Source organism: Natrix helvetica (genome assembly GCF_964273705.1).
Source record: "Natrix helvetica genome assembly, chromosome: 1".
Classification (NCBI taxonomy): domain Eukaryota; kingdom Metazoa; phylum Chordata; class Lepidosauria; order Squamata; family Natricidae; genus Natrix; species Natrix helvetica.
In genome coordinates this window covers 349102755-349174843 of record NC_138548.1, presented here as the reverse complement: position 1 = coordinate 349174843, position 72089 = coordinate 349102755, and the positions used below count along the sequence as shown (strand labels likewise).

The 72089-nt window shown below is 42.3% G+C and overlaps 1 protein-coding gene across 1 annotated transcript; it reads right to left on the bottom strand.

Moving 5' to 3' along the window:
• Positions 1-41643: 41643 nt before the first annotated feature.
• LOC309401603 (vomeronasal type-2 receptor 26-like) lies at positions 41644-71430 on the bottom strand (the record flags this gene model as incomplete). The annotated part of the gene is made up of 7 exons (XM_081970669.1): positions 41644-42581; positions 43017-43143; positions 44664-44813; positions 52914-53199; positions 66025-66302; positions 70251-70536; positions 71363-71430. The coding sequence occupies 7 exons, from the start codon at positions 71428-71430 to the stop codon at positions 41644-41646; spliced, it is 2133 nt and encodes a 710-aa protein (XP_081826795.1).
• Positions 71431-72089: the final 659 nt, after the last annotated feature.

The window sequence follows — 72089 nt, the reverse complement described above, 5'->3', positions numbered from 1 at the left end:
TTGTGCCAGTTTTAATGATAAATGTCAGATGGTAAATCTAAGGGCCTTTCCCCATGGCTGAGAGAAGTTTCAAGCAATAACTGCATGAATATTGGTAGTTCCCTTGACGTTCTGTCCTGTTGTCTTGTATGCTCCCTTTGAAACCAGGGAGCTCTGAATTATCTGTGGTCAAGGTTCATGGGTGGTCCTCATAGAGCAAACCCTCCTGGTCACACTATAAATCACCCATTCACTCCATCCATTAGTCAATCAATATAGAGCTGGAAAGTCTTCTAGTCAAGTAGGAGACCCTAATCCAAGGGTATCAACCTCAAGGCCCAGGGGCTGGATCTGGCCTGCAGGGTGCTTAGATCTGGCCCACAGGGCCATCCTGGAAATAGCAAAAGACTGGCCCATGGTGCCTCTGCCAGTGAAAAGGGAGCTGGAGCATGCCCCCTCAATTTCTGTTTTGGCTGGTAAAGGGTTGCAGGAGGCAATCCCACCCGAAAACGGAGCTACGGAGCCTGGTTTTGCTGGCAGAGCATTTGGGCTACCACAGGTGCCCCGTGACACAAGTGATGACATGCTGGCCATACCCACCTTGGCCACATCTCCTCCCAAGGTCAAACACAACCCTGATGCGGCCCTCAATGAAATCAAGTGACACTTCTGCCCTAGTCCAACCCCCTGCTCAAGCAGAAGACCCAATACCATTTCAGACAAGTGACTGTCCAGTCTCTTCTTTAAAAAACCCAGTGATGAAGCAACCACAACTTCTGGAGGGAAGCTGTTCCAGTGGTTAATTGTCCTCAAAGCCTTAATTCCAGGTTGCTTCCCTCCTTGCTTAGTTTCCATCTTTTGTTTCTTGTTCTACCATCTGGTGCTTTGGAAAATAAACTGACCTCCTCCTCTTTGTGGCAGCCTCCCCAATACTGGAATACGGCTATACACTCATGGAATATCTATTAAAATTGACAAACACATTAATTTCTCATAGATTATTTGATGGTTTCATATGTTGGGCTTGAAATATTGTTTGTTATATCCCACCCAGCAACTGTTTAATATTGGTATATTATTTCATTGTCTTCATTCATATAATTGATTTCAAATATTTCTATATAAACTCTTTAATTGGCTGAATTTCTTTCAGACATTTGAAATGCAGAACTCGGATTAATAACCTCACTTTAAAGCAGACCCAGTGCCTGTGGAGACTCAAGGCGGGATTTCCCAATGGATTGTATATGAGCATGAGGTATCGGCAGTGGTGTGTTTTAAATAATTCCACCACTGGTTCACCAAAAATGTTAGTGTGCATGCTTCCTCCATGCGCAAAGCTTGGCCGAGCAGCCTTTTGGGGTCTGCTCCCCTCCATCTCTGTTCTCTGGGGCAACAGATGCTTCTCTCTGCACTTTTGGGAGAGCGTCTTATGCAATTTAGCAGCTGTGAGCTGACTCTTTTCTCTAAGTCCCATCCGAAAAGTGCTGTGGCTGAGAGAAATAGCATTCAACATGGCTGCTGCTTCTCTGTGCCGCAGTGCTTTCTGGATGGGAAAAGATGCAGCTCACAGCTGCTAAAATGCTCAAGACGCTCTCCCAGCAAGTGCAGCAATGGAGAGAAGTAGCTGCCAACCCAACGAACACATAGAGCCCAGGAAAATGAAATCCGTCACTACCTCCATTTCTTCCCCATCTATTTGCCAGGAATTGAGAGGGCGAGATGCCATGATCTTAGTTTTCTTAATGTTAGGTTTCAAGGCAACCTTTGCACACTCCACCTTCACCCGCATCAAGAGGCTCCTTAGTTCCTCTTCACTTTCTGCCATTAGAGTGGTATCATCTGCATATCTGAGGGTGTTGATATTTCCCCTGGCAATCTTAATTCCAACTTGTGATTCATCTAGTCCCACCATCCTCATGAAGTGTTCCAGTGGTGGGTTTCAACTTATTTTACTACATGTGTGAGGCTTCTGAGCATGCAAAGAAGTGTCCAGGCAGGTAGACAGAGCTTCCTGCCCCTGCCACTACCAGTATGTCTGATTTGGGTCAAACTGGCAAAAATTCACCTCTGCTGTGTTCTGCATATAAGATAAATTGGCAGGGCAACAATATACAGCCTTGCTTCATCCCTTTCTTAATTTTGAACCAATCAGTGGTTCCGAGTCCACTTCTCACTGTTGCTCCTTGATCCACATATAGGTTTCTCGAGAGACAAATAAGATGGTCTGGCAGTCCCATCTCTTTAAGAACTTGCCACAATTTGTTGTGATCCACACAATCAAAGACTTTAGCATAGTCAATGAAGCAGAAGTAGATCTTTTTTCTGGAACTCACTAGCTTTCTCTATGATCCAGCCTATTTTTGCAATTTGATCTCCAGTTCCTCTGCCTCTTTGAAATACTACCTATACTCCTGGTAATTCTCGGTCCACATACTGCTGGAGCCTAGCTTGTAGGATTTTGAGCATAACTTTGCTAGCATGTAAAATAAGTGCATCACCTTTTAGGATTTTGAATAGCTCAGCTGGAATACTATCACTTCCACTAGCTTTGTTGTTTCTCAGACTTCCTAAGACCCATTTGACTTCACAATTCAGAATGTCTGGCTTGAGGTCAGTGATCACCCCATCATGGTTATCAGGGATGTTAAGCTCATTCTTAACCGAACACAGGTAAGAGCCCATTTACGGACCTACCTTGTGGCACTAAGGGTGGCTAAACTTCGATACTATGCCACTCTTATTGCGTCCGCAGAAAACCGCCCTGCCGCCCTGTTTCGGGTGACCCACTCCCTCCTTTCACAGAGGCCGCGGGAAGCCCCTTTGCAGGGCAGGGCAGAGGAATTTGGGGAATATCTGCAGGATAAAATCGATCGGATCCGGAGCGAGTGGGTCTCCTTGAGTGATCTCGGGGAGACACCGGTGGAGAGTCTTGAGGTACCATGCTGGGAGGAGTTTGACTCTGTTGCCGCCGAGGATATGGACAGGTTACGCGGGCGGATATGGACAGGTTACGCGGGCGACTGCGGGCCACCACATGTTTATTGGACCCGTGTCCCTCCTGGCTTGTACTGGCAGCCTGGGAGGTTACACGAAAAAGGAGGAGGAGCTTCCGGCGATGGCGGTCGCCTCCTGAGCTCCTAAGAACGCCATGGAGCTCCCGACCGGGTAAGGGACTGCTGCCGGCCCTCATGTCATCGGAGGGCCGAGAGTTGGACAGCTCGACCACCCTGGCTTGTTTTGGGCTCGTTTTGGCCCGCCAGGGTGGTCGGGGGAGATTGGAGGAAAAGGAGGAACGGAAGGCTGTAAACGGCCGGGGAAACAGCTGGGAAGCAATGGTGGCGGCGCGCGCAGCGCGGCGTGAGGATTGCACTGGCGGCGAAAAAAGGCACCGGGGAGAAGAACGAGGCACCGGGGAGGAGAATAAGGCTGGGAGGCAATTGGGAGAGGCAGTTGGAGACGGCTGCGGCAGCAGGACGAGTGGAAAGAGTGGCGCCGCTGCCAGGGACTCCTCTCTGGTATTCTGCCGTATCCTGGCTGCTCCCATGCCCCCTCCCCCCCGGGCCTTGCCGGCGCCAGCAGAGGACGCCGAATGGTTTACGATCTTGGAGAATTTTGGAGAACTTTATCCTAATCCGTGGAGAACTTTGGAGCGCCGAGTGGGGGGCCAAGGTGGAGTGTGCCCACCTGGGCGTTCTGGATGGAAACCAGGAGTGAGGGCGAAGGTATAAACAACGGTTGGGGGTGGCCTGGAACACCGGAGGCCACTGGAGACCCTGTTTCAAGGCCATGGATAGGCCTGAACAGTTACCTAGGCCAAGAACAACTGGGCCAAGAACGCCCCCCCATCTGGAACCACCTTGGACTGTCTCCCACCTTTCTGTCATCTCTGCCATCTCTCACCACTTGAGGATATTCGATCATTTCCCGCCCCCCCCCCTCATCCAAGTACTAATCTGGATATTGAAGCCTCCTACTTCCTATTGAGACTCTACCCCCGTTTACCAACTTTTTATTACCAGCACCCTTACCCCACTGGGTTTTTAACAATCTACTCGAGGTCAGACCTGCTCCGCCTGCGGGAGGCCCCTCTCTCGCAGGCATGGCCCTTGGCTCTTTCAAGGGCCCGCCTTGATGACGGGTTCGTGGACCCCGAGAGGTGCAGGAACCGGAAGCTAAGGGGATTTTTAGTAAAATGTTTTTTATCTTTTTTAGGGGGTCCCAGGGTGGGGGGGAGGGTTAATCAGACCGGGAGGAGGGCCAGAGCCGGACAGACAGGTGAGTCCAGGAAGGACGGGGATGCGGTGGAGGGGGGGAATATAAAGGTCACTAAAGCAGAGGGTTGTCCTATTACAACGGTCGCGGGGAGGAGGGGATGCGAGGACAGGATAAGATCCCAAGGTCGGTTGGGAGACCGTGGCTGTTGGTTACGCCCGGTCGCTTGTACCAACCCCTGCAGTCTAGGTGGACAGGTCCTACAGAGCCAGGGCCTGCGGCTGATGCTTTGCAACGCAAGGTCTGTCACCAACAAGGCCCCCCTCATTAATGAGTTGATCTCAGAGGGGGAGCTAGACCTTGCAGGGATAACGGAGACCTGGTTGGGCCACGAGGGTGGTTTACCCCTCGTGGAAATGTGCCCACCGGGTTTCCGTGCATTCCATCAGCCTCGGGCCCTGGGTAAGGGTGGAGGGGTGGCGGTGGTTATGCGGGAATGTTTAGAGCCGAGGGAGTTCACTGTCCCTCAGATACCCGGGTGTGAGTCCCTTGGTGTGAACTGGGGCCCAGGGAGGCAGTGGGGCTTGCTGATTGTATACTTGGCTCCTCGCTATGCATCAGCAGCCCTGCCCGAGCTCCTCGAGCTAATCTCAGAGACGGCAGTTGAGACTCCCAGACTTTTGGTCATGGGGGACTTCAACTTGCCGTCAATGGGAGCGGCTTCCGAGTGGCTCGGGAGTTCATGGCTTCCATGACGGCCATGGACCTGACCCAATTAGTGCAGGGCCCCACTCACGAAGGGGGCCACACACTGGACCTCATTTTTGTATCTGAACAGTGGACGAGTGATCTGGGAATAGGGGATTTAGTCATCACGCCCCTGTCATGGTCAGACCACTCATCCCTCCGGCTGGACTTCCCTGGCGCTATCCCCCACCGCGAGGAGGCGGAACCAGACTCTATAAACTGGTACCGCCCCAGGCACCTGATGGAATCTGATAGATTCCAGATGGAGCTTGGGCCAATTCCTGTAGCCTTGTCCCGCTCCCGCTCCGAGGACCTAGTGACTGCCTGGAATAGGGCGACGACTGGGGCCTTGGACCGGGTTGCGCCTTTGCGACCTCTCCTGCGGCATCGACCCACCCGGGCGCCTTGGTTTACTGAGGAGCTTAGGGTGATGAAGCACCACAGGAGACGTCTAGAGAGCAGGTGGAGGTCCTCACGCTCCGAATCTGACCGAACACAGGTAAGAGCCTATTTGCGGACTTACCTTGTGGCAATAAGAGCGGCCAAACGTAGACATTGTGCTGCTCTTATTGCGTCCGCTGATAACCGCCCTGCCGCCCTGTTTAGGGTGACTCGCTCCCTTTTATCGCAGGGGGCGCGGGAGACACCCTTACAGGGTAGAGCAGAGGAGTTTGGGGAATATCTTCAGGACAAAATCGATCAGATCCGGAGCGGGTGGACCTCCGTCAGTGGACCAGACGAGCCGCCAACAGCGAGTCTTGAGAGACCATTCTGGGAGGAGTTTGACTCTGTTGCCCCCGAGGATTTGGACAGGTTGCGTGGACGACTGCGACCCACCACTTGTTTAACGGACCCGTGCCCCTCCTGGCTGGTACTGGCAGCCTGGGAGGTGACACGAGGCTGGCTCCTGGGCCTGGTGAGCGCCTCACTGGGTGAGGGATACTTACCAACCGCCTTGAAAGTGGCGGTGGTGAGACCCTTGCTCAAGAGGCCTTCGCTCGACCCAATGGAGCTAGCTAACTATCGTCCAGTCTCCAACCTCCCCTTTTTGGAGAAGGTTGTCGAGAATGTGGTGGCGCAGCAGTTCCCGCGACACCTAGACGAATCCAACTATCTAGACCCACGCCAGTCCGGCTTCCGACCCGGGCACAGCACTGAGACAGCCTTGGTCGCATTGGTTGATGATCTCTGGAGGGCCAGAGATAGGGGTTGCTCCTCTATCCTGGTCCTATTAGACCTCTCGGCGGCTTTTGATACCATCGACCATGGTATCCTATTGCGCCGGTTGGAGGGGATGGGAGTCGGAGGCACCGTTTTGTGGTGGTTCGGCTCCTACCTCTCCGACCGGAAGCAATGTGTGTTGACAGGGGGGCAGAGGTCGTCCCTGAGGCCACTCACTTGTGGGGTGCCACAGGGGTCGGTCCTCTCGCCTCTCCTGTTCAACGCATATGTGAAGCCGCTGGGTGAGATCATCCGTGGTTTTGGGGTTGAGTACCATCTCTACGCTGATGATACTCAGCTGTATATTTCAACCCCAAACCACCCCAACGAGGCTGTCGAAGTGATGTCCCGGTGTTTGGAAGCCGTCGGGGTCTGGATGGGGGACAACAGACTCAAACTCAACCCCTCCAAGACCGAGTGGCTGTGGTTACCGGCACCTCGGTTCAGCCAGCTGACTCCATCGCTGGCCATAGGGGGCGAACAATTGTCCCCTGTGGAGCGGGCGCGCAATTTGGGTGTCCTCCTTGATGCCCGGCTGTCAATGGAGGACCATGTGGCAGCCGTGGCAAGGGGGGCATTCCACCAGGTTCGCCTGGTGCGCCAATTGCGCCCCCTACTGAACCGGAGTGCCCTGCGCACGGTCACTCATGCGCTGGTGACGTCTCGCCTGGACTACTGCAATGCCCTCTACATGGGGCTTCCCTTGGGACGCATCCGGAGACTGCAGCTAGTTCAGAATGCAGCCGCGCGGGTTATTATGGGAAGTACACGTTACTCCCACGTAACACCTCTCCTGCGCGAGCTGCACTGGCTACCTGTGGCCTTTCGGGTGCGTTTCAAGGTATTGATCACCATCTTTAAAGCGCTCCATGGCAGAGGACCTAGTTATCTGCAGGATCGCATCCTACCACACACGTCCCTGCGACCTATCCGCTCACACAGGGAGGGGCTCCTCCTGGTGCCGTCTGCTAGGCAATGCCAGCGGGCGACACCTAGGAGTAGATCCTTCTCTGTGATGGGCCCAACCCTCTGGAATGACCTCCCCCCAGACATTCGAACTACCACCGACCTCCGTTCCTTCCGGCAAAAGTTAAAGACTCACCTATTTCAATCAGCTGGCCTGGCACTTTCTTAGTTTTACCTCCCGGGGATTTATTCATTTTAATTGGGTTTGGGGTTTTAATAAGCTTTTAATGTACTATATTTATTATTCTATTACAGTCTTACAACCTCCTTCACCTACGTATTTAATTGTTTAACTGTTTTATGTATGTATTTTATAACGCATTTTAATGACTGTACACCGCCCCGAGTCCTTTCCGGGAGAGGGGGCGGTCTATAAATGTGAATAATAAAATAAATAAATAAATAAACTGGCTCCTGGGACTAGTGAACGCCTCGCTGAGGGAGGGGTTCCTACCAGCCGTCTTGAAAGAGGCGGTGGTGAGGCCCCTACTTAAGGGGCCTTCCCTGGACCCAGTAGAGTTAGCCAATTATCGTCCAGTCTCCAACCTTCCCTTTTTAGCGAAGGTTGTTGAGAGTGTGGTGGCGCAACAGTTCCCTCGGCACCTGGAGGAAACTGTCTATCTAGACCCGCGCCAGTCCGGTTTCCGGCCCGGGCACAGCACTGAGACGGCTTTGGTCGCGTTGGTGGATGATCTCTGGAGGGCGAAAGATGGGGGTTGCTCCTCCATCTTAGTTCTATTAGATCTCTCAGCGACTTTCGATACCATCGACCATGGTATCTTATTGCACCGGCTGGAGGGGATGGGGGTGGGGGGCACCGTGTTGCAGTGGTTCTCCTCCTTCCTCTCCGGTCGGACGCAATGTGTGTTGACGGGGGAGCAGAGGTCGACCCTGAGGCCGCTCACGTGTGGGGTGCCGCAGGGGTCAGTCCTCTCACCTCTCCTGTTCAACACATACATGAAACCGCTGGGCGAGATCATTCGAGGATTCGGGGTTGAGTGCCATCTGTATGCAGATGACACTCAGTTATACATCTCTACCCCGAACCACCCAAACGAAGCCGTCGAGGTGATGTCCCGATTTTTGGAAGCCGTGTGGATCTGGATGGGGGACAACAGACTCAAACTCAACCCTTCCAAGACGGAGTGGCTGTGGCTACCGGCGCCCCGCTTTAGCCAGTTTGCTCCATCTCTGGCCATCGGGGGGGAACAACTACCCCCGGTGGATAGGGCACGCAATTTGGGCGTCCTCCTAGACTCCCGGCTGTCGCTGGATGATCATGTGACGGCTGTGGCTGGGAGGGCGTTCCACCAGGTGCGCCTGGTGCGCCAATTGCACCCCCTACTTGAGCGAGACGCCCTTCGCACAGTCACTCAGGCCCTGGTGACTTCCCGTCTTGATTACTGTAATGCTCTCTACATGGGGCTCCCCTTGAGATGCACCCGAAGGCTCCAGTTGGTTCAGAATGCAGCCGCGCGGACAATCTTGGGGAGTACTAGGTACTCCCATGTAACACCACTTCTGCGCGAGCTGCACTGGCTACCTGTGGCTTTTCGAGTGCATTTCAAGGTGTTGATTGTCATCTTCAAAGCGCTTCATGGCTCGGGACCTAGTTATTTGCGAGATCGCATTCTACCCCATACATCCCTATAACCAATCCGCTCACACAGGGAGGGTCTCCTCCGGGTACCCTCTGCTAGACAATGCGGGCGGGTGGTGCCCAGGAGTAGGGCCTTCTCTGTGATGGGCCCAACCCTCTGGAACGAACTCCCCCCTGACATTAGAACTACTGTTGATCTCCGCTCCTTCCGTAAGAAACTCAAGACCCACCTGTTCCGGCTAGCAGGCCTAGCCTAATCGGAATCTTAAGCACAATCAATTACTGCCCTTCCTGGATGGCTTTTTAATATTGTAAATTTTGGGGCTTTTAATTTGGTTTTAGAATGTTTTTAATTTGAAATGAGTTTGGGTATGTCGCAGACCGTATGTTTATGTCGGGTGTCTAATGTATTGTTGTTCTTGCTTTGTTGTTTTATTTGTACTGTCTGTACACCGCCCCGAGTCCCTGCGGGGAGAGGGGGCAATATATAAATTTAATAAAACTCAAACTCAAACTTGTATAGTTCTGCTGTATAATTTTACTACCTCTTCTTAACCTCTTCTGCCTCTGTTAGATCCCTGCCATTTTGGTCCTTCATCATGCCCATCTTTGCATGAAACCTCCCCTTCATATCTCCAATTTTCTCAAAAAGTTCTCTGGTCCTCCCCGTTCTATTGTTTTCTTCTATTTCTTTCCACTGTTCATTTAAGAAGGCATTCTTATCTCTTCTAGCTATTCTCTTGAATTTTGTATTCAGTTGGGTGGATCTTCCCCTTTCTCCCTTGCCTTTTGTTTCCCTTCCTTCCTCAGCTATTTTTAAAGCTTTCTCAGACAGCCATTTTGTTTTCCTGCGTTTCTTTTTCTATGGCATGGTTTTAGTTGCTACCTCTTGTACAGTGTTGTGAACCTCAGTCCATAGATCTAAGGAATCAGATCTAATTCCTTAAATCTATTTGTCACCTCTACTGTATGTTCATCAGGGATATTATTTAGTTCATACCTGAGTGGCTTAGTGTTTTTCACTATCTTCTTCATTTTAAGCCTAAATTTTGCAACGAGAAGCTCATGATCTGAGCCACAGTCAGCTCCCGGCCTTATGTTTACTGGCTGTATAGCGCTTCTCCATCTTTGGCTGCAGAGCACATAATCAATCTGATTTCTGTGTTGACCATCTGGTGATAACCATGTGTAGAGTCATCTCTTGGATTGTTGGAAAATAGTGTTTGTAGCCTGTGCCCTGCTTCATTTTGTACTCCAAGGCCAAACTTGCCTGTTATTCCAGTTATCTTTTGACTTCCTACTTTAGCATTCCAACTCCCCATGATGATAAGGACATCATTTTTTGGTGTTAATTCTATAAAGTGCTGTAGTGCTTCATAGAACTGCTCAACTTCATCCTCTTCAGCACCAGTGGTTGGGGCATTGACTTGGACAACTGTGATGTTGAATGGTTTGCCTTGGATTCGAACTGAGATCATTCTGTCAATTTGGGTTGTGCTTTTGCTACTCTTTTATTGACTATGAAGTCTACTCCATTTCTTCTGAGGGATTCTTGCCCACAGTAGTATACTTGATGGTCATCTGAATTAAATTCACCCATTCATGTCCATTTTAATTCACTGATTCCTAAGATGTCAATGTTTAGTCATCTCTTGTTTGACCACATCCAGCTTGCCTTGATTCATGGATCTTATATTCCAGCTTCCTATGGAGTATAGATCTTTACAGCATCAGACTTTCCTTTCACCACCAGATACATCCACAGCTGAGCGTCAATTTGCCTTTGACCCAGCCACTTCACTCTTTCTGGTGTTACTAGTACTAGCCCTCTGCTGAGTCTGTAATACTAGTACAAAATGCACCAATTTCAAGCTCTACAGCTTACCGTCTAGGGCAGCGCCGGTAACAAAAACAGCTGAGGCACAGAAATCCATTGTGCTGCATGAATCAGCTGAGCTGAAACATGCAAAAATTTAGGATAGGATAGGGGGAGTAGGGGGGGGGCAACTGATCCCATAACTACATATGTATGTACACACACACACACACACACACACACTTCACATACTTTGTGAATTTAAAATCTTTCATCTCTTCCAATATTTACTCTCTGACTTTCAAATTATTTCGAGAAATTTATTTTGGAGAAATATGGACAAGTGCTGCCTTCTAGGCAAATCTGAACAATTTACAACTTGGAATTAATTCCATTTGCCTTCATACCTGTGGAATTTTGTAGATGCTCATGACATTAGATATATGATCAAAGAGTTCGGAATCCATGTCTTCAAGAATTGCCAGCAGGTTCTTTTGTCTTCCACATCTGTAGTTTGGGACGTTCTCCTGCCCTGTAGACAGCACATCCAGCATGGCCTCATATGTCATTCTTGCACTGAAAAAGTTCTGATAGATGTTGTAGCCCAGGGTGATGTTGGGTAAGAGCCAAGGATTCCGGTTGACTTCATGAACAGCCAACAAGAAGGGCAGAATGTAGTAGAAGTTGTTGTCACTGCAACGTAAGAAATTTCATCATCTTTTTTTTTTGCTCTATATCAACAATTTTTGTGGTCAACTTAAAAGCAATTGCATTCTTTTTGCCAATGACATAAAATTATTCAATTCTACAGATAATTCTGTTGTTTTGCAAAGTGATTTTGACTATGTGTCTGAATGGGGATCTATTTGGCAACTTCAAATTTTGATTAATAAATGCTTTGTCTTACATATTGGTAAACGTAATTAAAATGTCAAGTATAAGCTAGGTGGAATTGACCTAGCAGATGACACTCACTTTGTCACAGACCTAGGTGTACTTATCACTGATGATTTATGCTCCAAAGCTCACTATAACAGCATTGCTAAAAAAGCATTAAGAGTTGTAAACTTAATTTTGCAAAGCTTTTTTCTGTAAACATTGTACTGCTAATTGGAGTTGATAAAATTTACGCTAGACCAATTTTAGAGTATTGTTCAACTGTCAACATGTCAAAAGTACATCCCCACCATGTATCTGACATCAATACAATCGTGCAGAAGTACTTCATGAGAAAAGTCTTGCACTCTTCTGTACTCTTGCACTCTTCTTGCACCCTTCTCTGCACAATAGAACTCCTTATGCTACTAGCTTGAAATTCTCGGCTTGGATAGCTTAGAACTGTGTTGCTTGCAGTCAGGCCGAGGTATTGCATACAAAATTATATGGGGTAATGTTTTACCTGTAAATGACTTTTTCTGTTTTAATCGCAATAATATCCGTGTGAACAACCGCTTTAAACTCCATGTAAATCGTTCTAAACTTGAATGTAAAAAATATGATTTCTGTAACAGAGTTGTCAAAGTGAGGCATGATTCTACCTGGTTCAGTTGTTTCAGATACAAATTTTCACAGTTTCAGTCACAAATTGACTTCTGTGGACCTTACTTTATACTTAAATGGTCAGTAGAGGGAGTGTGCATAAGTGCACCAACAGGCCTATAATCCCTGTCATTGTATTTTTTATTCTCTTATTCTTGTTCTTGTTTTTGTTTGACCAATTCCAATAAATAAATAAATAGGCGAAGCCAGAAGCTATGAGACCAGCTGGGGAAAAAGGCAGGCTCTACTGAGCCTTGCGGAAACCCAGCCAGACAAATCGCTGTCGGGTTCTTCAGACTGAAAACCTGTCCTTGAGGGACAGGGGAGAAGAAGGGACAACTCTGATGACCTAGAGGATCCGGCAGTTTCTTGGGAGGTCAGAGAAAAAACCTTCAAACTGGCATTGGGGGCAGCAGCCATAATTGAATGACTGCTACAAAGCTGGGGCAACTGGACTAAGTTATTGTGCAGGAGCGGTGCTGGGAACAGAGTGTTGAAACTGGATGAGTGATTGACCAACTCACAGAGAAAGAGAAAAACTGATCTTATTCTTTAAAAAAGTCTCGGAGCGGAATTAGTGCCTAACTGGTATTCGGGGAATGTTATTGAAAAATTGGAAAAAGGAAGCAGAGGAGGTTAAGCACCAAAGCTTCAGAGGATTTTGTCTTCTGCAATTTGGAAGTGAAGAAAAATTAACAACTAAAAGGGAGAGCACAGGGGGAAGTCTCATTTCTCCTTATCTGAGTCTTATCTGAGTCTATGGATTAAAAGCGTTTTTGATGGCTATTGACAGCTAGCTGGGGATTGTATTGCAGTTTGGAGAGAACCATTTACAGGGGAGCAGAAAATAGAAATATAAAATAAAATAAAAATGGAAATATAGTGAAAGCATTAGCAAAGGATGATGGTTACAAGTACCTAGGCATATTGGAGGCAGATAACATCTTGAATGGGAAAGTCAAAGAGTCAATGCAAAAGGAGTACATCAGGAGGGTCCACAAAATATTAAAATCAGAGCTGAATGCTGGAAACATAATTAAAGGCATTAATACAAGGGCAGTTCCAGTGATACACTACTCAGCTGGAATCATCAACTGGACTTTGGCTGAACTGGAAAACATGGACTGGAAAACACACAAACTTTTGAATGTGTACCACGCTTTACATCCACAAAGTGACATCGACAGATTGTACCTGCCAAGAAAAATAGGGGGCAGGGGGCTGTTGCAAATCCATCAAACTGTAGAAGAAGAAAAATGAAGTTTGAATAATCATGTGAACCAAAGTGCAGAAAAATTGCCGCAGGTTGTGAAAACGGAGAACAGCATCAAAACAACAAAAACAAAAGCAGAATATAAGGAAAAACAGCTGGATGTCAGATTAAATAGGTGGAAAACCAAAGCGTTTGCATGAATAGCTCTTGAAAAACATTGAAGGAAAATGTGATAACAACTTGACATAGACATGGCTTAAGATGGGAACTATCAAGAAAGAAACAGAAGGTTCAATACTGGCTGCTCAAGAAGAAGCACTACAAACTAATCCCATGAAAGCAAAAATACAAAATTCCACTGACAACCCAAACTGCTGACTTTGCAATAACAAAGTCAAAACTGTTTCACATTTAATATGTGAATGTAGCAAAATCGCACAAACTATTTACAAAGCTGGACATGATCGAGTTGCTAAATTAATCCACTGGTCATTATGTAAAGAATATGATTCAGCTGTATCCAGAAGGTCATGGGAACATTAAGTGGAAAAAATTATCGAAATTGAGAAGGTGAAGATCTTGTGGGACTTTCAAATACAAACAGATTGTCATTTGGAGCACAACACACCAGATATCATAGTTGTAGAGGGATGAAGTGTACAGTTTATTGATATCACTGTTCCTGGAGATGCCAGAGTCGAAGAAAAAGAACTAGAAACAATCATGAAATATCGTGACCTGGCCATCAAAACTACACACCTAGGGAGGAAGCATGTAACAGTGATACCCATTTTCATCGGGGCACTTGGCACCATGTCCAATAATTTTACAAGATACATCAACAAATTGGTACTTGGTTGATACCTAGGACACTGGCAGCAAACTGTATCAACCATTAGCACCAGTCACTGGCATTTGTAATGCATTTTTGAATGTTCAGTTGGCTGAGTTTCATGTTTAATGAATAAAGTATATAAGAAAGAAATGATAAAGGCAGTAAAACTAAAAGAAGGTTTACAAGTACTTGGGGATTTTCGAGGCCTCTGACTTAATGCATAATAAAGTCAAGGAATCAATTTCAGGAATAATTGACTGGACCCAGATGGAGTTGGACAATTTGGATGGAAAAACAAGGAAGCTTATGACAATGAATCATGCCCTGCACCCTAAAAGTGATGTTGACTGATTATATCTACCGAGAGCAGAAGTTGGTTGAGGACTCCTACAAGTAAAGCAGAATAAAGGAGGCCTTTTGAAGACAACAAGTCAAAAGCTGAATACAAGCAATAAGTAATGGAGAAGTGAACTGAAAATTGGAAAAGCAAAGCTATGCATGGCCAATACTTGAAAAGTATCAAAGGCAAAGCTGACCAAAAGCTAACTTGGAACTGGTTAAGATCAGGAGTATTGAAAAAAGAAACAGAAGGCTTTATTTTGGCAGCTCAAGAACAAGCCTTAACCACAAATTACATGAAGGCAAAAATTCAGCGTGTTACCCCCAATATCAAATGTCGCCTCTGTAATGAGAAAGATGAGACAGTTGACCATTTGATCAGTGGGTGCAGCAAAATTTCACAAAATGACTACCTACAACACCATGACTGATTTGCTAAGATCATTCACTGGAAATTGTGCCAGAAGTTTGGATTTTGAGTACAGCAAAAACTACTGGGAACATCAGGTTGAGAAGGTTTTAGAGAATGAGAAACTCAAGATCTTGTGGGATTTCAGAATTCAGACTGACAGGCACTTGGCCTATAACACACCTGACATAACAATAGTTGAAAAGAAAAAAAATATGGTTCATTGACATTGCAATACCTGGTGATGCACAAATTGAAGATAAGCAGCAAGGAAAAGTCAGAAAGTACCGGGACCTGCAAACTGAAGTTGAGCAACTGTAGAAAAAGAAATTGAATGTTGTCCCAGTTGTAATTGGAGCCCTTGGAGCAATACCTAATGGGCTACCTTGCTATTTGGAAATTCTAAATTTATTGGACTTGAACATTCTGACTCTACAAAAAACCACCCTACTTGGAACAGCTTATATCCTCCAACATTACCTTAACAGTTCCTAGGTCCTTGGTTAGGACTCGAGCTGTTGAGCTACCAACCAACTACCAACCAATTCAGAGTAAATCAACACAAGTTTTATAAGAGCTTAGAAAGTGGAGATGGAGTAACAATAAATGAAAAACCTGATAAAGAGAAAGCTCTGAAATTCTGGAAGAATTTGTGGGAAAACAACAAGAAGCACAACAGAAATGCAAAATGGATCAAGCAGGTTGAGGATTCTATTAAAGTGCATAAAATGGAAGATGTGAAAATAACAAAAGAAATGGTGCAAAGGCAGTGACGAAAAGTAAAGAATTGGAGTGCACCAGGACCAGATGAGGTACATGGCTTCTGGCTAAAGGCACATACAAGTGTGCATGAAAGATTGGCAGCCCAAATGAACCAGATCTTAAAATGATGAATGGATGACAACTGGAAGGACATTATTGATCCAAAAAGATAAAGAAAGAGGAAAGGACCCTGGAAACTATAGGCCAATCACCTGTTTGCCAACAACATACAAGCTCCTTACTGGTATCATTGCAAACCAAATTTAGGGATACTTGGAAAGAAATGACGTGCTTCCTGTAGAACAGAAAGGATGCTGCAAAAATTCAATAGAAACAAAGGACCAACTGCTGATTGACAAGCTAATCCTAAAGAATTCAAAGAAAAGACTAACTAACCTGTTCATGGCTTGGGTAGACTATAAGAAAGCGTTTGATTCAGTTCCCCTCAGCTGGATCAAGAAATGCCTGAAAATCAATTGGTGATATTCTAGAAAGTGACAAAGGAAAATGAATGAACACATGGTTGACAATATAGAATGAGATCTTGTTTCCTGCTTATCTTTTATATTTTGTTTTTAAGATTGTAAAAATTGTGAGTTTTGGATGGATTTCTATCACTAGTGTGGGAGCTGCCAAATTTTTTAATATATCCCCTTACCTTTCCCCATAAATGTATAAAAACCAATAAATGTTTTGGAAACAAAAAAGAAATGCCTGAAAATCTTTGGCATCAGCAGCAACATACAAAAATTCATGGAAACTTCAATGAACTTCTGGAAAACGAAGAAGACCTCCAAGGTCCCTTCCAACTCTGCTACTCTAAGATAGCCCTTTTATTTAAACCCAAAGGAACAGGAAAGACACAAAAGTGGCAAAAGTGTTAAAGGGTGCAAAGAAAGAGCGGAGAGGGTGGTAGGAATTATAGAATAAATGTAAGGAAGGGGAAGAAACAGTGGGGAGAAAATACACGAGATCTCCCTCTATTCTCAGGTATTCATTCAATCACTTTATTAGGAGTTAATGTTTAACTATTGTTAATAAATAAATAAAATATATATGAATAAACAAGTTGCTGACTCTCCACAGTCTCAAGGTAATCATTTTGAAAGCAGACAGAACCCCATCCAGGTAAGAGTCATCGTGGGACAGTGTTGGCAGTGCCCAGTGTTGAGGCTGATCATCATGTTCCCCAGGAGCTTTTCCTCTAAAGGAAATTGGGAGAAGCAATAATGAATTTGCCTTTCTCAAGGTGAGGAATAGGAGAAATGAAATCATTCCTAGAAAAGACATTGGAGCAGGTAAATTCAATCACCAGAATCCTGGACGTGTTGACAATTACCTTTTCAGTTGGTGGGTTGGAGGCTTGGAGAATGAAAATTCATAAAATCGAGCTACGATTCCAGACATTATTCCAGTAATCCAGTAGTCTCCTGGCTTGTAGTAATGGAACCATTCCTTTTCTTCTATTATCACCATAAATGGGCATTTCACCAGCATACTGGCACAGGGAATTTGAGACAGAAGCTGAAGCAGAAAAAGCTGTATATGCATCAGCAACAACATTTGACATACACTGCAAGAGATTATTCCTATAGTTCTTTCTTCAGCACAGAGTTAAATCTCAGAGACTACAATGAAAGCGAAGAAGGTCCAGTTTGCCCCCAGATTTGGAAGTTTTATCTGCAATTTCAGATTGCTACAGTATTTGCCCAGCTTTACCCCAACCTCTGCTCTCATCACAGAAGGAGGCTGTTACAAATCAGAGTATCAGGTGCTGTCTATCCCATTTGTCATCACATTGATTGGCAACTAATTGTGGTGGTGGAAATTCCAAAGGAGAATAAATAATACATGGTTGTAAAAATTAGAAGGGGAATTGGGAATGAGCATTGTCACAAAAGTGTGCAGTTGGAGAAAAGAGTTTTGTTTGACTCAGGAGAATAATCCTAATTTGAGAGTCAAGAAAGGAACAATTTGGGGAAGTTTGATTGTTTTCTTAGTCTGAAAACTTATTCTTGAGATTCTAAAGCTTCAAATGTGAGAAAACAGTTCAATATTCTTGAACTAGGCAATGAACCATGATATTTCCTTCTTATTCTGTCTGATGTGGATGAGGCCATCTTTCTCAATGGTTAGATCAGAGGTGGTATTCAGCTGGTTCAGACCGGTTTAGGCAAACCATTAATGCCGCCCCACCCACACACCCGGGTCTATGCTGTCTTATTTAGCCACATTTTTAAAGCCATGTGCATGAGCAAATCACATGCATGTAATGTCACGCATATGTGTGGTAGGCACACATGCTCACAAAGCAGGCATGCACACGTGGGGCGAACCGGTGGTAAACTTATATGAAACCCACCTGTGGGTTCAATACCCCAGATCATGATATATTGAATAATCTATTGGAGGCCCCTGTTAAATGTCTTATATCTTTCAGAATGTGGAAGATTATCTGTCTTCATGGTTAGAAAGAAGATCTAGTCAAAATCCCCTGTGGCATTAATCTGAAAAATAGCTTGTTACTGACTTCTTCCTGATGTGATATTTGCTGTCTCTTACATAGATAATCTAATAGGGAACCAAGAGATGATGCTATAGCAGTACAATAACACAATGGCTGAAGGTGAAGGGTTAAACAAAATCTGAGGAGCTGAGGTGATGTGCAGGTATGAGTTCTTCTGCTAAGTGTGCATCTCAGACCTATTTATTTTAAAGGTTTTCTCATTGTCATACTGCCTGGTCTTTTCTTTCTTTTTTAAAATATATTTTGTATTATGCATTTTTCTTTACATCACATTTCTATTTCTGAAATGACAGGCTGCGGTCTGTATCAAGTCTCTTTTAACTATATAGATGACAAGGAAAGAAACAGGAAAGAAGAACAGAGGCAAGAAAGAGAGAGAGCAGAAAAGGAGGGCGCAAGAGGGAAAAGTCAGATACAAACCAGAAGCAACAAAAAACACCCCATCTAAAGATGGACCGGGAAATAACAATTATCTCAATAAACTTGAATGGAGTGAATACATCAAAAAAAGAGCGCAGATGTTTAATAAACTTAAGAAACTGAAGGTAGATATAATCTGCATACAGGAAGTGCATATTAAAAGGGAGCATAAGAACTTATTGGAAAACAAAAAACTAGGGAAATTATATACAGCACTAGCAGATAAAAAAAAGAGGGATAGCAACCTATATAAAGGAAAAAATAAACTCCAAAGAAGTCTATTCTGATGAAGCAGGCAGGATACTAATGATTGAATTAGAGACAACAGAAAAACTGATATTACTTATAGTCATATATGCACCAAATCAGAAACAAGAGGAATTCTATAAGAAATTACACAACAAAATAAACGAATTAGAATATGAAAATATTTCCTTAATTACAATAATACAATAATACAATAGTAGAGTTGGAAGGGACCTTGGAGGTCTTCTAGTCCAACCCCCTGCCTAGGCAGGAAACCCTATACCGTTTCAGACAAATAGCTATCCAACATCTTCTTAAAGACTTCCAGTGTTGGGGCATTCACAACTTCTGGAGGCAAGCTGTTCCACTGATTAATTGTTCTCACTGTCAGGAAATTCCTCCTCAGTTCTAAATTGCTTCTCTCCTTGATTAGTTTCCACCCATTGCTTCTTGTTCTACCCTCAGGTGCTTTGGAGAATAGTTTGACTCCCTCTTCTTTGTGGCAACCTCTGAGATATTGGAATAATGCTATCATGTCTCCCCTAGTCCTTCTTTCTCTTAAGCTAAACATACCCAGTTCCTGCAACCGTTCTTCATATGTTTTAGTCTCCAGTCCCCTAATCATCTTTGTTGCTCTTCTCTGCACTCTTTCTAGAGTCTCCACATCTTTTTTACATCGTGGCGACCAGAACTGAATGCAGTATTCCAAGTGTGGCCTTACCAAGGCATTATAAAGTGGTATTAACACTTCACGTGATCTTGATTCTATCCCTCTGTTGATGCAGCCTAGAACTGTGTTGGCTTTTTTGGCAGCTGCTGCACACTGCTGGCTCATATTTAAATGGTTGTCCACTAGGACTCCAAGATCCCTTTCACAGTTACTACTATTGAGTATGGTATCACCTATACTGTACCTGTGCATTCCGTTTTTGTTGCCTAAATGTAGAACCTTACTCTTTTCATCATTGAATTTCATTTTATTAGATAGTGCCCAATGTTCAAGTTTGTCAAGATCCTTCTGTATCTTAAGCCTATCTTCTGGAGTGTTGGCTATTCCTGCCAGCTTGGTATCATCTGCAAATTTGATGAGTTCCCCATTTATTCCCTCATCCAAATCATTGATGAAGATGTTGAAGAGTACTGGGCCTAAAACAGAGCCTTGGGGTACTCCACTGCATACTTCCCTCCATGTAGATGCAGTTCCATTGAGAACTACACGTTGAGTGCGGTTGGTCAGCCAGTTACCAATCCATCTGGTGGTGATGCTGTCTAACCCACATTCTTCTACTTTATCTAGTAGTAGGTTATGGTCTACCTTATCAAAAGCCTTACTGAAGTCCAAGTAAACTATATCAACGGCATTCCTCTGGTCCACTAATTTTGTCACATTATCAAAGAATGCAATAAGATTAGTCTGGCATGATCTGTTTTTGACAAATCCATGTTGGCTTTTGGCTATTACTTTGTTTGCTTCTAGGTGTTCGCAAATTCGTTGCTTGATTATTTTTTCCAGAATCTTTCCTGGTATTGAGGTTAGGCTGATAGGTCTGTAGTTTCCTGGATCTAATTTTTTCCCTTTTTTGAAGATGGGAACCACATCAGCTCTTTTCCAGTCCTCTGGTAGTTCCCCGGTGTTCCAGGATCTCTGAAAGATATAATTCAGTGGTTCTGAGATCTCGTCTGCTAGTTCCTTCAGAACTCTGGGGTGTAATCCATCCGGTCCTGGTGATTTGAACTCATCTAGGGTAGACAGGTGCTCACTTACCATTTTCTTCCCTATTTCAATTTGTGTTCCTAATTTTGTGGTGCTGCTTTTGATAGGTTGGACTGTTTTATCCCTTTGTGTAAAGACAGATGCAAAACATGAGTTAAATAGTTCTGCTTTCTCCCTGTTGCTTGTCACCTTCTTGCCACTTTCTCCTAGCAATGGACCAATTGTTTCCTTAACCTTTTTCTTGTTTTTAACATGTTGGAAGAAGCTTTTTTTGTTAATTTTTACTTTTGTGGCAAGCCTTTCTTCATTGTGAGCCTTAGCTTTCCTCACTTCATCTTTACAGGCTCGGGCTATTTGCTGATATTCTGCCTTAGTTATGTCCCCCTCCTTCCACTTTTTATACTTACTTTTTTTGTCTTTCAGTTTGTCAGATAGTTGTTTATGCAGCCATGCTGGTTTCTTTTGGGAGCTGTTGTTTTTCTTCTTCATTGGTATTGTGTTAGACTGGGCTTTTCTAATCTCATTTTTCAAAATTTCCCAAGCTTCTTGAGTTGTTTTCCCCTCGAGGATTCTCATCCATGGAATTTTTCCCAAGCTCTCTCTAAGTTTATTGAAATTAGCTTTCTTAAAGTCCAAGACTCTAGTTTGACTTTGTTCTACTACTTGTGTTTGGATAATGTTGAATTCCAATATTGCATGGTCACTTGCCCCCAGGGTTCCTATGGCTTCAACACCTTCTATCATTTCCTCTCTGTTAGTGAGAATTAAGTCCAGTATGGCTGATCCCCTTGTTTCCTTCTCTACTTTTTGGAAAACAAAGTTGTCTGCTAGGTTTGTTAGGAACCTGTTGGATCTTCCACTTGGTGCAGAGTTTGTTTCCCAGTTGATGTCAGGGTAGTTAAAATCTCCCATTACTATTGTGGTGTGCTTCCTACATACCTTAGTTAGCTGACTAGCAAAAAGTTCATCTTCTTCCTCTGCTTGGTTGGGTGGCCTGTAGTATAGACCTATGGCAATGTCATTTCCCCCACAACCTTTAATATTGACCCAAATGCATTCAAGATAGTTCTCATTATTGTTGTGCTGTATTTCTGTAGAGACATAGTTATTTCTTATATATAGTGCAACTCCACCTCCTCTTTTATTTGGTCTATTTCTTTTAAATAATTTAAATCCTTCTAGCTGTATGTTCCATTTGTCAGTTTCATCCCACCAAGTTTCTGTAATGGCAATAATATCATATCTGCCCTCTTTTACTTGAATTTCTAATTCTCCCTGTTTATTCCTCATACTCTGTGCATTGGTATATAGACATTTGAGTCCATTTTGATTGACCTTGTGTTTACTGTCTACATAACCTGTATTATGCCTGACTGCCCCTATTTTCTTGCCACTTGTGTGATTCATGCACATGGTATGACAATCACTATTACATGCTTGGTTTTGCTTGACAGCAGGAGTGATAATCTTACCCACACACACATCTATGTTACATGCATTTATAACCCTATGAATTTTAGTTTGCTGGGGACAGAGATGTTCTGTATCTATTAATTCTCTGTCCCCGCTCTTCAGTTTAAATGTTTATCAAGAAAATCTGTGAATTTAATGCCAAGTAACTCAGTTCCTTTCTTGGATGGGTGCAACCCATCTCTTTTGTACAGTTTTTCATTGGACCAGCTACAGGCTTCATGACTAATAAAACCAAAGCCTTCCCTTTTACACCACTCCTTTAGCCAAACATTAAACTCTGCTACACGCTGGCTCTTCCCTTTTTGTTCCTTATATACAGGTAAAACCTCTGAAAAGATAAGCCTACAACCTATACTATTAAGTTCATACCCCAAGTTCTGGAAATCATTCTGCACAGAAAGTACATCTTTCTGGGATAGATCATTAGTGCCAAGATGTATAATAGCATCAACGTCACAGTCCTTACTTGCATTCTTGACTATCTTAAGAATACGCCTCTTGTCTCTGCTGGCAGTAGCACCTGGCAGACACCTGACCTCTTTTAAAACCTCCTTATCCTCTCCTAAATTAACATCTCTTACGATTGAATCACCAACCAGAAGGTGACTTCTCTTTTTACATACCTTGATCTTCTTCTGCGACTGATGTGTGATACCTGGTTCCCCTTTTCGCCTTTCCGAAGAAAGTTCTTCGTTTTGGACCATGATCCCCTGCTTATTTGAGTCATCATTATCACAACTGCCTTGACCTATCTCTTTAGTGTCCCCATTAAGGTCAGCAAGGGCACTATATCTGTTTTGCTGGGTCACAGCAAAAGCTTTGGGTTTATGGTTCACAGCTCTCAACCTGCCAGATCCCACAGTTGTCCAGACAGCTCTTCTCCTGCAAGATCTTTGTGGCAGAGGGGGCTGATAGTGTGGCTTCACCATAGAGTGGAATGGCTGACGTAGACACCTAGTTTCTGCTTGGAGAGCACAGATTACAGATTCTAGATAGGTAATCTGCCTATGTAGACTCGTAATTTGTTTACAAAGGGGACAGTATCCAAATTTGAAAAGAGTACTGCGAAAGACAGGTGCAAAACAGCTATTACATTGAACTAAGCCAGTCATTTTGAAATAAATAAAATCACAATCTCAAACACACTAATCCAGAATGTATTGCTATTTTGGTTTATAGATATATGATTCGCGCGCCGTTAGGCGTGCGGGCCCCCACCTCAGTGTCTTTGTCTTGTGACTCACCCCCTCCTTCTCTCCAGCAGCTCCAATCCTAGCTTCAGGAAGCTTCAAATGATATGGAGTTTAAGGGTCCCCACCTCAGTGTCTTTGTCTTGTGACTCACCCCCTCCTTCTCTCCAGCAGCTCCAATCCTAGCTTCAGGAAGCTTCAAATGATATGGAGTTTAAGGGTCCCCACCTCAGTGTCTTTGTCTTGTGACTCACCCCCTCCTTCTCTCCAGCAGCTCCAATCCTAGCTTCAGGAAGCTTCAAATGATATGGAGTTTAAGGGCCCCCACCTCAGTGTCTTTGTCTTGTGACTCACCCCCTCCTTCTCTCCAGCAGCTCCAATCCTAGCTTCAGGAAGCTTCAAATGATATGGAGTTTAAGGGTCCCCACCTCAGTGTCTTTGTCTTGTGACTCACCCCCTCCTTCTCTCCAGCAGCTCCAATCCTAGCTTCAGGAAGCTTCAAATGATATGGAGTTTAAGGGTCCCCACCTCAGTGTCTTTGTCTTGTGACTCACCCCCTCCTTCTCTCCAGCAGCTCCAATCCTAGCTTCAGGAAGCTTCAAATGATATGGAGTTTAAGGGTCCCCACCTCAGTGTCTTTGTCTTGTGACTCACCCCCTCCTTCTCTCCAGCAGCTCCAATCCTAGCTTCAGGAAGCTTCAAATGATATGGAGTTTAAGGGTCCCCACCTCAGTGTCTTTGTCTTGTGACTCACCCCCTCCTTCTCTCCAGCAGCTCCAATCCTAGCTTCAGGAAGCTTCAAATGATATGGAGTTTAAGGGTCCCCACCTCAGTGTCTTTGTCTTGTGACTCACCCCCTCCTTGGGGATTATAATGCAATAGTGGATAAAAAAAATGGACTATGAAAGCAAAAAAAAAAAAAAAGCTACCCAAATCCTTTTTTGAGATGGCAATGGAATATAACTTACATGATATTTGTAGAGAAAGGCACAAAAGAAGAAAGCAATATACCTTTTATTTGAACCCCCACAGTCCCTATCAAGAATTGACATGGCTTGGATTTCATCTGGTCTATGCAATCAAGTAGACGAAGTTGAAATAGAAGCAAATGAGTGGGCAGATCATAATCCAATAAAATTAAGATGGAAAGGTCAAAGAAGAAAAGGATGATGAATTCAAATATTGTAAATGAAATAGAATACACTCAAATGCTGGAGAAAGAATTAAAACTATTTTTCAGAATAAATAAAAAAGAAGATACCTCAATTCAAAATCTCTGGGACACTATGAAAGCATACACAAGAGGCCTTACGATTGCCTACATGGTGAGAAAAACTAGAAAACAAAAAGAGCAACAAGAATGTATGCAAAAAGAACTTATGGAAGCCGAAGATGAACTACAGAAAGACCCAAAGAATAAAATTAAAAAAAGAAAAAAGAGAGATAAGAAAACATAAGCTCAACTTAATAACTCAAAAGGAATTAGCACAGAAAATTAAAGCGGCCAGACAAAATTACTTTGAACAAGCCCACAAACCTGGACAATGGCTGGCATACAGACTGAAGAATGAAAGAGAAAAAAGGATGATATATCAATTAAAAGATGATGAGGGAAGAATTCAATACAAAGCAGAAGAAAAGAAGCATATTATTCATAAATACTTCACAAAACTATATGCACAAGGTAGTATGGAGGAAAACAAAATGAAGCATTATTTAAACACAGAAAAGATAACACCAATCTCAAAAGAGCAAAGGGAGGCGATAAACAGGCCAGTAACGTTAGCCGAAGTGGAACTAGTCTTGAAAAACCAGAAAAATAATAAAACCCCAGGACCAGATGGAATACCGGTGGAGCTATACAAATATAATAAAATAATATTGGAAGAGTTAGGGGTGGAAATGTTTAATGAAGTTTTAGGAAAAGCCAAGATACCTGAATCATGTACAGAAGCAATAATATTGCTAATCCCAAAAGAAGAAACCAGCCTACAAGAAATTCAAAACTACAGGCCAATTTCATTACTAAACTCTGATTATAAAATATTTGCAGCAATTATGGCAGGAAGAATTAAACAGGTTTTAAATGAACGAATACACCCGGACCAAAACAGATTTTTTACCTCACAGACACATTAAAAATAATACGAGAATCATCCTAGATATAATAGAGTACTACGAGGCGCATCCAGAAAAGCAAATGGTACTGGTTTTCCTTGATGCACAAAAAGCATTTGACAACATAATCTGGAAATTTATAATAACACTATTGGACGAGATGAAATTCAGAGAAAATTTTATAAAAATGATAGAAGGATTTTATAACAATCACACAGCCAAAGTTGTGATGAATGGAGAATTAACAGAGAAGATTGAAATAAAAAAAGGAGTCAGACAGGGATGCCCCCTCTCTCCTTTGCTGTTTATATTGACTTTGGAAATTTTATTAAATGAAATTCGGAAGGACCAGGGAATAAAAGGTTTAAGACTCAAAAATGAAGAATATAAGGCCCAAGCCTATGCCGATGACTTAGTATTTGTTCTAGAGGACCCATTAGAATCCAGCCTGAAATTAATTCAAAAATTAGAAGAATATGGCAAAGTGGCAGAACTAAAGATCAATAAAGACAAAACAAAAATGATAACCAAGAACATGGCAAAAGAGCAAGAAGAGGAACTGGAAGTAACAACCAGAATGCAAATAACTAAGAAAGTGAAATACTTGGGGATCTGGGTGTCGGCAAAATGTTCCACAATTAAAGACGATAATTATAATAAATTAGTGGTACAAATAAAGAAAGATTTAGAAAATTGGAAAAATATTGAACTATCACTCATGGGACGCATAGCGACAATTAAAATGAATATTTTACCAAGAATATTATTCCTGTTGCAAGCCCCACCTATTAATCCGGGTAAAAAATTCTTTCAAGAATTAAACAAAATAACCGCTAGGTTTATTTGACAGGGACGAAAAGTGAGGATTAAACTAAAGTCAATGCAAGACAGCAAGGAGAGGGGAGGTTTAGGATTACCAAATTGGGCTCTATCAACAGTAACAATAACATGGGTGAAGGATTGGATAGAGCTAAAGAATAAAATAATTTTGACCTTGGAAGGCCATGATTTGCAAGCAGGCTGGCATATATTCCTATGGGATGATAAAAATAAAACACACAAATACATTCAAAATCATTTAATTAGAAGAGCGTTATTGCAAAAATGGCTCAAACTAAAAAAAAATCCACTATGTGAAAATTCCGAATTGGCTATCACCAACAGAAAGGACGACCCATCCAAATTTTATAGATTTGAACAAAATGCCAAGATATAGAGACTTAATTGATAGACAGGGAAACTTAAAAACAATTGAAGAATTGGCAGAACAGAACATGGAAGTTGACTGGCTAACTTACCTTCAAATCAAAACTAAATACAATAAAGATACCAAATTATATGACATGAAAACAGAACCACACGAATTGGATAAAATTATTCAAAGCTCAGATAGAAAGATGATAGGGAGAATATATAAATTTTTCCTGAAGTATAAAATGGAAGGGGAAATTGTGAAAGAACAAATGATAAAATGGGTGCAGAACTTTGGCTATAATATTGAATTAGACAAATGGGAAAAATTTGGGGGAACAAACTTAAAAATGACATTATCAGTTGCATACAAGGAAAACCAGTACAAATCAATACATGGAACATGTTACCATTTATGGTGGACCTGTAAGGAGGCTAAAAAGTTTTGGAAAATATCAAAAATTGGCTGGAGGCAATAACGAGGGTTAAAATAGAATGGAAACCTGAAATTTTTTATTAGGAATAATGTCTGTGAAATACAAAAAAGAAATCCAGTTTTTAATACTACATATAATTACGGCAGCAAAGATTGCCTTTGCCCAGAAATGGAAAAACAAACTAACTCCAAGTGAAGATGAAATGATAAGAAAGGTTATGGATTGTGCTGAAATGGACAAACTAACTAAAGAAATTCAGGGAAAAGAAGAATCAGAATTCTACCAGATATGGGATAAATGGTATAGGTGGATGGAGGAAAGAAACAAGAATCAATGAAGGAATATAACAAAACTCAAAAATAATAGTTATGAGTAAAATAAGAGAGTTAAGAATGGTGAAATCCAAATGAAATACAATTGAAGGGGAAATAATATAAGGTGAGCAGTATCGATTGATAATTGCTATTAGAAAGAACAGGAAGCTCCTGTTTGTATTGCATTGTGTAAATGTGTTGTATGTGTAAGTTTTGTGTGTGTGTATTTTACATGTTTGTTAATAAAATTGAAAAATTGAAAAAAAAAACTATATATAGTATTGTACACTATCATTATAACGATTATTTTCATAGTCATACAATGTAGTCTCTTTTAAATATACAGAATATTCAACGTTATAGTTATAACCATTAATCTCATAGTTATACCATAACACTCAATATACATTTATCACTCTATATCTGTGATGGTAAACCTATGGCATGCGTGCCATAGGTGGCACGCAGAGCCATTTATGAGGGCACGCAAGGCATTGCCCTGGCAGCCCCAGCACTCATGTGTGTGCTGGCCAGCTGATTTCAGTCTTGATTTTCACCCTCTGGAGGCTTTAGGGAAGCTTTCTGATGCCTCCAGAGGGAGAAAAACTGCCCAATGTGCAAATCGGAAGTTTGGGAATGGACTTCCGGGTTGTGCGTTTGGCTGTTTTTCGCCCTCTTGATGCTTCAGGGAAGCCTCTTGAAGCCTCCGGAGGGAGAAAAACCACCCAACATGCAAAATGGAAGTTTGGGAACAGACTTCTGGTTTGCGCATTGGGCTGTTTTTTGCTTTCCGGAGGCTTCAGGGAAGCCTCTTGAAGGTTCCAGAGGGAGAAAAGCGGCCCAATAAGTAAACCGGAAGTTCGGGAATGGACTTCCGGTTTGCGCATTTGGATGTTTTTCACCCTCTGGAGCAGGGGTGGGTTCCTGCCAGTTCTAACTTCTTCTATAGAAGAGGTTCCACAAATCTACAGTGCCATTTAGAACCAGTTCCAGCTCCCTCCCCCCGCCTGTCCACACATCATCAAGATGAAGAGCGAGAGGATGGTGGGGTGGCGGTAGTTATACGGGAATGTCTAGAGCCGAGGGAGTTCACTGTACCTCAGATACCCGGATGTGAGTCCCTTGGTGTGAAATGGGGCCCAGGGAGGCAGTGGGGCTTGCTGATTGTATACTTGGCTCCTCGCTATACGTCAGCAGCCCTGCCCGAGCTCCTCGAGCTGATCTCAGAGACTGCAGTTGAGACCCCCAAGCTTGTGGTTATGGGGGATTTCAACTTGCCGTGGACGGGGGAAGCATCCGAGGTAGCTCGGGAGTTCATGGCTTCCATGACAGCCATGGACCTGACCCAATTAATTCAGGGCCCCACACACGAAGGTGGCCACACTCTGGACCTTGTTTTTGTATCTGAACAGTGGGGGAGTGATCTGGGAAGAGGGGATGTAACCATTACTCCCCTGTCATGGTCAGATCACTCATGTCTCCGGCTGGACTTCCCTGGCGCTACCCCCCACCGCGAGGAGGCGGAACCAAACTGTCCAAGTTGGTACCGCCCCAGGCGCCTGATGGAACCGGATAGGTTCCAGACGGAGCTTGGGCCATTCCCTGTAGCCCTGACCCGCTCTCGCTCCGAGAACCAAGTGGCCGCCTGGAATAGGGCGGCCGCTGGGGCACTGGACCAAGTTGCGCCTTTGCGGCCTCTCCTGCGGCGATGACCCACCCGGGCTCCATGGTTCACCGAGGACCTGAGGGTGATGAAGCGCCATAGGAGACGCCTAGAGGGCAGGTGGGGGTCTTCACGCTCCGAATCTGACCGAACACAAGTAAGAGCCTATTTACGGACTTACCTTGTGGCATTAAGAGTGGCCAAATGCAGACATTGTGCCACTCTTATTGCGTCCGCCGATAACCGCCCTGCCGCCCTGTTTCGGGTGACCCGCTCTCTCTTATCACAGAGGACGTGGGAAGCCCCTCTACAGGGCAGAGCAGAGGAGTTTGGGGAATATCTGCAGGACAAAATCGCTCAGATCCGGAGCGGATGGACCCCCTTCAGTGGACCAGAGGAGCCGCCAACAGTGAGTCTTGTGAGACCACTCTGGGAGGAGTTTGCGTCTGTTGCCCCCGAGGATTTGGATAGGTTGCGTGGACGGCTGCGACCGACCACATGTTTAATGGACCCGTGTCCCTCCTGGTTGGTACTGGCATCCTGGGAAGTGACACGAGGCTGGCTACTGGGCCTGGTGAACGCCTCTTTGAGCGAGGGGTCCTTTCCTGCCGCCTTGAAAGAGGCGGTGGTGAGGCCCTTACTCAAGAGGCCTTCCCTTGACCCGATGGAGCTAGCTAATTATCGTCCAGTCTCCAACCTTCCCTTTTTAGCGAAGGTTGTAGAGAATGTGGTGGCACAGCAGTTTCCACGACACCTTGAGGAATCTGAATATCTAGACCCACGCCAGTCCGGCTTCCGGCCCGGACACAGCATGGAGACGGCCTTGGTCGCGTTGGTCGATGATCTCTGGAGGGCCAGAGATAGGGGTTGTTCCTCTATCCTGGTCCTATTAGATCTCTCGGCGGCTTTTGATACCATCGACCATGGTATCCTATTGCGCCGGCTGGGGGGGATGGGGGTTGGAGGCACCGTTTTGCGGTGGTTCGGCTCCTACCTCTCCGACCGGACGCAATGTGTGTTGGCAGGGGGGCAGAGGTCGACTCTGAGGCCACTCACTTGTGGGGTGCTTCAGGGGTCGGTCCTCTCGCCCCTTCTGTTCAACGCATATGTGAAGCCGCTGGGGGAGATCATCCGTGGTTTTGGGGTGGAGTATCATCTGTACGCTGACGATACGCAGCTGTACATTTCCACCCCAGACCACCCCAACGAGGCTGTCGAGGTGATGACCCGGTGTTTGGAAGCCGTCGGGGTCTGGATGGGGGACAACAGACTCAAGCTCAACCCCTCCAAGACTGAGTGGCTGTGGCTACCGACACCCTGGTTCAGTCAGTTGATTCCATCGCTGACCATAGGGGGCGAGCAATTGCCCCCTGTGGAACGGGCGCGCAATTTGGGCGTCCTCCTAGATGCCCGGCTGTCAATGGATGACCATGTGGCAGCCGTGGCAAGGGGGGCGTTCCACCAGGTTCACCTGGTGCGCCAATTGCGCCCCCTACTGGACCGGGATGCCCTACGCACGGTCACTCATGCACTGGTGACGTCTCGGCTGGACTACAGCAATGCCGTCTACATGGGGCTTCCCTTGGGACGCGCTCGAAGACTGCAGCTAGTCCAGAACGCAGCCGCGCGGGCTATTTTTGGGAGTACTAGGTACTCCCACGTAACACCACTCCTGCGCGAGCTGCACTGGCTGCCTGTGGTCTTTCGGGTGCGTTTCAAGGTGTTAATCACCATCTTTAAAGTGCTCCATGGCTCAGGACCTAGGTACTTGCGGGATCGCATCCTACCACACACTTCCCTGCGACTGATTCGCTCTCACAGGGAGGGGCTCCTCCGGGTGCCGTCCACTAGGCAGTGCCAACGGGCGACACCTAGGAGTAGAGCCTTCTCTGTGATGGGCCCAACCCTCTGGAATGACCTCCCCCCGATATCAGAACCACCACCGACTTTCTCTCCTTTCGACGAAAACCGAAGACTCACCTGTTCCGTTTAGCCGGCCTGGACCATTCATAACCTTATTATACCTCTTGGCAGATATATTTTAATTGGGTAATTTTAATTGGGTATTTTTTAGGATTGTTGATATACTGTTTTTATCTGCTTTACCTGTACAGTGTTGTATTGCCTCCTCTTCTATGTTTTTATGTTTGCATGTTTGTAGTCTATTTTTTCTATTTCATTTGACTGTACACCGCCCCGAGTCCCTTTGGGGAGAGGGGGCGGTATAAAAATCGAAATAAAAGGTAAAAGGTAAAGGTAAAGGAGGAATTCTGGGAGTTGAAGTCTACAAGTCTTAAAGCTGTCAAGTTTGAACACCCCTGGGTTTTTTTTCTCTAAAGGATTATGGGTGCAAGGGTCTTCTAACTTAACAGCTTTAAGACTTGCGTGCTTCAAATGCCAGAGTTTCTGAGCCAACATTTTGGTTGCTAAGCAGGAGCGTTGTTAAGTGAGTTTCACCACATTTTGCAAGTTGGCCATGCCCACCCAGTCACATGACTGCCAAGCCACTTCCACCCGGTCACATTGCTGGCAAGCCACTCCTACCCAGTCAAATGGCTGGCAAGCCACTCCCACAAAGCAGGTCACACCTACAGAAGAGGTTTTTAAAAAGTTTGAAACCCACCACTGCTCTGGAGGCTTCGGAGAAGCCTCTTGAAGCCTCTGGAGGGAGAAAAACCACCCAATGTGCAAATGGACGTTTGGGAACAGATTTCTGGTTTGTGTGTTGGGCTGTTTTTCTCAGGCTTTTTCTTTTCAGGCTTCTTTTCACTTATATATAGGTCTTACGCTTCTAGTTGTTCTTATCTCTTTCTGTCCTTTCTGTCCTTTTGTCCTTGCACCTTCTCATTCTGCCCGCTCCTTTTCCCACCCCCACTCTTTTTGATCTAAAACTGTCTCTTCTAATTTTCTATTAGCCTGTGGTAGCTTTTTGTCCATTTCGTCCATTTCCCCCCTGTTTGCTCAGCCCTTATTTCTATTTTCTGTATCCTCTGTTCATTCCTCGTTATCATTTGCTGGAAGTTCCCTTGAAGAAGCTTGACTTCTTCAGGCCTAACTAACAGGCCTCAATTGTTGATTAGATGGGCTTGATGCCTCTGATGATGTTGCTGATGAGGATGTAGATGAGGTTTTCTTTCCTATCTTTGATATGTTCGATGCAGGGGTGGGTTTCAATTTTTTTTACTGCCTGTTCTGTGGGGGTGGCCTATTTTGTGGGTATGGCTTAGAGGTCATGTGACTGAGTGGGCATGGCCAACTTGATGTCACTCACCAGGAGATGTCATGGATTGGGTAAAACGTGGTAAAGCTCACTTAACAACGCTCTTGTTTAGCAACCAAAATTTTGGGCTCAATTGTAGCCATAAGTCAAGGACTATCTCTGCCTTCCTCTGCATGGCAGCCTTGTGCTAGTCAACTCCTTCTCCTTTCTGGCAATTTTCCTGTCTGTTTGAGGAACCAAAATAATCCAGACAATGTAAGGTTTCCTGCTGCAGCAGGGGGTTGGACTAGATGACCACTGAGTCCTCTTCTAGCCCTAAATTGCTGCGCTGTTTTTCTTTCTTTCTTTCTTTTTCCCTTCCCTCTGTGGGAAGCCACCAACACCCCCCCTCCAATAAAATATTACTCCCAGAAAGGCTCATTCCACATGCCTGCCAGATAGATAATGAGATAATGAGTCTATAGAAAGTTTGGTTCCATTCATAAGCTGGAAATCATCCAAACCCTTTTAGAAACGCAAAACCCATATTGCACAAACCCCTAAACTTCAAAAACATAGAACCATATAAGAATCCTACCTTTTATCCAGTTTGTTCACTTGACCCAGAAACAAACTGCTGAATGTCACTTTGTAACCTTCCTGTTGAGCTTTTCAATTTAAAGCAGGTTTCAATTTAAAGTTTGCAGCATTAAGACTTGTGGATTTCAACAAGAAGATTCCTTCTTTCTTTTTATTTCTTTTTATTTCTCCCTTCCTGTCAGGTCAGCCTCCACCAGTAACCAAGAAAGAAACTACTCAACTCCATTTTTCAGAATTAAGAGTACTTTTACTGGTTTTGAATAGATAGCAGCTAAGCAAAGCAAGATCTGGGATAAAAGCATGTGTTAACATAGATATCAATATGTGACCCAACTCCCTCTCCCTGGTAACCCCATCCCACAGTCCAATCCCCACACCCCACTGGTGTCATGTGGCTTGCATCTTCAAAAAGCATCATCAGGTTGGTATGCTGGACAGTTGGCCTTGGCGGCAAATCCACTATCTGCAGCATGCACAGTAGATGGTGAGAAGAACACTCCCTTCTTCATTCACTCCTGTACTGAAAACTTCCCCTCCCAAATACCATGCCCCCCCCTCCCCGTTTCAATGGCAGCCAAAAGCAAGTAGCAAAGCAGAGGCTGACAATTCCCTTCCTTCCTCCCTCTCCCCCCCCCCTTTAGTTTTAAAGTGGCAGGAAAAAAGGGCTTAAAAAAGCTTCTGACAGAGATTCGGGGGCCTGGCCAAACCACCATTACTACCGGACTGATCCAGTACACCAGATTTTCACTACCTCTTCTGGCATATCAGAAAGGACCTGAAGGAATCCACCTCTGGTTCTATGTACTTGTCATCTCTGATAATCAAAAAGTACTTCTCCAAAATAGCAAACACAGTAATTATTTTTACACAGTTTAAAATTATTTCCCACATTCCCTGATGCATCACCTTCAAGTCTCTAATATTGCATTAGTAAAAATATCAGTAAAGATAAGCCCACAATCTCAAATGTATACATACATACATACATACATACATACATACATACATACATACATACATTATAGATTACAAGGTTAATAATTAACAATTAAGTATTAATCATTAATAATCAATTACTAATATATCTTTGTTTAAAAAAAATATTGGTTTTTTAAAAATTTGTGGGAAAAGGGTAGGTGGATATACAAAAATTTTTTGCAGCTACATCGTGCTAGGGGTAGAAATCCCTCCAGATCTCACAACCTTTACAGAGAAAAGCAAAAAACAAAAAATAAAAGATAAACAGAAACAGCATCTTGTTATACATTGTATCAACCATATGTTCAATCGTCTCTTTTGCCACTTTCTAATATATCAACAATTACAATTATTTCAGATACATTTATTTTTGTGACCTGAGTCTTTTCAATATTGCTCCCTCACCCCTGTCCTCTGGCGGAGCCATAGCCCCTCCCTCCCTCATGTCTTGTGTATTGTCACCTTTTTCACTACTTACAATTTAATCCTCTAGGAGGGCACTATGTTTTTTAATGAAGGCCTCTGCCTCCATAACTGTATTAATTCTAATTCTGTTTCCCTCCCAAAAGATCAACATTCCTTCTGGCAATAACCATCTAAACGAAACTCCTTTGTTGCATTGTTTCTTGGATAAGGAGGAATACTTCCTCCTCTTATCTCTTATCTTTTTCAGAATTTGTTTAAGAATGGTAATTTCTTTTCTTTGCATTTTAGTGCCCCCCACTTTGGGCTCCTAAAACCTCATCCCTCGTGGTCTTCCTAAGAAATTTAACGTGTACTTCCCTTGGAACTTTGTGTTTTCTGCCATATTCTGAATTAATCCTATAAACCAGGTCCATATCCCACCGCAACTGTTCTTTATCTCTCTTAATATATTCTGCTAAGATTGTACACATAATATCCTTAAGATCTTCATCTTCTGTCTCCGGTAGGTTCTGAAATCTGAGAAAAAGGGACATTCTTTCGAGCTCCATCTTTACCATAACATTTTCCAATTCTCTATTCCCCTTCTGCATTGCCTTAATCTCCTCCCTCAACCCAACCGCCCCTTCCTCCAGTACCCCAATTTTTTGTTTATTTTCTGTTGTTTGCTGCTGTACATTTCTGAGCTGATCTTTAAAGTCTGCTACCTCTTTTTTCAATTCACTTTGACCCTTCATAAGAGACTGGAACATTTGAGTAACAGTTAAGTCCTTTGAACTTTCTCCAGTTTCTTCCTGTTGTAAAAATGAAGAAATTTTTGTCTGTTGGATCGTTGGACTAGACGTAGAAGATGTCGGTGCAGAAGCCACCTTGCCAGGATAGCAAAATAGCAAACACAGTAATTATTTTTACACAGTTTAAAATTATTTCCCATATTCCCTGATGCATCACCTTCAACTCTCTAATATTATATTAGTAAAAATATCAGTAAAGATAAGCCCACAATCTCAAATGTATACATACATACATACATACATACATACATACATACATACATACATACATTATAGATTACAAGGTGATTAATTAACAATTAACTGTTAATCATTAATAATCAATTACTCATATATCTTAAGAGTAAGCGCTTCCTCCATTTATTCTTCCTTCAGCAGTCAAATTTATAGTCCACATTAAATTTATCCACACTGTTACTATTGTAGTCCTTTGAGAGTCTTTTTGCAAATTAAAGTTCATAAACCATTGAGACCCCAAAACCCATCAGCTCTCTAAGCTTTCCCCCAAAATACTATCTAGATAGATGTACAGTTTCTAAGTTCACCAAGAATATTTTCCACATTCAAATTGGTTAATGTCCTCTCTGAATATCACAAGGGTCTTTATGGTGTATTTATAAATATTGCATCAGTCACTTCCCTTTTGTATGCACTTTTCTGGTCAGTATAGATGGTGACCTTGTTCTTTTTTAAATGTTGGAAAGGCTTCTCCTTAAGTGTTTTAAATCCGACATCAGTCCAACAACAATAATAGGAAGCACATTCCTAGTATTCTTTGATTTTTTAAAAAAGTTCTTTCAAAAAACTTAGTCTAGCCCTTTTTCTAGCTCAGTTTCCCTTTTTTTTTTTACTGTTGCTTTGTTAATATTTTCCAGATACATCAATAGCTCTGAAAGCTTAGTTGGCACTACTCTCATGGAGCAAAAATCCTGCTCAACCCCTTTTTTTGAGTCCCACTTTCATGGTTTTCTAGTGGTATATCAGGGTAAATTCATTTGCAGAAGATTAGAGAGTTCTCACCCAGTTCAGCCATGTTGCTCTTTGATTTTTATCTTCCTGTCTTTCACCAATCTGTCACAGCTTTGGGTTGGCCATGATGACCATCTTCTCTCCAGTTGGCTCCAAGGGGTTTCCCTATGTTCCATCAGGAGATTGCCTTTCTCCATATAGTCTTTGGGGCTTCCCCTCTACCTTCGCTAACCCCTCTGGGGTTAAAGCTGCTCTGAAGTCCATGCTCATAATTTATCTATTCTTAATATATGGAATGTTATATGTTTCTCTGTTTTTCTGTTTCTTGATCTCTCCCATCTACCTATCTATCTATCTCATTTATTTAACTGTGACTGATCTTACATTATTCAACCAGAAGAGATCAATCAAATATATTCAGTGTTTGAAATTAAATATTTTTAAAACACAGTAAGAACATCACCCAGAAAATAATATATAACAACCGCAGAACCAACCTATATAATAACAAAAACACCCACCATCATTAGCCATATTCTTTGATTTCATATAAAACCACATGAAAACATCTCTGGTAACAGTTTATCTGGCCTGGTTTCAGAAATTTTATTAATGTCATTGATGATTGTTATGATTTAACATGAATTCAGATTGTGACAATTGAAGGATATGGTTATTTCAAAGAGTTTGAGTTGTTTTAGCAACATTTTACTCCTTTATTATAATTCAAAATTCACATTGAATGAAGAAAGATAAGCTACAACACATAAAACAGTTCAAAGTACTTGATTTTACACTGCATGTAAACTGAACAAAAATAAACACCAATATGAGGAGAGTTAATGAGTTTTCATCATTGTTAGATATTAGCATATATCGGGATAAGTCTTCCCTCAGGTCCGCTCCTACAGCGGGAAACAGGTATTCCTCTGATTGGTCAATGGGCGTGCCTCATCCCTATAAAAGGGGAACCCTCCGACCACAGAGTAAGCTGGATCACTACTATTACTAATAAAGAGCTGTTAAGTCACGTCGTGTCCGCAGTCTGTCTCTCGTTGCCCAGATCTAACATTGGCGACGAGGGTGGGATTGAGAGACAGATAGGACGAAGAACGCTACTTCAAGAATCTCCGGATTTGATCCAGCCCAGGAATTCGGCAGAAATTCCGGCAGCCATCTCAGATCACCGCAGCGCGGCAAATTCAAACTGAGAAGATGGCGATGCATGCTCCCCCCGCTCCTTTCGACCCAGCAACCGACGAATGGGAAGCCTTCATGATTCGCTTCGAGTGTTTCCTCGAAGCAAATGAGTACACGGGGATCACCGATGCAAGAAAGAAAAATATCTTCCTCGGCTACTGCGGAAAGGAAGTCTTCAATACGGCCAGAGACCTCACCGCGCCTACTCCAATACAAGCAGTACCATGGGCGACGCTGAAACAAGCCTTGGAAACACATTACGCGCCAAAACCGTCCCGCCATGTCAGCCGCAAAGAGTTCAACATGAGGACTCAAAAGGCGGGAGAATCCATTAACCAATTTGTTGCAGCTCTACGAAGAATAGCAGCCCACTGTGAATACAGGGATTTGGAAGAGCATATCTTAGAGCAATTCATCTGTGGGGTAAGAGACATTTCGTTGCAAAAGAAACTGTTAGCCAACCCGAATCTAACCCTACAGTCAGCATTGAACAAAGCAAGAGCGTCGGAATCAGCGGAGAAATCAGCAGTGACCATACAACGAAGGGTCAACGAAACCCAGCCAGCACCGAGACAAACCAGAGTCCACTACGAAGACGCAAGCCCCGACTACGTGGATCCCGAGTTCGAGGACAGTCACCTAATGCAGAGCAGTCACTGGAGGCCTGGGGGGAAACCCGGATCCCGCTTGCCGCCCTGCGCAAGCTGCGGAGGGAATCACCCCAGGTCTACTTGCAGGTTCAGGAACGTTGTTTGTTCGCACTGCAACAAACTTGGGCACATCGCACGAGTGTGCCGGAGCGGAGTCCCTGCCTCACGGCAGCCACCCATGTACCGCCAACAGAAGCCCAACCCAGGGGCTTGGCGAAATCAAAAAGGGCGCCCAGAGAAAAATCCACAAGTGTTTACCCAGAGAGAAACTCCCCAAAGAGCTGAACGAGCGTATTCCCAGAGAGATTACTCACAAGAAAGTGAGCGAGCGTATCCCCAGAGAGAATTCACACAGAGAGCCGAAAGAGCGTTCTACCAAGACGCTCAACGAGAGTATTTTCAGGATATAGACGATGAGATAGAGTTGACCCAGAGAGAGGAGTTGCGAACGTATCTCACCACGATACATCAGGTCCGCCCTAAGCGGCCCAAAAGGCTGAAAGTCACAGTCCTCTTGGAGGGCTCACCCTGCGAGCTGGAGGTTGACACAGGATCAACCCTGACGATCATTTCATGGGCATCCATGAAACAGGCCATTCCCAGCCTCAGAAAGAGCCAACTGCGCGCTCCTGACGTCCTGCTACGAGACTACCAGGGGAACCAAGTCCCCATCGTGGGCCAAGGCACATTCCACATCCAGTTTAAGGACATCGAAGCCCAGCTGCCCGTGACCATCTCCAGCGCGCCATTGCAGAACCTCCTGGGGCTTGATTGGTTTGAAGCCCTGGGATTAGAAGTCACCGGAATCAACGCCGTGAGAAACAGCAGCGCTGAAAAGATCTTTAAGGAGTTCGAGGATGTGTTCAGCTCCGGTCTTGGTAAGTATGTGGGCAAACCAATATCGTTCAATTTAGATCCAAATGTGGCGCCAATCCGGCTTAAACCGAGACGAGTGCCTTTTGCACTCCGCCCAAAAATAGATAAAGAGATAGATAAGTTAGTGGAACAAGGAATCCTGGAGCCGGTAGATCACGCGCGTTGGGAGACACCTATCGTGACCCCAGTTAAGTCAGACGGATCAGTCCGCTTGTGCGCAGACTATAAATGCACAATTAATGTCGCGCTACAACAGAGTGCATATCCGGTGCCCGTAGTACAGCACCTATTGCACTCATTGGGGCCAGGAAAAGTTTTCGCTAAATTAGATATGGCACAAGCTTACCAGCAACTGCCAGTAGATAGCGCCACAGCGGAGGCCCAGACTATAGTGACGCACAGAGGAGCGTTTAAATGCAACCGGCTACAATTCGGCGTAAGTATTGCTCCAGGATTGTTCCAGAGCGTCATGGAACGACTGTTGCAAGGGATACCGGGAGTCGTCCCATATTTTGACGATATCTTGGTGTCCGCTGCAAACGAGGAGCAACTAAACAAAAGAGTCAGATCGGTTTTGGCCAGAATCAGAGAGAAGGGTCTCCGCCTGAAAAAAGAAAAATGCCAAATTAACGTGCCTAGCGTAGAATTCCTGGGTTATAGAATTGATGGTCAGGGAATTCACCCCACTGAAAAGAAAATTAAGGCGATCCAGGACGCCCCCACACCACGAAATCAAACCGAGTTGCAGGCCTTCCTCGGACTACTTAATTTCTACAGCGTTTTTCTGAGACAGAAGGCGACCGTTGCTGAGCCACTACACCGTCTACTCCAGAGGAACGCACCATGGAGATGGGGACGAGCAGAAGCTGCAGCATTCGCCGGGGTAAAGCGCCTGCTCACCACTGACTCACTACTTGTACAATACAGTCAGACCCTCCCGCTGGTATTGACCTGCGACGCATCGCCGTTCGGGGTTGGAGCAGTCCTCAGCCACAGGATGCCCGACGGGAAAGAAGCACCCATTGCTTTCTACTCCAGAACTCTTTCATCGGCCGAAAGGAACTACAGCCAAATGGACAGAGAAGCATTGGCTGCCGTTGCAGGTGTGAAACGTTTCCATGAATACCTCTACGGCCGCGATTTTGAACTCATTACTGATCACAAACCGCTGTTAGGACTTTTGGCGGGAAATCGCCCCACTCCGGTCTCCCTTTCTCCACGTATGACCAGGTGGACTGTTTTCCTGGCTGCGTACTCTTACAAGTTAATTCATCGACCGGGCTCCACTCTAGGGCACGCAGATGCGCTCAGCCGTTGCCCATTACCAGACATTTTGCCAGACCCCACTCCAGAAGTACCGGTATTGCTCATTGACTGTTTGGATTCGGGACCGGTTTCTTCTTACGACGTTGCAAGGTTCTCCTCGAAGGACAATTTAATAAAACAAGTGCAAACTTGGGTATGGAGGGGGTGGCCAAAGGGAAATGTGGGCCCGGAATTCAAAATGTTTTGGTCTAAACGGGACGAACTCTCCGTGTTACAGGGATGTTTGTTGTGGGGGGATCGAGTTGTTATTCCTTTTGCGCTACGAAAAAAGGTATTGAATGCTTTACATATGGGGCATCCGGGGATCGTGAGAATGAAAGCGTTAGCGAGAAGTTATGTGTGGTGGCCCAATATGGACAAAGAAATAGAGGAGTGGGTGGCCACTTGCGATCCATGCCAGGAGTCGAGACCAGCACCCCCGGAAGCGCCCGCCACAGAATGGGAGAAACCCAAGGCACCCTGGTCACGCATTCATATTGATTTTGCAGGGCCATTCCAGGGTCAAACCTTCCTCATAGTTGTAGATGCTTATTCTAAATGGTTGGATGTAGTCCTAATGACATCAACCACGGCAGAGGCAGTTATAAAGGTTCTTAGGCGGCTTTTCGCCACCCATGGTCTACCAGATCTGTTAGTATCGGACAACGGGCCCCAATTCACGGCCATGCAGTTCGAAACATTTTTAGCAGGGTTGGGAATCAGACACGCCCTCATCGCGCCATTCCATCCAGCGTCCAATGGTCAGGCAGAAAGAATGGTGGGGTTCGCGAAAGAGGCCCTCGCCAGGATGGGCCCGGGGGATTGGCAAACACGCATTGACCATTACCTCCTCATTCAACACATTACCCCGAGCGCAACGACGGGTAGAAGCCCCGCTGAACTACTAATGGGTCGCCGCCTACGATCTCACCTGGACAGGCTCCACCCGAATTATTCTACCTCGGCTCCCCCAGACTCTACAAGTAAGGTCAGATCTTTTAGAGAAGGAGACACTGTTTATGCTCAAAATTACACAGGGGGGACATTGTGGATACCGGCAAGGGTCATTGGCATCATGGGCCCTCGATCGTATTTGTTAGAGCTTGAAGATGGGCGGAATTGGAGAAGGCACATCGATCAGCTTCGAGGTCGCCTAGCACACTCCAACTTAAGGGATGAGGGCGAAAGTTTCCTGTCCACAGAAAGACAACCGCAGGGAAACTTCATCCCAGGAAACGACGACACCGGCGAGCTAAGCGGGGGACAGGACATCACGCACGCAGCTGAGCAACCCCCCGTCATCACAGCCGCTGAGCAAACCCCCGTCATCGCAGCCGAACAAGATACCAGGGAAAAGAGCATCGAAAACGCAAGACCTCCAGAAACAGAAAAAGCACCCGATCCTGCAACTACTTCAACCCAACAGGAAACCAATCCTGCAAGTACTTCAACACAACCTGAACTCCGACGTTCCTCCCGAGCAAGACAAACACCCACCTACCTAAAGGACTATGTCACCTACCGCAACGTCCCATCTAGGAGGGGAGGGGTGTTAGATATTAGCATATATCGGGATAAGTCTTCCCTCAGGTCCGCTCCTACAGCGGGAAACAGGTATTCCTCTGATTGGTCAATGGGCGTGCCTCATCCCTATAAAAGGGGAACCCTCCGACCACAGAGTAAGCTGGATCACTACTATTACTAATAAAGAGCTGTTAAGTCACGTCGTGTCCGCAGTCTGTCTCTCGTTGCCCAGATCTAACAATCATCAGTTGTTCTTTGGTGTTCAGGGCAGGTCTTAGGATAATAATGTAGCATTTGGGGATAAAGATGCAGCCCAGTAAACCCAGGCTGGAGGCCAGGATGGAGAAGATCTGCACTGCTACCATGTATTTCCCCTTGGTGCTCAGGTAGGTGGGGACAAAGGAGATCCAAACACTGCAAAAAACCAACATGCTGAAGGTGATCAGTTTGGCTTCATTGAAGGAACCAGGCAGCTTTCGAGCCAGAAATGCCACAAAGAAGCAAATGGCAGCCAGAAAACCCATGTAGCCAAGGGCAGAGTAGAACATGGTGACAGAGCCTTCATTGCATTGCAGCAGGATGTGTTCTGGTTGGGACTGAAAGTCAGAATCTGGGAATGGGGCAAAGATTCCCAGCCATATGATACAGATGCATACTTGAATACCGGAACTGGATAAAACAATAGAGTTGGCCAGACTCTTCCCCAGCCATTTCCTCATGCCGCTGCCTGGCTTCGTGGCCAAAAATGCAACTACCACCATAATTGTCTTTGCCAGCAAGGAAGAGACGGCAACTGAGAAAACGAAACTGAAGGTGACTTGCCGAAGAAGGCAAGTGACTTTCTTGGGATGACCAATAAACAGAAGGGGGGTCAAGAAAGCAAGCAAAAGGGATATCAGAAGAATGTAGGTGAGGTCCCGGTTGTTGGCTTTGACTATGGGAGTTTCTCGGTATTTAATGAAGACTCCCAGAATAAAGGAGGTGGTTAGGGACAAAGCAATGGCAAAGAAAGCCAGGATAAGTCCCAACAATTCTTCAAAGGATAAGAAGCTTATATTTTTGGGGACACACTGATCTCGCTTCTTATTGGAATACTGGTCATATGGACACTTTTCACAATGGGCTGCATCTGGGAATAAAATTGGTTAGCATGTATCTGTTTCTGCAACTGTAGGAGCATGAAAACCACATCAGAAATCAACTACTTCATTTTGAAGGAATAACATAATAATTCTGCCCAGGGATATCCACATTATACAACATTAGTTAAAATAATCAACACTATTTTTAAAGGCTGAAGGTGAATGTGATTATCAGCTCTCAAAACATATCCTCTTTCCTAAAACCAAACAAGAAAGTAAAAAGTCAATAGAAATCAGTTACCCTTCATTATTTATTTAAATGCTCACATCATCATTCAAAATTTGGTGTCTTTGAAAGGTTTGGGAATGCTCTAAGACAGTTGATGTTTTTCTTGCTTCTTTATCCAGTATTCCCCCAAAACAATAGAGAATATTTATTATATCCTGATTTTTAAAATTATTTTTGGAGCCACCTACTGTACCTTCTTGCACAGAGTATGTTCCTTCCATACACAGAGAACAGTCGTAGCAGCAAACTGGGGCTCCCTCTCTCACAATCTTGGTGTAACCCGGGGAGCAACTTTCTGTACATCTTGAATAAGGCACCATCTAAACATAAATAGAAAGATTATTTCAGGGCAATTTATGAATTAGAAGGGTTGACTGAAATCAACTGCTTCCAGAAGCCCAAGAGCACATTGAGCGAAACCAGTCAAGAAGTAGAGGCATGAACTTTAATTACTCTACATGCAAGGGACAAATGAAAGGCCATTCTCTTTCTCTATCAATCTTCATTGTAGATCCCAAAACAGATTCATTGCCTTATTCTTTCATCCAAAGGAAAGCAGCTCCATTGCAAAAGGTGTTTCTCTTTATGGCATGTATGATAATGCTATACCATATATAGATATAGATATATATTCTCCATCTTTGCTTTCTGAGGAAACCTCCAACATCTAGCTTTCTCTAGAGTCCCTATCTCTCTCTTGTACAACTGACCATTGTATCATCATATGCAAATCAGAGGTGGTATTCAGCCGGTTCAGACTCGTTCGCCCAAACTGGTAGCGAAAATCATGGGGGGAAATCACCACCCCCACCCACCAGCCCTGGCTCTATGCCATCCTATTTAGGCATGTTTTTGTGGCCGGGTGCATGCTCCAAGCAAAGTGCTAGCACACAAGGCCAGGTGCATGTGTGCAAGGGGTGCCCAGGAAGCAAGCGGACACATGTAGGGCAAATTGGTGGTAACAAAATGTGGAACCCACCACTGATGTAAATGACTTTTTAATCTGCCCTCATTTCCCTCACCACATTCTTAATCATATCTTTCTCTTATGCAGTTCAGTGGACCAAACTTTTCATATTCTGGATTGTCTCCCAGACAACTGATCTTTGTTTTTCCTTGAAGACGTTTTGCTTCTCAGTTCCAGAAGCTTCTTCTGTTCTGACTGAATGGTGGAGTATGGAAAGATTTATAGTCTTTGCAGTCATCTGGTAGTTAGCAGCCTTTCTGAAAGTTGTTGAGGTCACTTGGAATTTATCTCCACCATCAGGGTCACCTGAATAGTGCAAATAGGTGTGGAACCTTCCTGCAATTGTTGAATCTGTATCCTTATAATTATCAAGTAAACTTAAGTAAGAAGTCTGGGTGTGGCTTAGCAGTATTAACAATCTGCTGTTCTGTGACGTAAACTATCAGTCTATCTGGGCTTGTCTGGTGATATGAAACTAACTGCTTGTGTTTGCCTGTAACTCTCCTGCCTTGTGTTTATTTGGAAGAAACACCTGTTGGTATTGTACATTTATTCATCTATTCTTATGTATATAAAGAAATTAATGAACCCAGCTGAATCAGTTATCTGTGTGTGCTTTATGGATTTGAATTTGTGCAACAAACTCTGACAATATCTAATAAATTAATGAGGCTTTAAGTTCTCTTATTTGGAAGTTATCTCAATTGGCCTCAATAAGAATTATTTCTTATTGAGCAGAAACAATACCACATGTAGAGATAAATAGAAGAGCAAAATCCCAGCAGCCTCAAATACTTTGTTAAAAAATGTTGGCCATTGGATGGTAGTTTGATTGACAGAAATCTTGACTTCTGAGGAGGCTCGTCTTTCTACATTCCCAATTTTCACCCCCGCATCTGATTTGTTCAAAAGTGACGTCCACTGCATGATATCGAAGTCACCAACAGGAACTCCATTTGCTTCAAAAGAAATACCATCTCTGGAAATATTGTGATGTTGGAAGTTTCTCAGGAAGCTATGAAGCTGCAGAAACATAGAAAAAACATGAGAATTTGATCCTTTATTCAATGTTATTCTTGCTATTATTCTGGACTGGGGGTACTCTGAATAATTCAACCTCTTCAAACCACCACTGCCATCTGAAACATTGATTCAGTATTTCATGGGAAGTTTCTTTCAATCATTCTCCAGGAATTTACAGTTCTTTTTCAAAAAACTATGTCACATGGTCAAGCTTGTCCTACAAAGTGGCCTTGACCATGTGTCAGAATGGTTTTGCATTTGGAAACTCTAAATCTCAACTAAGAAATGCTCTATCGTACACATTGGCCATAAAAATCAGAGCACAAAATACAAGTTGGGCAGAAATGACCTCGTACACAACTCTCACTCCATCAAGGACCAAGGAGGACTCATCTCAAGCGATCTAAGCCACAGAGCTCACTGTAACAGCATTGCCAAAAAGGTGTTAAGAGTTGTTAACCTAATTTTGCGAAGCTTCTTCTCCAGTAACATTGTACTGCAAACTAGGGCATAGAAAACGTTTGCCAGACTAATTCTCAAATACACCTCGTCTGCCTGGAAACCACACTGTATATCAGTTATGAATATGATTGAGCAGGTCCAGAGGTATTTCACGAGAAGGCTACTCCACTCCTCTACTCAGAATAGAATCCCTAGAATACGCTTGAAATTTTGGGCTTGGATAATCTGGAACTGCACCAGCATAGTAGACAAAATTGTCAGCTACAACATCTTACCTGTCAACAACTTCTTCAGTTTGAACCTCAATACATGGATAAACAATTGATACAAACTCAAGGTAAACCGCTCCAAACTCAATTGCAGAAAATTCAACTTCAGCAACAGAGTGGTCACCACCTGGAATGCTCTACCTGACTCTGTTGTTACATCCTCAAACCTTCACAGCTTCAACCTTAAACTGTCTACCATGGACCTCACCCCATTCCTAAGAGGTCCGTAAAGGGGGCATGCATAAGTGCACCAGCATGCCTACCATCCCTGTCCTACAGTCCCCATTTATTTGTATTACAATACAATACAATACAATAGTAGAGTTGGAAGGGACCTTGGAGGTCTTCTAGTCCAACCCCCTGCCTAGGCAAGAAACCTTATACTGTTTCAGACAAATGGCTATCCAACATCTTCTTAAAGACTTCCAGTGTTGGGGCATTCACAATTTCTGGAGGCAAGCTGCTCCACTGATTAATTGTTCTAACTGTCAGGAAATTTCTCCTCAGTTCTGAGTTACTTCTCTCCTTGATTAGTTTCCACCCATTGCTTCTTCTTCTACCCTCAGGTGCTTTGGAGAATAGTTTGACTCCCTCTTCTTTGTGGCAACCCCTGAGATATGGGAACAATGCTATCATGTCTCCCCTAGTCCTTCTTTCTCTTAAGCTAAACATACCCAGTTCCTGCAACCATTCTTCCTATGTTTTAGTCTCCAGTCCCCTAATCATCTTTGTTGCTCTTCTCTGCACTCTTTCCAGAGTCTCCACATCTTTTCTACATCGTGGGGTCTAGAACTGAATGCAGTATTCCAGGTGTGGACTTACCAAGGCATTATAAAGTGGTATTATTAACACTTCACGTCATTTTGATTCTATCCATTTCCTTCGTTCATGTCCAGGTTCATATTTATATTGCTATCTTGTACATGTTTGACAAACTAATAAATAAGTAAGTAAGTAAGTAAATAAGGAAATAAGTAAGTAAGCAAGTAAGCAAGCAAGCAAGCAAGCAAGCAAGCAAACAAACAAATAAACCATTCTTGAAAACATGGAATAGGTAACACCACCATCAGGTGGCTTTGTAACTGGCTGACAAATTACATTCAACATGTAGTCCTCTGGAGAACCTCATCCACTGGGAGGGAAGTAAGCAATGGGGTACCCCAAGCTTCAATTTTAGGCCCAGCACTCTTCAATATCTTCAAAAAAGATCTAGGCGAGGGAATTGAGGGGGAACTCATCACATTTGCATACAACACTAAGCTGGCAGGAATAGCCAACACCCCAGAAGACAATCTCAAGATCCAAAAAGAATAATATAAAAATAACATGTTGGCTTGAAAGTCCAGTTGGCATACTATAATTATTATTTGACTCTTGATAAGGCAATAGAACATTTTCCTTTTTTCTTACATTACAGTTTCTCCAGCACTTTTCGGCATATTTGCTTCTGGGACGGTTCCTGAGAGGACAATGCAAATCCCATGTTTTAGAGAGAGAACTTCCAAACATATATAAGTATAGTTCCAGATTCTACTGTTGTAGAAACTAACTTGATTTTGAATCTAATGACGGCAGCAAGATTGTTGGTGGCGCAATATTGGAAGAAGGAAGAGTTGCCTACTATACAAGAATGGACATTAAAAGTAGTAAACCTAGCCGAGATGGCCAAAATATCAGCGTATTTGAAGGACCACACAGATGAAAAATATAAGCTGGACTGGAAAAAATGGATTGATTATATTCAAAAGAAATACCACACTAAAAAGCTTCAATTAGCTTATGAATGAAGGCATAAGAAATACTACAAATTATTCAAAGTTAGTAGGAGAAAGCGGGAGTTAAAGCACAAGAATGGTCGAATGTTAAAATTAGTTAGCTTATGTTAGCATATGTTTGTCAAATGATTTTACCCTGTAATTTGCTCTGGGAGGTCAGGGGGAGGGAGGGAGGGAGACGGGGTAGGATTGGGGGGAGAGGGAGGGGAGGAAGAAAACAATTGTAAAACTCATTAAAATTTTAATTAAAAAAAATAACATATTGAAATATTGAATAATTAAATAATGGAAGATTATAACTTAACATAAATATGTGCATTATTATTGGAACAATATAAGTTTGTGAAATGTAACAAATATGATTATCAATATTCTGTTGGTAGTAAAAGGAACAATACCTATTACAAGATGCTTGGCATAAAAATAATGCATTGAAATATTGAATAACTAAATAATGAAAGATTATAATTCAACAAAATATGTGTATTATTACCCGAACTATATAAGCTTGTCAACTGTAGTAACTATGATGAATATTATTTTATTTGTACCAAAATGTAAGACACTCAGGTGCCACACTGTTCACACATTGATATGTTTGTATAAAATTAAAACATAAAAAAACGTGAGGAACATTTTTTAGAGCCAGTTTATTGTCAGTATTCCAAGTAATATAACCATATTGCAGGACTCTGAGGCAAGCAGGTTCCTCAAATATCAGTTTTATTGGACATATCATATAAGCATATAGGCTGGTGAAACCTGACTCTAAATGCTCCTGCAGTTTTCACCTAATTAAAAGTAAAATTTTTCCTCCCCTTTCCAAACATTCAGTCACATGGTACAATCAAGGTGTCATCTGGTTGCCTGGTAACTAGACCCATCCTCCTTCCAGCCATTGGTGGGAATGTCCTTGGTTCCCAGGAGAAAATATTTTGTTTTGGCTACAAAACCCCAGCTATATCCATTTCCCCCTCCTTATCCCCTGACTCCAGTGTGGCAACACCGAACCTTCAAAATGGCCTCAGTCAGGCCAGCTTCAGGGTTGACACTCCCTCTCAAATACCACAAATTGAGCAACTGCTCTTTGGAATATCTCACCCCTTTCTACATATAATTTAATATTGTGGAATTGGAAATGGAGAATCAATGGAATCTCAAAGGAGAAGACTTACCTGCCATGGCTTTACAATCTGGTGTGATTGATGGTATCCAACTTGCATTCTCCTCCTACTCCTTTGGGAGGAAGAGGCAGCATTGAGGACCCAGGCCACAACTTGAATTATTTGGGAAATACTGGAGGAATCTTGAGACAGGATTCTTGCAATCACATCATGGGGTGGGAATTCCCAGTTCTCTTTTTCTCTGCATTTTTTCCAAATTTTCTTAGATAACAGAGGACTTGAAAAGGAACATTGGAATGCTTCCTTTCCATGTGATATGGCATAAGATTTATAGTCATAATACTGAGTCCTTCTCTTTCTCTGGATGAGGAAGGAAAACAAAGCATACTTATTTTGGAGATCAACAAATAGGTCAAAAAGACTTACACTTAAAATTGTCAAAGTTGTTGCAATCCACACCCTTCCCACAGTGGATGTATTAGTCATATCAATGGTTTGTATTATTACTGCTAACATTGCTGAGGCTTGAAAGTCCAGTTGGCATACTATAATTTTTATTTGACTCTTGATAAGAGAATAGAACATTTTCCTTTTTTCTTGCATGACAGTTTCTCCAGCACTTGTTGGCATATTTGCTTCTGGGACGGTTCCTGAGACGACAATGCAAATCCCATGTTTTAGAGAGAGAACTTCAAAGCGTCTTTTGAATTTTTCTCCTTTTTCATTTTCCTGAGAAAGGAGGCCAATCCACGTCCATCGGAAATGCAGGAGCAGCTGGACAATGGCTGAGTAAGGAGGTTCTTGGTTTGGGGTCAGCCGATATGAAAAAGGCAAATGATGATTTTGCTCAGCTATCTGGTTGATGACACTGTAGTTGATCTAAAGATAAAAGAGAAGGTATTGGTAGTTTGTGCCAGTTTTAATGATAAAAGTCAGATGGTAAATCTAAGGGCCTTTCCCCATGGCTGAGTGAAGTTTCAAACAATAACTGCATGAATTTTTCTAGTTCGCTTGATGTCCTGCATTTTTGCCTTATATGCTCCCCTTGAAACCAGGGAGCTCTGAATTATCTGTGGGCAAAGTTCATGGGTGGTCCTCATAGAGTACCCCTCAGGTCACATTATAACTCGCCCATTCACTCAGTCCATTAGTCAATCAGAATAGAGCTGGAGAGTCTTCTAGTCAAGCAGGAGACCTTAGACCAGGGGTATCAAACTCAAGGCCCAGATCCAGCCTGCAGGGTGCTTAAACCTGGCCCGTGGGGCTGCCCTGAAAATAGCCCACAGTGCCTCTGCCAGCAAAAAGGGAACTAGATTGTGCCCCCCCCCCAAGCTCTGTTTTCACTGGCAGAGGGTTGCAGGAGGCTGTCTCAGCTGAAAACGGAGCTTGGGAGCCCATTTTTGCAGGGAGAGCATTTGGGCTACCATAGGCGCCCCGTGACACAAGTGACTTCATGCTGGCCACACCTCCCCCCAAAAGTCAAACACAACCCTGATGCAGCCCTCAATGAAATTGAGTGACAGTCCTGCTCTAGTCCTCAAGCAGGAGACTAATACCATTTTAGACAAATGACTGTCCTGTCTCTTTTTGAAAACCCCCAGTGATGAAATTGTTTAATATTGGTAAATTATTTCATTGTCTTCATTTATATAATTTATTTCAAATATTTCTATATAAACTCTTTAATTGGCTGAATTTCTTTCAGACATTTGAAATGCAGGAGTCAGTTTAATAATCTCACTTTAAAGCAGACGGAGTTCCTGTGGAGACCCAGGGCAGGATCTTTGTGTGGGGGGAAGCATACGGGCAGATGGGCGGAGCCTCCAACCACCGCTACTACCAGTACACCCAATCTGGGATGAACCGGCAGAAACCCACCTCTGCTGTGTCCTGCATATAAGTTAAATAGGCAGGGCGACAGTATACAGCCTTGCTAAACTCTTCTTAATTTTGAACCAATCAGTGGTTCCGTGTCCGGTTCTCACTGTTGCTTCTTGACCTGCATATAGTTTCTCAGGAGACAAATAAGATGATCAGGTACTCCCATTTCTTTAAGAACTTGCCACAGTTTGTTGTGATTCACACAATCAAAGACTTTAGCATAGTCAATGAAGCAGAAATAGATGTTTTTCTGGAACTTCCAAGCTTTCTCTATGATCCAGCTTATGTTGGGAATTTGATCTCTAGTTCCTCTGCCTCTTTGAAATCCTGCCTATACTTCTGATAGTTCTCGGTGAGGAGTGGGTTCCTGCCAGTTGTAACCTCTTCTATAGAAGAGGTTCCACAAATCTACAGTGCCGTTTAGAACCGATTCCAGCTCCCTCCCCCCACCCTTCCGCACACCATCAAGATGAAGAGCCAGAGGAGGAATTCTGAGAGTTGAAGTCCACAAGTCTTAAAGCTGTCAAGTTTGAACACCCCTAGGATTTTTTTTTCTAAAGGGTTAGAAATAACTGCTCGGAGGCTGGGAGGTTTTGTTGATCGGAGCTTTGTGTATTCAAAATGGAACTTTTTTCCCCCTCTTCACGGATTGTTTTGACTTGGCACTACAAGGTTTTACTGCTTGGCTACAGAGTGATAAGAGGGGAAGCACGCAGATGTCCCTTTGAAGTGTATTTCTAATCAGAGAAAAGTGAAAACAACGTTCTTTGTGAATTTATGCTTTCATTTTATTAACCTTCCAAGCTAGAGCAGCTGTGTTTGTTAGTATGGCACAATGTCAAGAGAAAATAGAGGTCTTAACTTTGCAAAAAATACTTTCAGAACTACAGAAATTATCAAATATAAATGAAAGAATAGAGAAAAAACTGGAATACTTAGAGCATCTAACAGCAAAATATGATGAAAAAATTGAGGATGTTTATCAAATGCAAAATGAGGTGATTGAAACTCAAAAACCCAAAGTGGAAAATGAATATAAAGAGATTAAACCTGCTGATATTTATGGTAATTGGTTTGTTTTTGGAAAATGGAAAGAATGGAATATTGAAAGAGGAATTAAATGGAGAGGAAATTTATTCCAAAGGGCAAGATATAGAAGAAGAAGAAAAAATTAAAGAATCTATGGACTATGAAATTTTATGAGCAAAAGTATTGATAACACTGCTGACAATCAAAGACAAGCTGAATAAGGAAACAGAAAGAGGGCATCAAGATTATATGAGAGATCTTACAAGCAAGGAGTTGCTAAGAAAAGTCCATACAAAGCTGATCAAGAAGATGATAGAGGATTGGTACCACAAATGGCAGAAGATATGAGATTGTTTTGTTATTGGAAAGATACAGGTTGATAGATGGAATAATATAATTTAAAACTAGTTACACAGTGAAATTTAGTGACAATAGGTATAGTTAAATAAAAATTGATAATGATAATAATGTATACAATGTGTAGTGGTATGATATGTAATAATTGGATATGAATTTGAATGATACCCATGAAGGGAAGATCAGAAATCCTTTTGGATTATATATAAAGGTTAATAAAAAAAGAACTAAGTTAGATACAGTTAAGTTTTGATTATTAGGGGGAAAAGGTTATGATACAGGATATAGTCAAATAAAGGAGGGATAATGATAACAACCTATATATATGTATGGGTACAACATAAGGAAACCGGATGTAAATTGTAAACAGTGATTTGGAAAGGAGGATTAGAAAATTTTGTTATTAAATATTATGGATGTTTAGCTAGAATAGGACATAAGGACTCAGTGTTATTGGATGATTTTAGAAATAGCAAATGAAATGCCAGTATGTGGTTATGTATTAAATTTTGGTATATTTTATGATGAAGGACGTTTAAACAATTGCAGTCAAATAAAAATGGAGGTATGATGATGATAACATGTATAAACATCTGAGTTAAAAAACTTGAGTTAATTTTAACTATGCTTGATGACTGTGGAAGAGATGCACAGAAGCCTTTTGTAACCAACTGATACACTTTCTACAGTATGTAAAGAAGGAGGATTCTTTGTGTTGTGTTTGTTTTGAAAAATAAAAATAAAAAAATTGTCAAAAAAAAAAACCCCAAAAAACACCCTCCCAAAAGGTTCTGTGAGCATGCGCTTTGCGTGAATGTGCAGCGTTCAAAATACACCAATTTCAAGCTCTGCAGCTCACATTCTACGGAAACCCCAGTAGGTAAATCACCTGAGTCACAGAAATCCTCTGTGCCGTGTGAATCAGCTAAGCTGAAAAATGCAGAAATTTAGGACAGGATAGGGCGGGGGCTGGTGGGTGAGGCGAACTGATCACAGGAACTACATAACTACATATGTATGCACAAACACACAAACACACACACACACACACACTTCACCTACTTTGTGAATTAAAAATTCTTTCCGCTCTTCTAATATTTACTCTCTGACTTTCAATTTATTTGAAGAAATATGTACAAGGGCTGCCTTCTAGGCAATTCTGAACAATTTACAACTTGGAATTAATTCCATTTGCCTTCATACCTGTGGAATTTTATAGATGCTCATGACATTAGATATATGATCAAAGAGTTCAGAATCCATCTCTTCAAGAACTGCCAGCAGGTTCTTTTGTCTTCCACATCTGTAGTTTGGGACGTTCTCCTGCCCTGTAGACAGCACATCCAGCATGGCCTCATATGTCATTCTTGCACTGAAAAAGTTCTGATAGATGTTGTAGCCCAAGGTGATGTTGGGTAAGAGCCAAGGATTCCGGTTGATTTCATGAACAGCCAACAAGAAGGGAAGAAGGTGGTAGAAGGTGTTCTCACTGCAACGTAAGAAATTTCAACATCCTTTTTTTTGCTCTATATCAACAATTTATGTGATCAACTTAAAAGAAATTGTGTTCTTTTTCTCAATAATATAAAATTATTCAATTCTACAGATAATTATCTTGCTTTTTGCACAGCGATCTTGACTATGAATGGTCATCTGTTTGGCAACTTCAAATTTTGATTAATAAATGCTCTGTCTTATACATTGGTGAATGTAATCAGAATGTCAAGTATAAGCTAGGTGGATTTGATCTAGCAGATGACATTCACTTTGTCAAAGACCAAAGTGTACTTATCGTTGACAATTTATGCTCCAAAGCTCACTGTATCAGCGTTACTAAAAAAAAGCATTAAGAGTTGTAAACTTAATTTTGCAAAGCTTTTTTTCTGGAAACATTATATTGCTAATTAGAGCTTATAAAACTTATGCTAGATCAATTTTAAAGTACTGTTCAACTGTTTGGAATCCCCACCATATGTCTCACATCAGTACAATCGAGTGGGTTCAGAAGTCCTTCACGAGAAAAGTCTTGCATGCTTCTGTACACAATAGAATTCCTTATGCTACTAAGCTCGAAATTCTCTCTTTGGATAACTTAGAACTGTGTTGCTTGCAGTCAGGCCTAAGTATTGGTATATAAAGGAACTTTTATAAAATCATCCTGTTCTCCAAGAGCCTTTCCTCTAAAGGAAATTGGAATGAGCAATAATGAATTTGCCTTTCTCAAAGTGAGGAATAGGACAAATGAAATCCTTCCTAGAGAAGAAATTGGAGCATGCAAATTCTATCACTAGAATCCTGGACATTCTGACAATTACCTTTTCAGTTGGTGGGTTGGAGGCTTGGAGAACGAAAATTTATACAATAGAGCTACGGTTCTAGACATTATTCCAGTAATCCAGTAGTCTCCTGGCTTGTAGTAATGGAACCATTCCTTTTCTTCTATTATCACCTTAAATGTGCATTTCACCAGCATACTGGCACAGGGAATTTGAGACAGAAGCTGAAGCAGAAAGAGCTGTATATGCATCAGCAGCAAAATTTGACAGACACTGCAGGAGATACTTCCTATAGTTCTTTCTTCAACAAAGAGTTAAATCTGAGAGACTACAATTAAAGCGAAGAAGGTCCAGTTTGCCCCCAGATTTGGAAGTTTTATCTGCAATTTCAGATTGCTACAGTATTTGCCCAGCTTTACCCCAGCCTCTGCTCTCATCACAGAAGGAGGCTGTTACAAATTAGAGTATCAGGTGCTGTCTATCCCATTTGTTGTCACATTGATTGGCAACTAATTGTGGTGGTGGAAATTCCAAAGGAGAATAAATAATACATGCTTGTAAAAAGTAGAAGGGGAATTGGGAATGAGCATTGCCACAAAAGTGTGCAGTTGGTGAAAAGAGTTTTGTTTGACTCAGGAGAATAATCCTAATTTGAGAATCAAGAAAGGAACAATTCAGGGAAGCTTGATTGTTGGTTTTTTTTTTGTTCTGAAAACTTATTCTGAGATTCTAAAGCTACAAATGTGGAAAACCAGTTCAATATTCTTGAACTAGGCAATGGGCCGTTATAATTCCTTCTTACTCTGTCTGATGTGGATGAGAGGGAATCTTTCTCAATGGTTAGATCAGAGGTGGTATTCAACCGGTTCAGACCGGTTCAGGCAAACCATTAATGGTGTCCACACACCCCGGCTCTATGCCATCCGATTAAGCCACATTTTTTAAGCCATGTGCATGAGCAAAGCGCAAGTGTGGAAGTTCGCACACACGTGTGGAAGGCACACATGCTCACAAAGCTGGCATGCACATGTGGGGCGAACGGGTGGTAAACCTATGTGAAAACCACCTCTGATTTAGATACTCCAGAATGGTTAACTCCAGATCATGACATATTGAACAACCTATTGGAGACCCCTGTTAAATGTTTTGTGTCTTTCAAAATGCAAAAGACTATCAGTCTTCATGGCTACAAAGAAGATCTATTCAAAATTCCCTGGGGAATTTAACTGAAAAATAGCTTGTTACTGACTTCTTCATGATGTGGTGATATTTGCTGCCTCTTACATACGTAATCTAATAGGGAACCAAGAGATGATGCTATAGCAATAAAATACCAACTTTTCCATCTTGAGAAAGGTAACTCTCTTCTAATTTTCTATTAGCCTGTGGTAGCTTTTGGTCCACTTTGTCCATCCCCCCCCCTGTTCATGTGTTTTTCCAAGGTACCCACCATACTTTTTTTGTCTCGTCAGCAGTGACGTGCGGTGAGGTTTATGGCTGGTGAGGCTGGTGACGTCATCAGAAAGGCAGAGAATGAGAACACGTGTGCAAGAGGCTGAGGCAGCCTCAGACTCCTGCACCCGTGGTCCCATTCTCCGCCTTCCTGAGTCAACATGAAGGGGACCGCAGAGCACGAGCTGGCGGAGCGCGCTCCGCAGTCCCCTTCATGTTGACTCAGGAAGGCAGGAAATAGGACCACGTATTGCCTTTTCCCTTTTCCCTTTTTTTTCTTTTCATGATGAGAGCAGTGAGGCTCTGCCACCCCTGCCTTCCCTGACCGCACGTCCCTGCTCATCAGTTAACCAGAATTCCTTCTGGTATCAGCCAACTGAACGTCACATTATATTTAATCAGTTGTGCTATCAAGAATTGATACTGTCTCCACTGCTCTCCTCTCCTGTCTAACTCTCCTAGGTATTTGTTTTAAAGTCAGAATTTCTCTCCCTTTGTACTCCATAAGCTCATCTCTTGTTCTTTTCTATATTTCATCTCTCAGCATCTTCTTGGTAAACCTCACATGCACCTCTTTTGGTAATGTTTGCCTTCTTGCATAGTTCATATCATATGGATTCTGAATATTTTATCTATTTCTCATTGTACTTCTTTTTCTGCAATACTCCAGCCAGCAGCTGTATCATCACCTCAACCAGATCTACCTCTTTCTCTTTTCATCTCAAGAAAGATAATTGTCTCTTCTAATTTTCTAATAGCCTGTGGTAGCTTTTGGTCCATTTCTTCAAATTTTGTTCCCTGTTTGCTCAGCCCTTATTTCTATTTTCTGTACCTCTGTTCATTCTTCGCTATCATTTGCTGGAAGTTCCCAATCTTTTCATCCATCTTACCTATATCCCCCTTCATCTCTCCCATTTAATTGTTGATCTCATCATGGTTTTTTGACCTAACTTCCTCACTTTTGGTCATGGCTTCTTGGAACAAAAGTAGCATCACTTGCATACTCTGCATGGAGCTTGACTTCTTTAGGCCTAACGTGCTTGCTATCAATTGTTGATTAGACTGGCTTGATGCCGCCGATGATGTTGCTGATGAGGATGTATATATATTTACAAAGTTAATAATTAATACTTAATAATTGGATTAATAAGCATTAATAATAATTAATTATCCATTAATATTAAGAGTAAGTGCTTCCTCCGTTTCTTTTCTCTTCAACAGTCAAATTTATAGTCCACGTTAAATTTAACCACACTGTTACTATTGTGGTACTTTGGAAGTCTTTTTGCAAATTAAACTTCATAATCCACCAAGACCCCCAAACCCATCAAGTCACTAAGCTTTTCCCAAAATAATATCTAGATAGATGTATAGTTTCCAAGTTCACCAAGAACATTTCTCTTCTTTTTTCACTTTTCCACATTCAAATTGGTTAATGTTCTCTCTGAATATCACAAGAGTCTTTATGGAGTATTTACAAATATTGCATCAGTAAGCAATATTAATAAACATTAATACTAAGCATATTCCTAGTAGTCTTTGATTTTTTAAAAAGTTCTTTCAAAATAGTTAGTCTAGGCTTTTCTTACAGTCGCTCTGTTAATTTTTTCTGGATATGTCAATAGCACTGAAAGCTTAGTGCAGCCATGTTGCTCTTTGATTTTTATCTTCCTGTCTCTCACCAAGGTGTCACAGCTTCTGATCAGCCATGATGACCACCTTCTATCCAGTTGGCTGCAATGGGTTTCCCTATGTTCTAGCAGGAGATTATCTTAATCCATGAAGTCTTTGGGGCTTCCCCTCTACCTTCACTATGTCCTCCAGAATTAAAGGTGCTCTAATGTTCATGTTTCATATTTTATCTATTCTTACTATATAGAATGTTATCTATTTCTCTGTTTTTCTCTTTCTTGATCTCTCTCATTTATCTAACTATGAGTGATCTTACATTATCCAGCCAGAAGAGATCAATCAAATATATACAGTATTTGAAATTAACTATTTTTTAAAACAAAGTCAGAACATCATTCCAGAAAATAATATATAACACCAGCAAACCAATACATAGTAACAAAAACCACACACCATTATTAGCCATAGTCTTTGATTTAATATAAAGCCTTATCAGAACATCTCTGGTAACAGTTTATCTGGCCTAGTTTAAGCAATTTTATTAATGTCATTGATGATTGTTATAATTTAATATGAATTGACATTATGACAATTGAAGGATATGGTTATTTCAAATAGTTTGACTTGTTTAAGCAACTTTTTACTCAATTATTATAGTTAAAAATTCATATGGAATGAAGAAACATAAGCTACAACACATAAAACATTACTTCAAATTATGTGATTTTACACTGCATGTAAACTGAACAAAAATAAACACCAATATGAGGAGAGTTAATGAGTTTTCATCATCAGTTGTTCTTTGGTGTTCAGGGCAGGTCTCAGGATAATAATGTAGCATTTGGGGATAAAGATGCAGCCCAGTAAACCTAGGCTGGAGGTCAAGATGGAGAAGATCTGCACGGCTACCATGTATTTCCCCTTGGTGCTCAGGTAGGTGGGGACAAAGGAGATCCAAACACTGCAAAAAACCAACATGCTGAAGGTGATCAGTTTGGCTTCATTGAAGGAACCAGGCAGCTTTCGAGCCAGAAATGCCACAAAGAAGCAAAGGGCAGCCAGAAAACCCATGTAGCCAAGGGCAGAGTAGAACATGGTGACAGAGCCTTCATTGCATTGCAGCAGGATGTGTTCTGGTTGGGAATGAAAGTCTGAATCTGGGAATGGGGTAAAGATTGCCAGCCAAATGATACAGATGCATACTTGAATACCAGAGCAGGATAAAACAATAGAGTTGGCCAGACTCTTCCCCACCCATTTCCTCATGCTGCTGCCTGGCTTTGTGGCCAAAAATGCAACTACCACCATAATCGTCTTTGCCAGCAAGGAAGAGACGGCAACTGAGAAAACGAAACTGAAGGTGACTTGCCGAAAAAGGCAAGTGACTTTCTTGGGATGACCAATAAACAGAAGGGGGGTCAAGAAAGCAAGCAAGAGGGAGATCAGAAGAATGTAGGTGAGGTCCCGGTTGTTAGCTTTGACTAAGGGAGTTTCTCGGTATTTAATGAAGATTCCCAGAATAAAGGCAGTGGTTAGGGACAAAGCAATGGCAAAGAAAGCCAGGATGTATCCCAACAATTCATCATAGGATAAGAAGCTTATATTTTTGGGGACACACTGATCTCGCTTCTTATTGGAATACTGGTCATCTGGACACTTTTCACAATGGGCTGCATCTGGGGAAAAATTGGTTAGCATGTATCTGTTTCTGCAACTGTAGGAGCATGAAAACCACATCAGAAATCAATTACTTCATTTTGAAGAAATAACATAATAATTCTGCCCAGGGATATTCATATGACATAACATTAGTCATATTTATCAACACTCTTTTCAAAAGCTGAAGATGAATGTGATTATCAGTTCTCAAAACGTCTTTCCTAAAACCAAGCAAGCAAGTGAATAGAAATCAACAATCTTTCATTATTTATTTTAATGCTCACATCATCATACAAATTTCCTGATAGTGCCCAATCTTTGAAAACTTTGTAAATACCTTCAAGAAATGTAATGTTTTGTTTGCTTCTTGATCAAAAGCTCCAAAAAGCAATAGAGAATTTTGATTGAATCCTGATTTTGTTTGCTATTTTTGGAGCCACCTACTGTACCTTCTTGCCCAGAGTATGTTCCTTCCATACACAGAGAACAGTCATAGCAGCAAACTGGGGCTCCCTCTCTCACAATCTTGGTGTAACCTGGGGAGCAACTTTCTGTACATCTTGAATAAGGTACCATCTAAACATAAATAGAAAGATTATTTCAGGGCAATGTATGAATTGGAAGGTTTTTCTGAAATCAACTGCTTTCAGAAGCCCAGGAGCACATTGAGCAAAACCAGTCAAGAAGTGGTGGCATGAACTTTAATTACTCTACTAGCAAGGGACAAATGAAAGGCCATTCTCTTTCTCTATCAATCTTCATTGTAGATCCCAAAACAGATTCATTGCCTTATTCTTTCATCCAAAGGAAAGCAGCTCCATTGCAAAAGGTGTTTCTCCTTAGAGCAGGTATGATATTGCTATAATATATATATATATATATATATATATATATATATATATATATATATATATATATATATATATATATATATATATATATATATATATATATATATATATATATATATATTCTCCATCTTTGCTTTCTCAGGAAACCTCCAACATCTAGATATCTCTAGAGTCCCTTTCTTTCTCTCATACAACTGACCATTGTATCATCATATGTAAATGAGAGGGATTCAGCCGGTTCGGTGTGGTTCGCCCAAATCGGTAGCGAAAATCATGGGAGGAAATCACAAGCCCTGCCTGACATGCCTTGGCTCTATGCCATACTATTTAGGCACGTTTTTGTGGCTGGGCACATGTGTGCAAGCAAAATGCTAGCGCGCAAGGCCAGGTGCATGCATGGAAGGGGCATCCAAGAAGCAAGCGGACACTTGTAGGGCAAATTGGTGGTAACAAAATGTGGAACCCACCACTGATGTAAATGACTTTTTAAGCTGCCCTCATTTCCCTCACCACATTCTTTTTTTGGTTTTGTAAGTTTTATTGATTTTAAAAGTTTTACAAGGAAAAAGGGGTTAAAAGGTTATAAAACATTTTGACAGCTACATCATGCAGGGGGAGAAGGCCCCCCAGGTCTCGCAACTTTTACAAAAAAAGTTGAAAATTATGAACATTTACATAGATATTAGCAGTTTTAAGTTTAACACAAAATCTTCAACATGTTTCAATCATTTTGCTTCTTATCACTTCCATAAAGGTAGATTGTAACAACAATTGCAATGGTGTTTCAATTCACTTTTGTGATCTGAGTCTTCTTGTTGTTGCTCCCTCCCCCCCGTCCACTGGCAGAGCCTCTGCCCCTCCCTGCCTTGTTTCTTGTGTAGCCTCCCCCATGTCTCCTAAGAGAGCACTATGTTTTTTAAAGAAAGCCTCTGCTTCCTCAACTGTGTTGATTCTAATTCTACTGCCCTCCCAAAAAATCAACATGTCTTCTGGTAAAAACTACCTGAACCAGACCCCATTATTGTATATTTTTTTTGCTAAGAAGGAAAGTTTCCTTCTCTTATCTCTTACTTTCTTTGGGATCTGCTTAAGAATGGTTATTTCTTTATCCTTATATTTTAATGGTCCTCCCCTTTGAGCTCCTAGAACCTCATCTCTTGTGGTTTTTCTAAGAAATTTAACATGAACTTCCCTTGGGACATTGTGTGTTCTAGCATAGGCTGAGTTAATCCTATAAATCAGGTCAATATCCCACCCAAGCTGTTGTTTGTCTCTGTTAATATATTCTGCTAACATTGTGGTCATAATCTCCTTAAGATCTTAATTTTCAACTTCTGGCAAATTTTGAAACCTAAGGAAAAAAGACATCCTTTCAAATTCCATTTTTATCACATGATTCTCAAATCCTACATTCCCCCTCTGGACCGCCTTCAGGTCGTCTCTCATCCCAGCCGCACCCTCCTCCAGCACACCTATCCTCTGCTCATTCCATGTGGTTTGTTGTTGCATCTTTCTGCTCATTCCATGTGGTTTGTTATTGCGTCTCTCTCTCTCGTTTAAGTCCTGGAGTTGCTTTTTCATTTTGTCCTGTCCCTTTAAGAGGGCTTGAAGCATCTGTTGGGTGGACAAATCCTTTGAACTCTCTTCAGAGGCTTTGGGTTGTAAAAAAGATCCCAGATGTGATTGTTGAGCAATGGGGCTGGACGTGGAGGATGTTGGGGCCGAGGAGGCGTTTCCAGGCGGTAAGTTCTTCGGATGCATCATGATGCTCAGAGATAGTTATTGTTCTATACAGAGAGATGGTGCCCGTGGGAAAGCACAGCCAGTAGAGACCACCAGGTAGGCAGATCCAAAGGAGAATAAGTCGTTTAGTACAAAACTAGAACATATAGGTGGATCAAGATATTCCAAATCCAGGGGAAAAACTTATTTGAGGAGGTTCCTGGAGGTCTCTGGGGTGGAAATTAGTTCAAAGCCACAAAAAAATTTTTAGGGGAGGAGTCTCATGCACAAAGACAAAGAAGAAGAAGGAAGTGGGCCATCTTGGCTCAACCAGTACAGTACAACAAAGTCAAGATTCCCATGCATAGTTTAGAGAAGAATCAGCTCAACCATCCTTTCTCTCGCAGTTGTGATAAGAAGAGAAAAAAAGGAGATTTCCCCCCCATTAATTAAGGGAAGTGAAAGTGTTTCAAACTTTCTCTCTCCCCCTTGCAAGGGAGAGATTGTCCAAGTGCCGCTTTTCCAAGGAGGGTGGAAATCCCCCCCCTCCAATTCTAACTCCTCCAAAAGTTGAAACAAAGTCTCAAAAAGAAAACTGCAAATCAGTCACTAGGGTAATAAGCTGTAAAAGATCCGGGGAGACTCCCCGCCTCACCGCACTTCAGCTGCTGCATTCAAATTAATTGTTTCCTTCCAGGCTGCATCGGCGAAGCGCACGGTGGCATTCCGCACGCTCCCCATGCTCACCTGGGTGAGGGGGGGGGCTAGTGAATTATTTTAAAGATAGAGTTGGAATAATGTCAGTGTTCTAAATACCATGTATGATATCAATCAGAGACCAAGGCAGAATCATCCTTAAAGTTCCAATTTAATCATACAGGCAAGTTAGCACATCTATGGAATTCCAACTCTAATGTTCTTCCTGGAATTCCACCCAGTTGAAAGTTCATGATCTATCCCCACACCCCATAATCCATCACATGTTCCAATCACCATCTTCCACGCTGGCATCTACACCCCTCTGCTTCCGGTCAGGTGCCGAGGTGTGGAGACAAAAGATGTCCTTGAGCTTCTATAAAAGAATGACAACAATACATTCCACAAATCTACTCCTTTCTATTCCCCCCTCCCAACTACTACACTAATGAAACACAATGGAAATTATAAGAAAGTGTGGCAGGCCAAAGGTCCTAAAAATAACATAACTACAGGCCTGACACTTAGCAGTATGAAGCAATCTGCTGCTCTGTGAAGTAAACTATCAGTCTCTCTGGGCTTGTCTGCTGATATGAAACTAACTGCTTGTGTTTGCCTGTAACTCTCCTGCCTTGTGTTTACTTGGAAGAACCACCTGTTGGTATTGTACATTTATTCATCTATTCTTATGTATATAAAGAAATTAATTAATCCAGCTGAATCAGTTATCTGTGTGTGGTTTCTGGATTTGAATTTGTGCAACAAACTCTGACAATATCTAATAAATTAATGAGGCTTTAGGTTCTCTTATTTGGAAGTTATCTCAATTGGCCTCAATAAGAATTATTTCTTATTGAGCAGAAACAATTCCACATATGGAGATAAATAGAAGAGCAAAATCCCAGCAGCCTCAAATACTTTGTTAAATAATGTTGGCCATTGGATGGTAGTTTGATTGACAGAAATCTTGACTTCCAAGGAGGCTCGTCTTTCTACATTCCCAATTTTCATCCCCGCATCTGATTTGTTCAAAAGTGATGTCCACTGCATGATATCAAAGTCACAAACAGGAATTCCATTTGCTTCCAAATAATTCTCATCTCTGGAAATATTGTGATGTTGGAAGTTTCTCAGGAACCTATGAAGCTGCAGAAACATAGAAAAAAATATGACAATTTGAGCCTTTATTCAATATTTTTCTTGCTATTATTCTGGATTGGAGGTGCTCTGAATAATTCCACTTCTTCAAATCACCACTGCCATCTCAAAGATTGATTCAGCATTTCATGGGAAGTTTCATTCAGTTATTCTCCAGGAATTTACAGCTCTTTTTCAAAAAATTCTCTCACATGGCCAAGCTTGTCCTACAAAGTGACCTTGACCATGTGTCAGAATGGTTGTGCATTTGGCAACTCCAAATCACAACTAACAAATGCTCTGTCCTACACATTGGCAATAAAAATCAGAGCACCAAATAGAAGTTCGGCAGAAATAACCTCATACATGACTCTTACTCCATCAAGGACCAAGAAGTACTCTAACGATTTAAGCCCAGAACTCACTGTAACAGCATTGCCACAAAGTGTTAAGAGTTGTTAACCTAATTTGTGAAGCTTCTTCTCCGGTAACATTGTACTGCAAACTAGGGCATACAAAACTTTTCCCAGGCCAATTCTCGAATACAGCTCATCTGCCTGGAATCTACACTGTATATCAGACATTAATACGATAGAGCGGGTCCAGAGGTATTTCACAAGGAGACCACTCCACTCCTCTACTCAAAATAGAATCCCTAGAATCAGCTTGAAAAGTTGGACTTGGATAATCTGGAACTCTGCCAGCAGCAGTTTGAACTAAGCATAGTAGAGAAAATTGTCGGCTACAACATCTTACCGGTCAACAACTTCTTCAGTTTGAACCTCACTAATACAGAGAGAAGCAATCGATACAAACTCAAGGTAAACCGCTCCAAACTCAATTGCAGAAAATACAACTTCAGCAACAGAGTGGTCAATGCCTGGAATGCTCTAACCAACTACGTTGTTACATCCTGAAACCTTAAATTGTCTACGGTGAACCTCACTCCATTCCTAAGAGGTCCCTAAAGGGGGCATGCATAAGCGCACAAGTGTGTCTACCGTCCCTGTCCTACTGTCTCCATTTATTCGTATTCATTTCCTTCGTTCATGTCCAGGTTCATATTTATACCTGCTATCTTGTACATGTTTGACAAACAAACAAACAAATAAATAAATAATTTTTGAAAACATGGAATAGATAACACCACCATCAGGTGGCCTTGTAACTGGCTGACAAATTACATTCAACATGTAGTCCTCTGGGGAACCTCATCCACTTGGACAGAAGTAAGCAATGGGGTAACGGAAGCTTCCATTTTAGGCCCAGCACTCTTCAATATCTTCAAAAAAGATCTAGGCGAGGGAATTGAAGGGGAACTCATCACATTTGCATATAACACTAAGCTGGCAGGAATAGATAACGCCCCAGAAGACAATCTCAAGATCCAAAAAGAATAATATAAAAATAACATTTTGAAATATTGAATAATTAAATAATGGAAGATTATAACTTAACATAAATATGTGTATTATTATCGGAACAATATAAGTTTGTGAAATGTAACAAATAAGATTATCAATATTCTATTGGTAGTAAAAGGAACGATACTTATTACAAGATGCTTGGCATAAAAATAATGTATTGAAATATCGAATAACTAAATAATGAAAGATTATAATTCAACAAAATATGTGCATTATTACCAGAACTATATAAGCTTTTCAACTGTAGTAACTATAATGAATATTATTTTATTTATACCAAAATGTAAGACACTCAGGTGCCACACTGTTCACACATTGATATGTTTGTAAAAAATTAAAACAGAAAAAAACTTGGGGAACATTTTTTTAGAGTCAGTTTAATGTCAGGGTTCCAAATAATATGGCCATAATACAGGACTCTGAGGCAAGCAAGTTCCTCAAATATCAGCTTTATTGGACATATCATATAAGCATATAGGCTGGTGACACCTGACTCTAAATGCTCCTGCAGTTTTCACCTAATTAAAAGTAAAAGTTTTCATCTCCTTTCCCAACAATCAGTCACATGGTCCAATCATGGTGTCATGTGGTTGCCTGGTAACTAGACCCATCATCCCTCCATCCATCACTGGGAATGTCCTTGGTTCCCAGGAGAAAATATTTTGTTTTGGCTACAAAACCCCAGCTATATCTATTTCCCCCATCCATATCCCTCGACTCCAGTGTGGCAAAACCGAAGCTTCAAAATGGCCTCAATCAGGTCAGCTTCAGGGTTGACACTCACTCTCAAATACCACAAATTGAGCAACTGCTCTTTGGAATATCTCACCCCTTTCTACACCTAATTTAATATTGCGGAACTTGAAATGGAGAATCAATGGAATCTCAAAGGAGAAGACTTACCTGCCATGGCTGAACAATCTGGGGTGATTGATGGTATCCAGCCCGCATTCTCCTCTTACTCCATTGGGAAGAAGAGGCAGCATTGAGGACCCAGGCCACAACTTGAATTATTTGGGAAATACTGGAGGAATCCTGAGACAGGATTCTTGCAATCACATCATGGGGTGGGAAATCCCAGTTCTCTTTTTCTCTGCATTTTTTCCAAACTTTCTTAGACAACAGAGGAGTTGAATAGGAACATTGGAATGCTTCCTTTCCATATGATGTGACCATAGATACATAAGATTTATAGTCATAATACCGAGTCCTTCTCTTTCTCTGGATGAGGAAGAAAAACAAAGCATATTTATTTTGGAGATCAACAAAGATGTCAAAAATACCTACACTGAAAGCTGTCAAAGTTGTTGCAATCCACACCCTTCCCACAGTGGATGTATTAGTTATATCAATTGTTTGTATTGTTACTGCTAACATTGCTGAGGCTTGAAAGTCCAGTTGGCATACTATAATTTTTATTTGACTCTTGATAAGAGAAAAGAACATTTTCCTTTTTTCTTGCATGAGAGTTTCTCCAGCACTTGACTGCATATTTGCTTCTGGGACGGTTCTTGAGAGGACAATGCAAATCCCATTTTTTAGAGCAATAATTTCCAAGCGTCTTTTGAATTTTTCTCCTTTTTCATTGTCCTGAGAAAGGAGGCCAATCCACGTCCATCGGAAATGCAGGAGAAGCTGGACAATGGCTGAGTAAGGAGGTTCTTGGTTTGGGGTCAGCCGATATGAAAAAGGCAAATGATGATTTTGCTCAGCCACCTGGTTAATGACACTGTAGTTGATCTAAAGATAAAAGAGAAGGTATTGGTAGTTTGTGCCAGTTTTAATGATAAAAGTCAGATGGTAAATCTAAGGGCCTTTCCCCATGGCTGAGAGAAGTTTCAAACAACAACTGCATGAATTTTGCTAGTTCGCTTGATGTCCTGCATTTTTGCCGTGTATGCTCCCTTTGAAACCAGGGAGCTCTGAATTATCTGTGGGCAAGGTTCATGGGTGGTCCTCATAGAGCACACCCTCCTGGTCACATTATAACTCACCCATTCACTCAGTCCATTCACAGTACCCCTCAGGTCACATTATAACTCGCCCATTCACTCAGTCCATTAGTCAATCAGAATAGAGCTGGGGAGTCTTCTAGTCAAGCAGGAGACCTTAGACCAGGGGTATCAAACTCAAGGCCCAGATCCAGCCTGCAGGGTGCTTAGACCTGGCCCGTGGGGCTGCCCTGAAAATAGCCCACAGTGCCTCTGCCAGCAAAAAGGGAGCTAGAGTATGCCCCCCCCCCACCATAGCTCTGCTTTCACTGCCAGAGGGTTGCAGGAGGCTGTCTCAGCTGAAAACGGAGCTTGGGAGCCCATTTTTGCAGGGAGAGCATTTGGGCTACCATAGGCACCCCCTGACACAAGTGACATCATGCTGGCCACACCCACCTTGGCCACACCTCCCCCCAAAATTCAAACACAACCCTGATGCAGCCCTCAATGAAATCGAGTGACAGCCCTGCTCTAGTCCTCAAGCAGGAGACCCAATACCATTTCAGACAAATGACTGTCCTGTCTCTTTTTGAAAACCCCCAGTGATGAAATTGTTTAATATTGGTATATTATTTCATTACCTTCATTTATATAATTTATTTCAAATATTTCTATATAAACTCTTTAATTTGCTGAATTTCTTTCAGACATTTGAAATGCAGAAGTCAGTTTAATAATCTCACTTTAAAGCAGACGGAGTTCCTGTGGAGACCCAGGGCAGGATCTGTGGGGGGGAGGGGGGGAAGCATACGGGCAGATGGGCGGAGACTCCAGCCACCACCACTACCGGTTCACACAATCTGGGATGAACCGGCAGAAACCCACCTCTGAAACATTCCCTTCATATTTCCAACTTTCTTGAAGAGATCTCTGGTCCTCCCTAATCTATTGGGTATTTTTCTATTTCTTTGCACTGTTCATTTAAGAAGGCATTCTTACCTCTTCTAGCTATTCTCTTGAACTTTGTAGTCAGCTGGGTGTATCTTCCCTTTTCTCCCTTGCCTTTCCCTTCCTTTCTTTCCTCAGCTATTTGTAAACCTTCCTCAGACAGTCATTTTGCTATCCTGCATTTCTTCTTCTGTGGGTTGGTTTTAGTTGCTAACTCTTGTACAATGTTGTGAACCTCCGTCCATAGATCTAAGAAATCAGATCTAATTTCTTAAATCTATTTGTCACCTCTACTGTATATTCATCAGGAATATGATTTAGTTCATACCTGAGTGGCTTAGTGTTTTTCCCTATCTTCTTCATTTTAAGCCCAAATTTTGCAACGAGAAGCTCATGATCTGAGCCACAGTCAGCTCCTGGTCTTATGTTTAATGTCTGTATAGCGATTCTCCATCTTTGGCTGCAGAGCACATAATCAATTTGATTTCTGTGTTGACCATCTGGTGATGTCCATGTGTAGAGTCATCTCTTGGGTTGTTGGAAAAGAGTGTTTGCTATGACCATCGTATTTTCTTGACAAAATTTTACCAACCTTTGTCCTGCTTCATTTTCTACTCCAAAGCCAAACTTGCCTGTTATTCCAGTTAAGTTTTGCCTTCCTGCTTTAGCATTCCAATCCCCCCTGATGTCATTTTTTGGTGTTATAAGGTGTTGCAGTGCTTCATATGACTTCATCCTCTTCAGCCCCAGTGGTTTGGGCATAGACTTGGACTGCTGTGACATTTAATGGTTTGCCTTGTACTCAAACTGAGATCATTCTGTCATTTTGGGGATTGTATCCCAGTATTGCTTTTTCTACCCTTTTATTGACTATGAAGGCTACTCCATTTCTTCTGAGGGATTCTTGCCCACAGTAGTATACCTGTTGACCATCTGAATTAAATTCACTCATTCATGTCCATTTTAGTTCACTGATTCCTAAGAAGTCGATGTTAGTCTTGTCATCTCTTGTTTCACCTCATCCACCTTGCCTTGATCCATGGATCTTACATTCCAGGTTCCTATGGAATGTTGATCTTTACAGCATCGGACTTTGCTTTCACCACCAGATACATCCACAGTTGAACTTCCCTTCAGCTTTGACCCAACCGCTTCACTCTTTCTGGCAGTACTAGAATTAGTCCTCTGCTCTTCCCCAGTAGCATATTGGACACCTTCCGACTTGAGGGGCTCATATTCCAGAGTTATATCTTTTTGCCTTTTGGTATGGTCCATGGTGTTTTCATGGCAAAGATACTGGAGTGTGTTGTCATTTCCTTTTCCAGTGGATCATGTTTTGTTAGATCTCTCTGCTATGAGCTGTCTGTCTTGGGTGGCCATGCATGGCTAGTTCAGAGCTTCATTGAGCTATGCAAGCCCCTTCATCATTTCAAGGCAGTAATCCATGAAGGGAATATATGTATATAAACACATACCTATATATAATACAACTGTGTGTGTGTGTGTGTGTGTGTGTGTGTGTGTGTGTGTAGGAGGAGGATTAGAAAATTTTGTTATTAAATATTATGGATGTTTAGCTAGAATAGGACATAAGGACTCAGTGTTATTGGATGATTTTAGAAATAGCAAATGAAATGCCAGTATGTGGTTATGTATTAAATTTTGGTATATTTTATGATGAAGGACGTTTAAACAATTACAGTCAAATGAAAATGGAAGTATGAAGATGGTAACATGTATAAACATCTGAGTTAAAATACTTGAGTTAATATGAACTATGCTTGATGACTGTGGAAGAGATGCACGAAAGCCTTTTGTAACCTACTGATACACTTTCTACAGTATGTAAAGAAGGAGGATTCTTTGTGTTGTGTTTGTTTTGAAAATTAAAAATAAAGAAATTGAGAAAAAAACCAAAAAACACCCTCCCAAAAGGTTCTGTGAGCATGCGCTTTGCGTGAATGTGCAGCGTTCAAAATGCACCAATTTCAAGCTCTGCAGCTCACGTTCTACGGAAACCCCAGTAGGTAAATCACCTGAGTCACAGAAATCCTCTGTGCCGCGTGAATCAGCTGAGCTGAAAAATGCAGAAATTTAGGACAGGATAGGGCAGGTGCGGGTTGGTGAGGCAAACTGATCACAGGAACTACATAACTGCATATGTATAAGCTTTTTTTTATTTCTAGACAGCACCCTTTCCTAAGCAGGACTCGGGGCGGTGTACAGTCATTATTAAAACCATATACAAATACATAGACATAGATGTAGACGGAGGAGGTAGAAAATATACTGTACAATATTTAGTTAAAATACAAATAAAATTAAAATTCCCTTTAAAAATTCCCCAATAAAATGTTTGCAAGGAGGTGGAAGATGGAGCTATAAATCGGCTAAGCCAGCTAATTGGAACAGGTGGGTCTTAAGCTTCTGTCGGAAGGAGCGGAGGTCGTTAGTAGTTCTAATATCGGGGGGGAGGTCATTCCAGAGGGTTGGGCCCATCACAGAGTAGGCTCTACTCCTAGGCGTCACCCGCTGGCACTGCTTGGCGGATGGCACCTGGAGGAGTCCCTCCCTGTGAGAGCGGATAGGTCGTAGAGATGTGTGAGGTGAGATGCACAAACACACACACACACACACACACACACAGACAGACAGACACTTCACCTACTTTGTGAATTAAAAATTCTTTCCGCTCTTCTAATATTGACTCTCTGACTTTCAATTTATTTGAAGAAATATGTACAAGGGCTGCCTTCTAGGAAAATCTGAACAATTTACAACTTGGAATTTATTCCATTTGCCTTCATACCTGTGGAATTTTATAGATGCTCATGACATTAGATATATGATCAAAGAGTTCAGAATCCATCTCTTCAAGAACTGCCAGCAGGTTCTTTTGTCTTCCACATCTGTAGTTTGGGACGTTCTCCTGCCCTGTAGACAGCACATCCAGCATGGCCTCATAGGTCATTCTTGCACTGAAAAAGTTCTGATAGATGTTGTAGCCCAGGGTGATGTTGGGTAAGAGCCAAGGATTCCGGTTGATTTCATGAACAGCCAACAAGAAGGGAAGAAGGTGGTAGAAGGTGTTCTCACTGCAACGTAAGAAATTTCAACATCCTTTTTTTTGCTCTATATCAACAATTTATGTGATCAACTTAAAAGAAATTGTGTTCTTTTTCTCAATAATATAAAATTATTCAATTCTACAGATAATTATCTTGCTTTTTGCACAGCGATCTTGACTATGAATGGTCATCTGTTTGGCAACTTCAAATTTTGATTAATAAATGCTCTGTCTTATACATTGGTGAATGTAATCAGAATGTCAAGTATAAGCTAGGTGGATTTGATCTAGCAGATGACATTCACTTTGTCAAAGACCAAAGTGTACTTATCGTTGACAATTTATGCTCCAAAGCTCACTGTATCAGCGTTACTAAAAAAAAGCATTAAGAGTTGTAAACTTAATTTTGCAAAGCTTTTTTTCTGGAAACATTATATTGCTAATTAGAGTTTATAAAACTTATGCTAGATCAATTTTAAAGTACTGTTCAACTGTTTGGAATCCCCACCATATGTCTCACATCAGTACAATCGAGTGGGTTCAGAAGTCCTTCACGAGAAAAGTCTTGCATGCTTCTGTACACAATAGAATTCCTTATGCTACTAAGCTTGAAATTCTCTCTTTGGATAACTTAGAACTGTGTTGCTTGCAGTCAGGCCTAGGTATTGGTATATAAAGGAACTTTTATAAAATCATCATGTTCCCCGGGATTCTTTCCTCTAAAGGAAATTGGAATGAGCAATAATGAATTTGCCTTTCTCAAAGTGAGGAATCGGACAAATGAAATCCTTCCTAGAGAAGAAATTGGAGCATGTAAACTCAATCACTAGAATCCTGGACATTCTGACAATTACCTTTTCAGTTGGTGGGTTGGAGGCTTGAAGAACGAAAATTCATGCAATAGAGCTACGGTGCCACACATTATTCCAGTAATCCAGTAGTCTCCTGGCTTGTAGTAATGGAACCATTCCTTTTCTTCTATTATCACCTTAAATGGACATTTCACCAGCATACAGGCACAGGGAATTTGAGACAGAATCTGAAGCAGAAAAAGCTGTATATGCATCAGCAACAAATTTGACATACACTGCAGGAGATACTTCCTATAGTTCTTTCTTCAGCACAGAGTTAAATCTCAGAGACTATAATTAAAGTGAAGAAGGTCCAGTTTGCACCCAGATTTGGAAGTTTTATCTGTAATTTCAGATTGCTACAGTATTTGCCCAGCTTTACCACAACCTCGGCTCTCATCACAGAAGGAGGCTGTTAGAAATCAGAGTATCAGGTGCTGTCTATCCCATTTGTTGTTACATTGATTGGCAACTAATTGTGGTGGTGGAAATCCCAAAGGAGAATAAATAATCATGCATGTAAAAATTAAAAGGGGAATTGGGATTGAACATTGCCACAAAAGTGTGCAGTTGGAGAAAAGAGTTTTGTTTGACTCAGGAGAATAATCCTAATTTGAGAATCAAGAAAGGAACAATTCAGGAAAGTTTAATTGTTTTTTTTTAGTCTGGAAACTTATTCTTGAGATTCTAAAGCTTCAAATGTGGAAAACCAGTTCAATATTCTTGAACT